Here is a 72,089-nt window from a genome sequence, read left to right on the forward strand (position 1 = left end):
AACTCCATAAAAAATTGGCAAAATATTTGATAGACACTTCACAAAAATGATACATGATGTCAAATAAGCACGTGAAAATATGCTGGCACCATTAATCATCAGGAAAATTCAAATTAAAAAGACAATTTTATGCCACTGCACACCTTTTGGAATGGCTAAATTTTTTTAATGACAAGGATGTAGAGCAACTAGAACTCTCATACATTACCGGAGCAAATGCAAAATGGTAACAGCATCTTGGGAAACAGTGGGCTTTCTTATGAAGTTAAGTGTACCCTTATAGTAATTATGACCCAGCAATTCTATCCCTGGGTGTTTATCCAGGAGAAATTAAAACTTATGCTTACACAAGCACATGTATGCAAATATTTTTGTAGCTTTATTCATAAGTGGAAAAAAAACATAAATAGAATAAATGTCCATCAACTGGTGAATGGATAAACAAACTGTGAGGAACCCTCACAATGGAATACTGTTCCTCAATAAAATGAACATACCTGATAACTGCATGAACCTCAAAAGCACTGTGCTAATTTATATGATGTTCTAGAAAATGTAAAACTAAAGGGACAGAAAACAGTTTAGCAGTTACCATCTTTCTTCTCTATACGTACGTATCTGCTACTATCTGTTTCCTGTCTCCTGAGCCAGGCAAAGGACTGGGAGAAGATGCTCAGTACACAGCAATACAAAGAAACATTTAGGGATTATGGAAATTGTATCTGTCCCAATTTTGGTGCTGGTTTCATGAATGCTTATATTTGCCCGTCAAAATTCAGAGATTTGGGCGGACAACAGTGGCTCAGTGGCAGAATTCTTGCCTGCCATGCAGGAGACCTGGATACAATTCCAGAACCTGCCCATGCAAAAAAAAAAAAAAAAAAAAAATTAGAGATCTATATTCCTAAAAAGTGAATTTTGATGCATGTAAATGTACTTCAACAACATACCTGTGTATTACTCAGTGTTTTCTAGAGAAATGGGATCAACAGGAATTATCTGTAAATATGAGATTTATAAAAGTGTCTAAGCAACTGTGGGGATGCAAGAATCCAAAATCCATAGGGCAGGCCACAAGGCTAGCACCTCTGACGAAGTTCCTCAATGAACTTTACAGAAAGGCTGGCTGAAGAAAGAAGTGAAAATTCTCTTTCCTCCCTTAAAAGTATCTAGCTGATTGGATTCTCTTGTTGTGGGAGACACATCCTTAATTGATCATAGATGTAATCAGTTACAGACGCAATCAACTGACTGATGATCTAATAAACCAGTCTTCTGGTTTATCAGTGAGCCATGAAATATCCTTGAAGTTTCGACTAGGCCAGTGCTTACCTGACCAGACAACTGGGTACCATCAAATGGCCAAGATGACACCTGAACCTAAACCATCATGACCTGATTTTGAAAACATTCAGCAGGCTTAAAACAGGCCATTCTCTTTCCCTTGAGTCTTGTTTCTTCTCTATGGCAGTGAAAATTGTTCTTCCCTATCTGCCTGGAAATTGAGGAGAAATTGCTCCTCAATTTCTCTCACTCCCAACATGCCGTCAGCTTGGACACCCAGGGTGGTAAATTATGTCCCCCACAAAGACATGCTCAGGTCCTAACCCCTGGCCCTGTGGATATGAACTCATCTGTAAATGGGATCTTCGAAGATCTTATTTAAGTGAGGCCAAATTGAGACAAGGTGGGCCTTAACCCTGTATGACTGAAATCCTTATAAGGAGAGGATATCTATAGAGAAACACAGATGACCGAGCAGAGGGGATAGAACCTTCAAGAGAAGATAGAAAAAGACAGACGACTATGTGATGGAGGCAGAAATTGATTGCCATCAAGCCACCACCAAACACTACAGACTTGATTATAACAAATTTCTCAGAAACATGTCTTCTTCTCCATTTCTACTGTCACTACTTTGTTTGTTCAACATTTATAACCCAAGTCCTCCCTTGGCCTCATGACTGGTTTTCATACCTGGAGCCCCATTCTGTTTCATTCAGTCCTCTCTATGCTTCAGTCTGAATGCTCTTAATAAGACACAGTCCTCGTCAGGGATATCCTGTGTTCAAAATCTTTCAAAGGTTTCCTGTAGGATAAAGTCTGAGTTCCTTAACACTAAGGAGAAGCCTTATCCAGTATATCCTTTTCCTCTCTGCACATATTTTTCATGTCCCAACCATACCATGACTCATGCTCCAGTTCCTAAATGAGCCACATTGGTCTTTTTCTCCTCTGAATCTTTGCACATTCCACTCTGTTGCCTGAAACACCTTTTAAAAATCTTGATTCTGGTCAAAACCTACGTATCCTTCAAGACTCTCCTGACATGTCATTTACTCACTTACTTCTCTCCCACTGCCCATCAGGAGGTGTTAGACATTTACAGACCTGTGCTCTCACTGCAACACTCATGCCTCCTGCAGCACTCATGCCTCCTCATACTGCACGTGTGCAGGGTCGAGCCAGCCCAATAAAGTACGTGCTCCTTAAATGAAGTGACTATGTATTACATGCCTTTGAATCCTCAGCATAAAGGCATTTGGTAAATATCTGTCAGATGATTGAGCAAATGAACATATAAATACATTATATACGCAGCATCAGAAAAAAAAATTGCCTGAGTCTTTTTTACCTTCCTGACCTATATCTCTTGATACTTTGGCTCTGGGTAGAAAGCTTTCTAAGAAAAGATGAACTGTCAGTTATATGTATCAGCAAGGGTACAACATTGTCAATGAAATCCCTGGGGTTATAAAAGAGTAAATGGACCAAAGCAGGAATAATATAGAAAGTAGATCAGTTGTGGGAAAAATCCAAGAAGGATTAGTAAGGGTATGGACAGATGAGTAAAAACATGGATAAAAAATAAACAAATAAAAGGGGGAACAAAGGTTAAGATAAATTGAGTAGACTGAAATATTAGTGGTCAATGAGAGGGAGAGCTAAGGGGAATGGTATGTATGCGTTTTTTCCTTTTTTCTTTTTTATTTCTTTTGCTGGAGTGATATAAATGTTCACAAAAATGATCATGGTGGTGAATATACAACCATGTGATGATATTGTGAGCCACTGATTGTATACCATGTATAGAATGTTTGTGTGTCAAAAATGTTTGTATGTTTGTTTATTAACTTTTTACAATAACAATATTTGAAAAAAAGAGAGAGAGAGAGAAGGACTAATATGGTCACTGTCCTATTGAGTATTACAGTACTCAATAAAGGTTTTAGTTGGATCTCAGTATTATTCACAGACAATTCCTAAGTGAGACCAAATGAGTTTCTGAACTTGCTGTGGGTGGAACTGGTGGATGCCATGTAGAGAGATTCTGATGGCATCTTTAATCATGCCGACCTGATCAGCACAGTGAGTTGCTTTTTTGGCCTGAGGGTGGGAAATGACTTTTTGGTTTATGCTTATTTGGCTATGTACTAAAAAGAGAGCAGAGATGAAGAGAACTGCGGTGTGGCATACCAGTGGACCCTCTGCTCAGCTGGCAGCACTGGTTTCCCCCTGCTGGAGAAAGGAGTTAGGGGCAGATATTGAATGAAGCATAGTCAATGAAGCGGTGGCGTTTTTGTGCCCAAGGGTAGCAGCCACCACAGGGAAGGGAAAGGCAGTAACCCCGCCACCCCAATTCCATTAGCGACCATAGGGTTCAGGCAGAAACAATATGCACAAAAACACAATTTAATTAAAAGTGAAATAAATGTTCCACATTCACAGGCTGTTTTGCCGGGGAGGGGGGAACTAATTGGGAAATGTTGATGTACAATAGAGTGATCATGTCACCCTTTATTCCTCTTTTATCATCTTTGCCTCTTATCTCTAGATTTGGGGAGAGTATCTTCTCTATTTTTTGTGTTGCGATTTCTAATTCATTTTCAGTCAATCCACTCCCACTGTTTATTCACTGGAAATGAATTAGAAATTACAAAAACTATAGATTATTTCTCTTCAGCCCAATCATTGTTTGAAACAAATTGTAGTGCTGAGCAGCTTGCAGAGTTTTAATCAAATTACATTTTGTCAAGTTAGATTCAGTGAAGTTGCATTGCATAAATTGTTTGGGGACAATTGATTAATGACGAATCACTGAAAGCCCCGAGGGTGGCCCCTGGAGAGGCACTGCTGTGCCCAGCAGATGTTTAAACCAGGCAGCAGCAGCACCACAAGAGGCTCTGGCAGCAGAAACCGAGATGGAAGGCACTTACAGGGAGCAAATCCTAGCTGAGAAATAAGAGTAGGCTTGCTCCTTTCTACTTGCAGAAACCCTACAGGGCAAGACCAAAAATGTCTGGGGGAGCCTTCAGTGAGGAAAGTAATATTTTTATTTTCTTTCTGTCTTATATTAATGGAAGGTATCTTCTGGTTAGTAGCCTGGGCAAAATAGGCTGCAACATCTGCAGAGCCCCGTGCAAAATGCAAATGCAGGACCTGTTCGAAAAGCAAGAAAAAATCTAAAGGTACTAAAATATAAAGCTATTTCTTTTCTCCAGCAGAATCTCAATTTGTCATGGTGGTTTTTCATTTATTATTTAATGTCACTTTATTTAAAGAAAATTTTAAATTATGAACATGAATTTTACTGTTCGTTTATATATTGTGCAATGTCAGTTTTAATGTAAATTTGAGAGCTTCTAATTCCTATATGGTATCACTAAAATTGCACAATTTTGTATTTCATGGAATATACATGTGTATGTATTTTGTTCTTACCAGAGCAAGGGAAAACTTGCACAAAATTAACTCAACTGTTTTGATTTAACTTCTTGATACACATGCTTTCTTACAAGACTCTCTAGCTTCAACTTATTGATGAATAAGAGAGGGGTGAGAAGATTTCAGGTTTTCCCTTTCCTTCTATGTTACCATTTTCAGTGTAAGTGGCTGGCCAATACTGGGAAGTAATACATGTAACAAAGATGTGTTAGGGTCAATAAGATGTTAGTGTTTGCTGTTCTGTGGAAGAAGTCGTTGCCCAAAGAGAAAGCACGGCATCTTGGAGTGGTCAGAGCTTCCACTTACCAACCCTACTCGTGAAGATAGACAAAAGATCTCAAGAGCAGATTCCAGAGTCAAAAAAAAAGCCCAAATCAGGAACAAACCAATGTCCATCAATAGAAGGATAAACAAATTATGGTGTATTTATAGAGTGGAACATTAAATTCATCAATGAAAGGAACAAACTATTGATATGTGTATGAGCATGAATGAATCTCAGAAACAATGTTGAGCAAATGAAGCTGAATGCAAAAGAGTAGATAACATATGAAGGTCAAGAAGAGGTAAAGCTAATCTATGATGATAGATATCAGAATACCAGCTGTCTTTAGAAGGATGAAGGAATGACTGGAAAATGGCATGAGGGAAACTTCTGGGACTCTGGAAATGTTCTATGTCTTGATTGGGTTGTGGGCTACATGGGTACATCTTTTGTCAAAATGTATCAAACTGTACATTTAAGATTTCTGAATTTTACTCTGTAATAAATATTATCCACGCATAAAGTAAGCTGCTTTGTATTTCTCTTCTTCGTCCCCCAAAAATTGGATTGTTCTTATACCTCTTCTCTTCTAGGCAAATTTTAAAAACAATTTGTCAAATGCCACAAGGATTATGTTGGAATTGGGACTGGAAAAGCATCCAATTTATGCATTTCTTTGGGGAGAAATGACCTCCTTACATTGTTATCCCAATTATTATATTTCTTGCTATTAAAGTTTCCCTTATGTTAATTTCATTAAAGTTATCTCTATAGAAAACGTTCATGTTCTTGTTAGGTATATTTCTAGTTTTTTTACAGATTGGCTTGTTTTAGTGTGTAAATTGATCATACCATTAGATTTTCTTATTGATTATTATCATATGAAATTAATGATTTTTTAAAAATCTAGCCATCTTATTAAATGTTAGTGTTAGTTTTATAATTTTTCAGTTGATTCTCTGGATTTTCTGCAATGATGATTTTCTTTCTAATATTATATATTACTAGCTATTATTTCTTTATATTTTACCTTATTGACCTGGCTAGAATGACTACAATACTAAATAGTACAAAATTAAATAATTATAAAGGATCTTTGTCTTATTTATGAGGATTCTTTTATTATTTCATTGTTATGGGAAGATACTTGCTTTGAATGTCTATATATATCAGGATCAAGAAATTTCTTTCTACTTCTGGGAAGACTGGTATTTTTGTTTGCTTTTTGGTTTATTAAAATGGGTGGGGATGCAAGGGGACTTCAGTGATAGAATTCTCTTCTGTCTGCAGGAGATCTGGGTTTGATTCCTGGCCCATGCACTTCTCAAAAAAATAAATAAATAAATTCAACAAGTGATGCTGCAAATGGGATACGCACATGGAAAAAAGAATGAAATGTGATCCCCGCCATGCAGCATATAAAAAAGAATGGGTGATACATATTTTATCTAATTGTTTTGGTAACTATCAGTACACTCGTATTTTTTTCTTCCTTAAAATTTTAGCGTAGTCATCCGTATTAATAAATGTCATTGAAATATTTTTGAAATACTAAACTAATCCTACTTGTTGATAATTTATTGGTCTTTTAACATGTGGATGGATTCCATTTCTTAATATTTTATTTAGGAATTTTCCATTGATTTTTATAGTATAGATTGCTGTTTGATTTCCAGTTTTTCTCTCAATCTGGCTTTCAGATGAGGGCTATGTATGCTCCAATTGACTTTGGGAAGCTGCCAATTTGTCTCTATTTCTGAAAGAGTTGAAATATTGGAAGAAGGGTTGGCACAACTTGTCTGTAAAATCATCTGAGCATTGCACTTTTGTCAGAGGTAACCAACCATTTAATTTCTTTGTATGATCATTAACCTACTTGGGGTTTTTTTGACCCTTCTTAATCCATATATTCCCAGAAAATCTTTCATTTCATCTGGATATTCAAATACATTGGAATAGAGTTGTGAGAAAATGATTGTCTTTTTCTCATTCATACTGTTATTAGCATTTCATTTTTGGTTCTTCAGTAAGTTTTACCAAAGATCAGTCTGATTTATTTTGACTTTTCAAAGAACAACATTTTTAGTTTTTCTTACCAACAAATATGTGTATTTTTTTTCCCATTTCATATAACTTGGTTTTTACCCTTATTGCATTTTATTTTCCCTTCTACTTTCTTTCTTTTTCTTTTTTCTTCTTCTTTTTATAAGCAATTTTATTGAAATATATTTACATAGCATACAAACCCATCCAAAGTGTACATCAGTGTTTCACAGTACCATCATGTGGTTGTGCATTCGTCACATTATATGAAACTTACTGGCACAGTGGTGCCAGCTGCCCATGCTCCAACCTGGGGATCCGCACCAGAGCCAAAGTACTAAGGACAAAGGGTTGGCACTGGGCTCCTGCTACAAACAGGGGAAGGGATCACTGTTGGTCACTGAGGGATCTACTGGAGGTCATGAAAAGGCAGTGCAGAGCACAGGACAGGTGGTGGTGTCAGAGTACTGGCACCGAATGAGGCGGAGCACACTACAGCTTGGAGAGGCACCACAGGTCTCCATAAAGCTGGGTCCTGAGGCTCTGAAGCACCCATCCTGCCAAGTGAGAGACTCTCCGCCTGGTGCCTCTACTGCCCCTTATATTTCTACAAGTACCTGTATAGGTACTAGGTGACCTGGATGGTTTCCAAGCATAGCAAGTCTCAGGACAAAAAACTGAAGGACAACAAGGATCTAGCAATCGCATGGACCATTGGCCTAATTTCTTGAGAATGAAATGTACCTCCTGTTGCCTCTAGAAACGAATGTCTGGAGATCTACTCACCACAGTTGCTGCTGCCTCTGAGATGTATGAACCTAAGCATCTGAAGTCTTTGGCATTGGGTGGTTGTCCTAAACTTAGTTCTGGATATTTTATAAGTGGGGGAACAGACAAGGATGCTTATTGTTGATGGAGATTATTAGAAGCAGTAGCTATGAAGTGGAGGGGTGGAATGGGGACCATACAGAAGCTGTAACTACCAGTTCTTTTTCTCATTCCTGTTCTTTTCACTGTTAGATCCATAGGCTAAACCTCCTTTCCCATCTGAGGAGATGATGGACTCAGGGAAAAATGCAATAACTTTTTCCCTCAAATTTTAAAGTTACTTTCCTCCACGATGGCTCCTAAAAATCCACTCACATTTCAGCCTTAGCACAATAGAGGTGGAAGCAGAAATGATGAGATTGTGGCAGTGATTGAGCCAAACTATTAGGGGACAGGAGAAAGCACCAGTAATGTAAGCCTAAGTAATGCCATGCCAGGCTTTTCCTGCAGTGTTCAAAATTACCAATATTTGCATTTCTTGTATCTATAAAGTATTTTAAAGCTTGGATTTATTTCAGAACAGGAAGGAGGCATTTGTAAAAGGGAAAATGTAAGCATAACCAGAAATGAGTTGGAAAAAAAATGTAAAGAAATTAATCACCAATCAGAGGTACAAATTTCCTCATTTTTTTCCCCCAACTTGTGTTTAATTGTTTGGGTTTTATTTGCTGGAGAACAGGAATAGTTCTATTGCAAATGGAGTTATTTTCCATATTTTTCTCATTTGATATGATCTTGGGAAAAAGCATAGATATCCCTTAAGAGAGACAAACAATTCACGTCATGAAAATGGGCTGCATAAAACTGTAATAAATACATATTCAAGGGCATAAATATGTAGTAACACATTGCAGCTAAAAATCAAATATGTGGTAGGATTTCCCCTAGGGATGAAACAGGCTGCATCAAAAGCAATTTACCCTTTCCCTAAAGGCCCCAAATGTCCCACATTCTCAATTCACACATCTTGCCTTCTGGATCACTTTTGACATTAAGAATTGGCAATATTTCCGTATGTTCTTGTTTTCAAATCAGGGTGTCACTTCTAGGCAGGTGGGGTACAAATTCGTATCTCTTAGAGTAACAGCTATTGCCTCGCTTTCTCTAAATGCCCAAGACAGTAATTTACATCTTTCTTCTCAGGATGTACAGATAGATTTTCATCTCCCACTCCAAATGAAGTTTTATCTTTCTGTCCACAGTGACAATTGGAGGAAAGCTTTGCTTTTCATGTTTTCAACCATAAATCTTGTTGATACCTTTTAAACTGATAAAACAAGGCAACTCTTTTGCCATAATTCTGTGTTATAAGCTCCACAACCTTTCAGTCAGACTCCAACTTCTAAACAATTAAAGTTGGGCCCAAGTTGAGGTCCGGGTGAAGCAGGTGAGGCAAGCAGGCAAGATCCAGAAATTTATACCAATAAGGCAGGACAGTCTGGTCCTCAGCCCAGAGGATCTTGGCCAGGGCTAACAGCTTCAGTTGTACCTGCATTCTCTCTTCTGCTACTCCACCTTCCCCCCTGCATCCCAGGCTTCCTATACTCCAGCTAAGTGAGATGGTTACATGATTGGCTTTCCAATCCAACAGTACATCCAAGTAAATGCCTGGTTCAAAAGCTCCACCAGCTTTGCTTGGTCATAGAACTGCTCTGAAGATGGCACGAAATACTTATGTAAGGCCCATAGAACAGTAGCTGGCACATAGTAAGTGCCATATAGGTATAGGCTGCTGTCATTGTCATCATCACTGCCATTGGTATTGGCACGATTATTATCCCAAAACTCTCCTGGGTTACTGTAGCATATAAAACTCACATTGAACATAAATGGACTTATGGAAAAAGAGCTGACCATGGGAATGCTGCCACTGCCACTGTTTGAGACTCTACGTGTACACCTACAGGGACTGAGTATGAGCAAACATATCAACATATATGAAGAAAGGGATTATGATGAAGAAGAATTCCCAGGAGAAGCGATGCCAGCTCATAGGACAGAGATTTCCTCAAGTGCCAGGCACTAACAAAACCACACAAACCAGGACAAAAAAAAATTTTCACAGTCTTTGCCAGTTGACTCTGCTTTGGCTGGTGTTTCCCTCCAGAGCTTAGCCCTCCCGTCAAGATCCACCTAAGGGGAAACTGAAGTACAGAACCCTCCATCTTTTCTGAGCTGGAATCTTGTCCTGGGCTTGGGCTCACTCACGGCCTTAGGAAGTCTCCTGTTGACAGGAATTCCAATGTCCCCTCTACTCCCTGTGAGATAGACTTTCATCCCCTCCAGGGTTTAAAGCTGATAATCTTTGCCCCAAGCCAGTTTGACTTAATTGTTTTCTACACTGTTTCAGTGGTGTGCAAGCTGCTCCTACCTCTAGGGCAATTTCTAAGAGGGTAAACCAGACATGAGTGTCCTGTCACTGACATGAAATCACCCCAGCATGCACACAGGGCCAGAGACCCACAATGAGAGTGCAAGCTGGCACTACACAACACTGGGGAGCTATGAGGAAGAGACCAGCAAAGGCACTGCGAGCTGGGGATATCCTTTTTAAAGCTGCGTTTTCTTGACTTGGCACTTACCCAGTTACTGCAAGCCTTTAACAGTCTGGAGCTGTGAGGGAGATTGTTCTTCCAGCTTTTGCTAGTTGTTCAAAGATCCTGGGCAGGAACAGCATCTTGGATCATCTTATGCTGCCATCTTGGTCCGACCGAAAGTTATTAAGTTAATATCGACTAACAACTTTGTTGAAAGTTTCAACTGGTTCTGGCTTCTTCAGCAAGTGGCCTGTGCTATCACACAGGGCCCTGTGTTCAGAAGTGTTTGATACTTAGTTGAATGCTCTGCTGTTCCCATTTTGAATTTAAACAAGGGGTCTTGTGAATTATGCAGCCATTCCTGGTCTCAAAGTAACATGAAATATAACCTGCTAACAAGAACTTTCTCCCCAATACCTCTCCTTTTCCTGTGTTCCCTGGATCAATAAATGGCACCTTTTACCTGGCTACCCATGCCAGAAACCTGGGAATTTTAGTTCCCAAGCAAATCTAGGCATCATCTACTACTTTCCCACCTTTTTGCTACCATCTCAATCAAATAGCCAGCTTCTCTTCTCTAGACTACTGCAATAGCTCCGTAGCTCATCTTTCCACCTCTACTTTGCTCTAATTCTCTCACACACATTCTCTAGCCTGAAGGTGCAGTGAACACTGTCTTCCAGAACTAAGGAGCTTCCAATATAGAAAGAATGTAGAAGACTAACTCTAAACTCAGAAAGAGTGAAATACATGCTAGAAATATGATCAAAGAACATGCTGTCAGACCAAAAAGGAACACATCTCTAACTGAGACTGGTGAGATCGAAGGGTTGAGTAAGGGGGAATTTAATTTTAACATTAGGAGGTTGTGATATATTAGTTTAACAAGATGTTTTAAATATTTGATTTAGGCACTTTTTCTCCTCAAGAGAAAAACCTATGTCTAATCCAGATTTCCTACAGGTGATGAATTTTGCAGAACTGATACCAATTGCTTAATGTGTCTCCCTGCCTCCAATCTATTCCCCCTATAATTCATTCTCACATCATTGCAGAATTTTTTTTCCCAAAAGATAAATTATGCTGCTCTCCTGCTTAAATAGTTCCCAGTGAGTACATAACGATGCCCACCCTCTTTAAAGTAGTGTGTTAAGACTCTTCACCAGCTGATTCCAGCCCTCCTTTCTAGACACATTGCCTACTCTTCTCCCCTGCCTCCCTGCCTCTCCTAATCAACCACCGTAAACAACTAAAGAAGACTTTGTCCATTTTCCTTGGCCCATTCTCCCGGGCTGTTTTCCGGATGGGAGTGCCCTCTATGCCACCGTGCATCTAAAAAGATAGCACCACTATCTTTTAAATTCTTACTTTCATTCCATGTCTTCTCTGGGCCTTTCTCTTAGCCACATCCTACCCCTTCAACCCCCTGCCCAAGTAAATACATTGCTCCACCTATTTTGTTCTATAACATTGTATACATACTTCTTTTGTAGTATTTAAAGTATGCTGCATGTCATCGATTTTAAGATGCATCCCTTTTCTGATATTTTAACATCTCTGAGCTCAAGATGTGTCTTTTATAGGGAAAAAGGGTCATTATTTGACATAATTTCTTTCTTTCTGTCACAAAATAATGGTGCATTTTATAATTGGTGGGATCTTGGATCAGATGAAATATAGCAATCCTTTATTATGAGTCTGCTTCTCCTTTTAGACTGAGTGCCTTATGTACTGCACTACTCTGTTCATACGGTGCATAAAATATACGTACTTCATAAATTAAAAAGTGTCTGACTGAGAGGGTGGTACGTGCACTAAAGCACAGAAGATAGAAGAAATATTAAAAGACAAAGACAATATAATTTGACTTGTGAGTTCTGAACAAGGTCTGTGGGTTTTACCAATGTAAATTTCCTAGTTTTGATATTATACAAAAATTATGTAAGATGCTACCATTGGGGGAAATTGGGTTAAGAGTACACAGGACCTCTCTGTACTATTTTTTGCAACTTCATGGACTCCAAGAGATGTTCTAAATATTTATTTTAAAATACAAAGCTAAATTAAAGAAACTATATACCTATGTATGTGTATATGTATAATATATATAATCTAAATCCTTTTATTTGCAATAAATCTACAGAAATCCATTTTAAAAGACAAGATAGTTGGTTTTGACAGTATTGTATTGCAGATTGACATCAAAGTGGCAATCAAGTGTTCAATAACTAATTACTATTACAGTTTTACTTGTTATAGACTTGCTCTGACTCTTTCAAAATTATCTTGCTCATGTTACTGGTAGATTAAGTTAACAGAGTTCAAACTGTGCGTTCAAAGCCTCTCAGTATTGCTGAATAATCCCTGTACCTGAATCATGTGACTTTTCTATGCCTCTCAAAAATAAAGTGTTATGGTCACATTAACCCAAAAACATAGCTGTCATCTCAGTAATCAAGATGCACAGTCTGTGTAATATTAAAACCCCAAACCATATTTCATGTTAAAGCATCACCCACAGATTGGGCCAGCTGCTGCCAGTGATTCCCTTTCTATTCATGAAGCTTCTCTTTTCATTCCTTGGCCTCCTTTCTCCTAGATGCCTCTGGATATTCCAGGTTGGTGCAGGAATCAGGGCAAGTAATAGGTAGGAACAAATTTTTTAGTGGACTGGTGGCTGGTAAATGAAAGATGGATTACCAGGGCTTGGAGAGTTTGTGAAACCAACATTGTTTGGACTTCACAAATGGTCAAAGCTGAATCTCTTCCTCCATAAGCAACTTTGTGTGTTTCTTCAGATATTTCCCAGGTATGGGGGCTCCCAGAAGCTATATCGACACAAGCAATGTCTTCTGCTAAATGCTAATGTAAATAGCCTTCAGTACAGTCCAATTTCTCTCTCTGCTGCATCAGGCTGATACCACAGCCTGTCACCTTTGAGCCTTCAGCAGGGTCAACACCAGCCCTAAACATCTGGGGATCAATATCAGTCTCCTCAAATGACCTTCTCAAAGCCCTGCCCCCACAACTCCAGTGGTTTAGGAAAAGAAGTTCTCCATTGCCTCATATTGAAGAACAGGAAAATGATACCCCACTCCAACATTTTCCCAGATGGTAGCTTTTCTAATTTCCATCTTCAACACTTATATTTTCAAGGTGGCTCATGGGATGAGGCTTACAAAACTGGTGCTTTGCCAGCTGCTTTGCAAATTCTGTACTGTCCCACCTTATTGCTGGAGCTTCTGTCATCTGTGGTATTAGGACTTTGGTCAAACTGAAAACAGAAACATTTCTGTGTTTATAGCCAACTCCTCAGTTTATTCCATGAAGAAAAAAAAGAACGCATGAAACATTGAAGATCAAGAAGTTCCTTTTCTACTAGCGATGTATCCTTCAGAGAAATGATCTTAAATAATCAGGAACTTAAAGACCAACATCTTTGAGTTGGTTTCCAAATCAGGATATTTAGTAGTTTAGGATACTTAATCATTTTAATATTTATTCAAGGATATCAATATTTCTGTCAAACGGAACATGGGATGATAAGAAACTGGAATTGCAAATTAAATAAAATTGCAACAAATAGTATTGACAAATGTGCACGTAATGCAAGTTATTTCTATACATTAGAAGGCATCTACTCTAAGCACTGTCATTAAGAGACTATATCCTCAACAATGGTATTTCATCAATATTTTTAATTTTGAGATTTAAAACCCGAAACATATTTTAAAAACACACAAAATGGAGTCTATATAAATGTGTCTGACATCTAATTCTCCAAAGTAAACATACGTGTATACGGCAGCAGGGATTTTCTGTGTGTGTGTGTGTGTTTTGTGGGTATATATATATATATATATCAACAACTCACACACACCTTATTCCTAATGTATGTTAAATCTTTCAGATACCTTTCTGAAGTGGCTTTGTGTAATTTTTATGATCCTGCTTAATAAAGCATTTAAAAACAAAACAACTAATCTGAATAAAATATCCACACTTTTAAAGTCTAAGTCAAAGGCTACACACATGGAAGGTTGAAAAATAACCAGCTTTTAAAGTCTTTCCTTTCAACAATACAACTGCACTTTCAAATGTGCTCTGTTGTTTTCTTTTAATTCACTAAAATTAATCTTATAGATGTAGATGCCAGATTTGCATTAATTAAAACTCTACTGTAGAAGCCAGGCTTAATTGCAATCAAATTTGCTTAATTATGCATGGCGAGAGATTCCCAAACGAGAAAGGTTTTAGTAAGGATTTTGGTTTTTTGCATTGACAAAATAAATTGAAATTGTCATTTTTTTGTGTTTTATGTAACACTTGTAAATAATTTGTGGAGCACCTTAAGTCTTCTATGTAAAGCAATGTTATTGCTTAAGTAATTATAACAATCTACATTTTTCATTGTTAATTGTGGGTGTCAGACTCATTAATTTTAATTTACAGACTGTAATGAAATTAAGAAAATTTTGTGCTGATCTGCTAAAACTTGTCTTACAGGAAGTTGTTTAATACAACTAAAGTTTGAAAAAAGTCAAGGCTCATTTTTGTAATTTGTATTTTAACCAATACAATCATTATACAACAGTTTTTTTTCAGTACAATTTGGCTTCGGTACAAAAATGGGTAAACTTTATGAACAATTCAAGTTTTTAAAAATTAGTTGATGTTTCAGGTACATAGTTAATTAAAATTAAATTTAGAATTACACTTTCTGGTTAAAGAAAATCTGTAAGCATATACTACATAACTATATGTAGAAATATAGTTACAATTCTATAACATCTTTTTCTTAGGGGTTATGTTGTTGGGGAAAAAGGATAAAAAAAAATCCTTTTTTTTAATTCAAAAAGACCGATAAAAGCAAAATGCAATTTAGTCATTCTTAGATCAATGAATTATCAGTGCATTATTTAATTTATTTTTTGATATGGATCATGCATAATTGTTTCATCTTGAATATCTGTCATATAGCCATAGTTTTAAAAACTTCCTCTATAAATTTACTTGATTTTTCAAATGTGAATTTAAAACAAAGCAATACATGTGGATATTAGTAGAGCATACATCTTAAATAAAGATAGTAAAGACGAGGAACAATGCTAAACCTTTTCGATTTTCATGTTAAGATATGGCATTTTGCTCTTGAAGCCTGTTTAAACTTTGAGTGGTATAACTGTTAATATAAAAATATAATGGAAACAAAATATATCTTTTATGCTTATTTAGCAGCAAGTCAACTCTCTGGGATTATAGTTAAAAAGCCTTCACCTTGATTATTATTCATCCAATTAAAAATTCCAGAACAATTACTATAATTCTGCTTAAAATCAAGCATGAAAGTTTGGTAGTCAAACACACTTATGATTGTTGAATATCTCAAGAAGAAAATGACAAAGAGAAGATTATTCTATAATTAAGGCTAACCTTTAATTATAGGTCCTTTTAAATCAAGTTATTCTGAACAGGTAAGATAAATCATCAAAAAGCCTCAGCAGTGCATCTCTGCATGCGATACTCTAACGCAAGTTATGGGTGGTAGGTCAAAATCCTTCCCCTTTGTTAACTCCACAGGAAACACAATAGAAATCAGGAATGTCTAGACAAGATGCCAAATACACAAATAATCCAAGTACCTAACGCATTTTCCCATAACTCATAAACAATTAGAAAAAAACAATGTGAAGGAAAAAAAAGGCAATGTGACTCCGTGCTTTAAAAATTGATATTGAAAATTCGCAACACTTTTTTTCACCAAGACCTCCCTTTAAGGGCTCCTCTTGTATTTTGTTTGCCCTTGTATAATGTTTATTTTCTACTTCTTCACAAGAAAAGTTGATCACTGTCTTGATTTCTTCATTCTTAATCCTAATCAATTTTCACCAGTCTCTGGGGACCAAGAGATAATACTGTCCCAAACAAAATGTTTTATGATTTTCTGTACCTGTTTTAAGGTTCCTAGGAAGGAATTTCTTTATTAGAATGTATTTGTATTACACTGTGAATAACTAAGATTCTAATATTCTATCATTTTTAAAACCTGGGCACAGTTGTACACAAATTCACTAACTGAATTTATTTTCCCATGTTCCTTATTTTCTACAATAATTCGCTTTCTTAAGTATGCCTTTTTCTCCATTCATGCTTAAATCTTCATTTTTAGTTTGCTGTCTCTTTAAGAAGTCATTTTTTTGTCCCCTTATCTCCCTTCTCACTCTCTGTTCCTAATTCCTAAGCACTTTTTCCAGCATGTTTTCACCCCTTACGGTCATCCTTTGTTACCCATATCCTCTATTCCATTTTCTGTCCCCGTTTTACCCTGCCCTCTCTGCCCCTGGTTTCACCCAGAGATGCTATTATGGTGATTGATTTACACAGTGCAGAACATTCCATAGGTATCATATTGCTATGCAACATACACATCCCATACAACAATAAATCTAAAAATAACTAGCGAAAGGAGACGTTTAAGTTGAGAGTTAAAAGGGCTAACAGGGTCAACTGGTACAGTCATTGTGTGGATGGTGGTTTCACTACCTTGGAGACAAATGGGCAAAAGCCAATGGAGCTGGGCACTCATGATGAAATCAGTAATAAATCAGACACAGAGGATAAGCATGAATCAAATTACTATACTCAAATGAGAACTAGGCACAGAATTGAAAGGAAAATATGTCATTTCCTTTCCTTTCCCACCATCCCGCTTTCATCCATCTTTTATCTCTCTTACTTTAATGCCTGTCTTTCTCATTCTCACCTCTATTGCTAAGTTGCCTTTATTCTATTATTTTCTGAAGAAGCAAGAATCTTACCCAAATTCTGAAGTGCTTATGCTTCTTATTAAATGTAATTTGATGTAATAAGAACAGGTCTTAGCCCACCAAAGAGTCAAGTTTGTGATGATAAATAACGTCTGTACACCTTGAGAAATGAAAGCCTGTTCATAGTTCAGAATTGAAGACAAGATCAAGAGGGCACTGTAAGACAGCCTGGAAGCATTTCCCTTTAGAGACAGCTAAACCAAAGGGCAGATTTAACTCACTTGAAACTCTGGAGGGTGGTAGAGACAGGAGAAAGACTCAACAAACATTGAATCCAAGAAAAAATAAAATGAAGTAGGAGTGCAGTGCAGCCCTGCCAATCTGGACCTCTCCTCTATGCTCATCCCCATGCAATTTAAGAGAAATCCAGCAGTAGTGCTATAGCCAGGCACCTCTTGCCATGGTTACTGATCACAGAGGCACACACAACAACAATTTAGAGCCCCATGCACATTTAGGCATGGGGACTTAAGTTCTTGTAGTCCCAAGGCCAGGGTCTAGAGGTTGGCATATGCGTATACAAAGTTGTCCCCAGGAAATCAAAACAGCCCATAGTGGCACTACAGGTAAGCAGTGCACACTCTCAGCCCAGACCCTAATTGCTTCTGCAGCTAAACAAAAAAATTGGATGTTTTTAAACACGGACCGTATTTGGCTTCATGGGTTGAAATGCCATAATGTAAAAGTTACTGGAGACAGAAAAAAAAAAACACAGTAAGGAGAAGCTGAACTGCTGTAAGGCAGGGTGGACCCAGAATTGAAAGCTGGAGTGAAAAGGTGTCCCACAGTGCAGGAGAGGAATTGAGCAAATCATAGCTCTGAGGAAGAAAATTTGTATAAAAACAAAGAAAACAACCAAGGACTCCTGGAGGAGGATCAGAGGAAAGGAAATCTCTCCTGGAAGGGAAATGGTTGCACGTGATAGGGTCATCTTAACAGTTTACTGCATAAAGCCAGGGCAAGAGACAAGTGCAGAAAGACCCGAGAAAATCTGAACTGTTAAGCACAGGCCATTCTAAAGGTTCAGTAAAAACTGGATCTAGCATTGAAGAGCTTCAACACACAGCCAATCTATACAAAAACCGTAAGCAAAAGGGAGAAAATGATTTCCAGAGTTAATACATCAAAACAGTCAAATGCACAATCACCAACAAAAGACACCAGCCATACAAAGAAGCAGGAAACAATGCCTGAGTGAAGGGAAAAAAATTAAAACTTCTGGGGAAACACAGAAAGTAGAGCAACTTAATCAAAGACATTCAGCCAAATCTCTCAAATCAATTCAAGAAGCCAAAGAGAAATAAGTTAAATTTGGATATGGAATTAGGAGGATGTAAGAAAAACAATGGGTGAATAAGAAGGAAGAATTAGAAAGGTTAAAAAGGAAGATAAGGAGATTAAACATATACTAGAGGTATTCAACAGCAAATCTGAACAGGAGAAGAAACAATCAGTGAACTAGAAGACAGGACAACTGAAACCATACAGCTGGACGAAACATAAAAGAAGGAAATAAAAATGAGCAAACCCTAAGGGACTTGTGGGGCAACATGAGGCATATCCACATACGCATTATGGGAGCCCAGAAGGAGAGAAGAGAAAAAGGGGGGGAAGAAAGAATATTTAAGGAAATAATGGGTGAAAACTTCCCCAATCTTATGAAAGACATAAATATACATGTCCAAGAATCCCAACACCACCAGACAGAATAAACCTAATAGGCACACTCCAGGACACATAATAATCAAAAGATAGAGAAAGGATTTTGCACACAGCAAGAAAAAAATGATTCATCATATTCAAGGGCATCTTAATAAGAATATGGGCCTATTTCTCATCAGAAACTAAGGAGCAAGAAGAGAGTTATATGGTATATTTAAGGCACTAAAAGAGAAAAACTGCCAGCCCCAAACTCTTTATCTGGCAAAACTGTCCTTTAAAACTAAGGGAGAGTTTAAGACATTCACTGATAAACAAAAATGTGAGAATTCATCACCAAGAAACTTGCCCTATAAGAAATGCTAACAAGAGTTCTTCAAGTGGGAAGGGAAGGACTGAAGACGGTAACTTGGAGCAGCATGAAGAAGTAAAGATCTTCAGTAAAAATAATTACTTTTATGCAAAACCCAACTGATTTAGAAATAATTATATTTCCACATTATGGATATGCAAAATATAAAGAAGTAACATGTGACAAAAAAACATAAAGAGAAGAAATGGAGGTGTGTAGATGCAGAGATTGTGCATGCTATTGAAATTATATTGGTGTCATTTTGAATCAGTATGTTACAGGCTTAAATGTATAATACAAATCCTACAGGAACAACAAAGAAAATATTTAAGCTATATACAGAAACAAATGACAAAAGGATCCATCAGTTAAAGCACAAAAGATCAACTATACATAAAATAAGGCTACAACAAAGGAAAAAAGGGACAAAAAAAAGACATGACCCATGAAAAGATACAAAGGACAAAATGGCTGAACTGAGTACTGACTTCTTAATAATTACACTGAATGTTAGTGAATCAAATGCTTCAATCAAAAGACACAGATTGGCAGAATGGATAAAATTACAATCCAAGTATATGTTGTCTACAAGAGGCTCACCTTAGACCCAAAGACACCAAAAGGTTTCAAGTGAAAGGATGAAAAAATATATATACCCCATGCAAATAGTGACCAAAAGAGAGTCGGGGGTCTCTTTTTTTACAAAATAGACTTTAAGTAAAAAACAGTTAGAAAACACAAAGAAGGACACTATATATTAACAAAAGAGTCAATCCATCAAGAAGAAATAACAATCATAAACATTGATACACCAAAATACATGAGACAAACATTGACAAAACTAAAGGAAGAAGAAATAGACACCTCTACAATAATAATTGAAAACTTGAATATACCACTTCCATCAATAGCTAGAAAATCAATAAAGAAACAGAGAACTTGAAGACTACTATAAACAAGACCTAACAGGCATGTAGAGAACACAGCAACCAAAAACTGCAGAATATACATTCTTCTCAAGTGCACATAGATCATTTGCTAAGATAGATCACATGCTAGGTCATAAGAAGAAAAGACCCAATAAATTCTAAGGTATTGAAATTATATAAAGCATCTTTTCTGATCACAATGCAATAAATCTAGAAATCAATAACAGAGAGAGAACTGCAAAATCCACAAATATTCAGAAGATACACAGCACATTCAATTGACAAATGAGTCAAAAAAAATACAAGAGAAATAAGGAAATTTCTTTATGTAAATGAAAATAAAAACACAACATATCAACTCTTATGGGACTCAGTGAACATAGTATCCAGAGGGAAATGTGTAGCTCTAAATGCTTACATTAGAAAAAAAAGAAAGACCTCAAACCACAGACCTAACCTCACACCTCCCTAGAAAAAGAAGAGCAAACTGAACCTAAAGTAAGGAGAAGAAAAGAAATAACAAAGATTAGAGGAGAGATAAATGAAATAGAGAATAAAAACAATAAAGAAAATTAACAAATTTGATTATTTGAAAAGCAACAAAACTGACAAAACTTTAACTAAACTGACAAAGAAAAAATAAAGACACAAAAAACTAAAATCAGGAATAAAGTGGGGGACATTTAATACTGAACCCAAAGAAATTAAAAGGATTATAAGAGCCTACTATGAACAATTGTATACCGACAAATTAGATAACCTAGATGATGTGAACAAATTCTTAGAAACACAAAACAATTTACACCAACCCTAGAAGAAATAGAAGATTTCAACAGACCAATAGCAAATAAAGAAATTGAATCAATTATCAAAAAATTCCCCAGAAAGAAGAGCATAAGGACTAGATGACTTCACTGGCAAATTCTACTAAATATTCCAAGAAGAATTAACACCAATACTGCTCAAACTCTTCCAAAAAATTTGAAGAAGAGGGAACATTTCCTGATGCTTCTATGGGGCCAAGTATCATCCTAATCTGAAAGCCAAATAAAGATATCACAAGAAAAGAAAATTAATGACCAATATCCCCCATGAATGTAGATGCCAAGAATCCTCAACAAAATTCTAACAAAAGAGCCCAACACATCAAAAGAACTTACACCAAGCACATCAAAAGAATTTACACCATCACCAAGAAGGATTTATTCCAGACATGCAAGATGGTTCAACACAAGAAAAACCAATTAATGTTCTACATCACATCACTAGAACTAAAGAAAAACATTTTGTATCATTTCAATTGACACATAAAAGGCATCTGACAAAATTCAGCACTCCTTCCTAATAAAAAAAAACTCAGGAATCTAAGAATAGAAGGAAACAACCTTTACATGACAAAGGGCATATATGGAAAACCAACAGCTATTATCATACTCAATGGAGAAGCATTGAAAGCTTTCCTCCTAAGATCAGGAAAAAGACAAGGATGCCATCTGTCACAACTGTTATTCAACATTGTGCTGGAAATTGTAGCCAGAGCAATTAGGCAAGAGAAAGGAATAAAAGTCATCTAAATAGGAAAGGAAGAATAAAAACTCTTCCTATTTGCAGATGACATGAGTGTACACATAGAGAATCCTAAAAAACAAACAAACAAAAAACACATGCACAATGAAGCTGTTAATAAACAAATCAGCAAAGTGGCAGGGTACAAGACAAATACTCAAAAATCAGCGGTGCTTATATGCAGTAGTGATGAACAATCTGAAGAGGAAATCAAGAAAAAATTCCATTTATAATAGCAACTAAAATAGTCAAATGTCTAGAAATAAATTTATCCTAGGATGTAAAACTTATACACAAAAACTACAAAATATTCTTAAAAGAAATTAAAGAATACCAAAATAAATGGTAGGATATTCTACCTTCATGGAGTAGAAAACTACACATTGGTAAGATATGAATTCTACTAAAGCAATATACAGATTCAATGCAATTCCAATCAAAATCTCAACAAATTTCTTTGCAGAAATGGAAAAGCCAATCATCAAATTCATATGAGTCAGTGGTCCCGAATAATGAAAATCATCTTGAAAAAGAACAAGTGGACTTACACTTCATTTTAGAGCTTATTACAAAGCTACAGTGATCAAAAAAGCATGGTATTGGCACAAGGTCAGACATATAGACCAATGAAATCAAATTGAAAGTTCTGAAATAAACTCTCACAAACTTTTGGCCAATTTATCTTTGACAAAGGTGTCAAGTCCACTCAATAGGGAAAGAAGAGTCTCTTCAAAAATGGTGCTGGGAGACCTAGATAGCCATATGCAAAAAAAAGGAAGGTGGACCCCTACCTCATACCATGTACAAAAATCAACTCAAAATGGATCAAAGACCTAAACATAAGACCTAAACTATAAAACTCCTAGAAAGATCTTCAGAATCTTGTATTAAACTCCTAGAAAGATCTTCAAAATCTTGTATTAAGCAGTGGTTTCTTAGACTTTTCACCAAAGACACGGTCAAAAAAAGAAAAAATAGATAAAGGGACCTAATCAAAATTAAAAGTTTTTTTACTTTAAAGAACTTTATCAAGAAAGTAAAAATACAACATAAGGAGAAAATATTTGGAAACCATATATCTGATTAGGTTTTAGTATCGAGAATGCATTAAGGACTTCTACAACTCAACATCAAAAAGACAAACAACCCAATTAAAAAAAAACAGGCAAAAAGCTTGAATAGACATTTCTCCAAAGACGATATACAAATGGATAAAAAGCACATGAAAAAATGTTCAACATCATAAGCCATTAGAGAAATACAAATTAAAAACACAATGAGATGTCATCTGACACCCACTAGAATGGTACTGTTGAAAAAAAAAAAAAACACAATAAAATAGGTGTTTGAGAGAATGTGGAGAAATGAAGACACTCACATATTCTGGTGGAAATGTAAAATGGTGCAGCCACTGTGGAAAACAGGTAATTCCTCAGAAAGTTAAGTATGGAATTACCATATGACCTAGCAATCCCACTTCTCTGTACGTACACAAAAGAATTGAAAGCAGGGACTCAAATAGATATTTGCATACCACTACTCTCAGTGGGAGTATTCACAATTTCCAAAAGGTGGGAAACAACCCAAGTGTCCATCAACTGATGAATGGATAAACAAGAGGTGGTATATCCAGACAGTGGGATATTATTCAACATAAAAAGGAATGAACTTTTGATGAATGCTGTATGGATGGACCTTGAAGACATGATGTTGACCGAAATAAGCCAGACATGAAAGGCTAACTACTGTATGATCTCACTTAAATGAAATAAGAAGGATATGCAAATTCATATAGTCAGAAACTAGAATACAGGTTACCAGGGGCTGGGTTGTGGAGAGGAGTGGGATGTTTATGTTTAATTAGTACAGAGTCACTGTTTGGAGCAATAGAATAGTTTTGGTAATGGATGATAATGATGATGGAGGCACAACTTTTTGAATATAAGTAACACTACTAATTTGTATATTTTAAAAATGATAAAAAGAGAAATTTTAGGTTATATGTAAATTATCACACACACACAGAAACCAACATAGACCCGTACAACACAGAGTGAGCTCTAATGTCAATGGTGGGCTAAAGTTAACTAAGGTTAATAGCATAATTATAAAAATATTGCTTCATCAATTATAACAAAAATACAACACTAATGCAAAGTGTTAATAATAGGAGAAACTATCTGAGAGATGGGGTGGTGCAGTATATGGGAACTTTGTACATCCTGCATAATTTTTCTGGAAATCTACAACTGTTCTAATAAAAAAAAAAGAATCACACGCAAAAAATGAAAAGATAAATCATCCCAAACAAAATTTTAGTCTTCATATAGACTCTAATAAAGAACACTGTCACTTGCAACCGGATGTCACCTTTTTTGTTCTCTTCTGTTTTTAGACACATTATTTCAATTGTTCTTTCAGTCCTTCAGAACCACTGTCCACTCTACAGTAGCCACAAGTTCCTATGTGTTAAGACACTTGTGAGACATATTAAGCACACGGTCTCAAACAATGCATTAGAAATATTGATTCATGGGATAGTCAGAATGAACCACCTATTTGCAATGAAAAGATGAGTCACTTACTTAAGGCCAAAACCCAGCTAAGTTCTGGAGGAAGAGAGTCAAAGCTATAAACAGACTTTGTCAACTTCTGAGCTTTTCCTAAGTACTTAAACATTTTTTTTTATTATGGAAAAATAAAAACATATGTGAAAATAACAGAATAGTCAAATTAATTTCTTCTCTCTATCATCCAGCCTTGCCAATTGTTTCCTCTCTCTCCCACTCTGCCCGCCATTATACCTTGGGCATTACATAATTTAATCCGTAATTCCCAAAGCATCTTTAATCAAATGTCATCTTCTCTTTGGTTTCAAAAAGAACCCATTATCTTTCCCATGTCAATGAAATTTTACAACACTGTTGTGTCACTTCAATTAATAAAAAATATTTTTCTACTGTCTACTGGGTAAAAAAAAAAAGTAAGTTGGCCACCGTATTTTCGATTTGAAAGTATCAGAAATTGTATCAGCCCTAAAGGTGTTATAGAGTTAACAAGAGACTTCCCAGTGATAGACTTGTTAAAAGGTAAAAGTGCTAAGGCTTTGCATAGATGAATGCAAACAAAATACAGGGAAGGAAGAGATAAACTGGTTGAAAAAGTCAGAGAAGGCTTGAAATGGGATTTAAACTGCACATAGAAGATTGTGTGGTAACATTGTTGAAAATCTACCAAAGCCGATCTTCTCTTCTTCCTTGCTAACAAAATCCCATCACCCAGAGGGCCAGCTCCTCCACACCACCACGGACTGGGGGAAGACTGGCCCCACCTCCAGCCCTAAGGGATGGCTCGCCATTAATCTGAGCATTATGGTAATTCCATTCTTTTATACTCTGATTTGCCTGGTTACAGTTTTCAGTTCTGGCCAATAAGGCCCAAGGGAATATCTTCCTTTCTGGGAGAAGTTTCTCAGTTCTTTAAAATATACATGAAAAGGCCCAGCAACAGCCACCTGCCCCTGTGCCCTTCCCCATCCCCACCCCTTTCCCTGCTGGGTCCCCCTTCCTGTCCCCTGGGTCCTTAGGGGAGGGAGGCTGCCTTCCCAGACCCCATCCTACCCCTACCCCGACCCATCCCCAAGTGTAACAGAGAATTTAGGATTTAAAGGATTATTTTGTTACGGAATCATTATTTACACATTCCTTTTTGCTTTCTGGTATTTTGGAGCAGACTGAAGGAAATTCCTGAAATCTCCAAATTGTAATCCAGCTGCCTTGATCTCTGATAATGACTGCATAGCCTTTATCTTCTGCCCCTGTGATTGTAATCGTCACATGTACCCATTTATCCAGTTTTTCAACTTGGTAGAGTCTTGTGATCACTAAAGACAGCCCCTAATGTTTATCAATGAAGGATTTGGGGTCAGCAGAGGGCTAACCCACTCGAAGTCCAACCTTACCTTGATAACGGAGACTGGACCTAACAAAAACGGGCCTGCCTGACCTGTACAGCAGTTTAGACTTTAATGTCCAAGTCACCTATACCTCATTTTAATGCTAAAAGTCATACCCATCAGCACATTTAGGCCACCATTTCTTACATACTTCTGTGACTAAGCGTGCAATAAATCTGCGCATGTGCAATAAATATATCACTTCTAATGACATCATCAGGGGCCACTGCGCTGAGTATCCTAAACCCTGCCCATCTTTCCAGTCTATAAAACTATCAGAATTACTCCAGTTCCTGGGAAACAGATTTTGGGCTTATAGGCCATTTGATCTCCTGCTTCACACCTAGTAATAAACGTCTCTCTTTGAAACCTTAGCACCTCAGGAATTGGTCAACTGAGCTCACGGGGCAAAATAATTCACTGCCTTTGCCTTGTTAACACAAGGACACTGGGCACCCCAGCTGCAAGGGTTGCACCTCTGGGGCACAGGCTGTGTCTCCGCTCAGGACTGTGGGTGCCCCGCCCTCACTGCCCTCTGCCTCCTCGCACAGACCCACGCCTCCTTCATGAAGCTGGACGGGGGCCCCCGAGGATGAGCTGCCCGACTGGGCTGTGGCCAGAGAGTTTTACCAGAAGTACGGTCCTAAGGACGTCCTTGGTAAAGGCGTGAGCTCCGTGAGGGGCCACTGCATTCATCGAGCTACCGGCAAGGAGTGTGTGATGAAGATCAGGAAGGTGGGGGCTGAGCCGCTGAGCCTGCAGCAGCTGGAGGAGGTGCGCGCAGCCCCGCAGTGACAGGCTCAGATCCTGCACTGGGTCACCGGCCACCCCCACGTCATCACTCTCATCGATTCCTACGAGTCTCCTAGTTTCACATTCCTGGTGTTTGGCCTGATGTGGAACGGAGAGCTCTTTGACTATCACACAGAGAAAGCGGTCCTCTCAGAAGAGAAAACCAGGTCCATCCTGAGGTCTCTGCTGGAAGCAGTGAGCTTTCTCCAGGCCAACAACATCCTGCACCAAGCGAGGCCTGAAGCCCGTGACTATTCTTCTAGACCACCATGTGCAGGTCCAACTTGCAGATTTTGGGTTCTCCTGCCACTTGGAACCTGGAAAGAGGTTATGAGAGTTGCATGGGACCCCAGGGTATCTAGCACTAGAGATCCTTAGATGCTCCACGGGTGAAACCCACCCAGGCTAAGCAAAGAGGTCAAACTCTGCAGGGGAATCTTGTTCACACTGTGGCTGGTGCACCTCCTTTCTGGCACCGGCACCAGCTCTGATGCATGGAGGGTGGGTTCCAGTTCACTTCACCCGAGTGGGATGAGCATTCAAATACTGTCACAGACCTGATCACAAGGCTGCTGCAGGTGGATCCTGAACAGAGCCTGATGACTGAGAAGGCCCTACTGCACCTCTTATTTGAGTGTTGTCGAGACAGCAAACCCTAGAGCCTCACCCCCCGCCAGCCTCACAGTGGAGGGCAGTGTGGACAGTGCTGGCTGCTGGACGAATGACCTTAAAGTGTCCACCATGTTGGGCCCCTGACCGAGTGCCCTGTCAAAGGACCAGCGGCCAGCTTGGCACCTTGTCCACAGCCTTCGGGCTGTACAGGTACTGGGTGAGGAACGGCCAGCAGCAGAACTGGCTGGCCCTCTTCCAGCACTGGCCCCTGGGCATTTTCCCATCACAGGCCCAGAAGAGGAGGGAGACTCTGCTGCTGTCACTGAGGACGAGGTCATCCTGGTTCTGGACTAGGTCTCCACCCCTGGGGAACCCCAGAAAGCAGGACTCTCCAGGAAGTGGACTTTTCATCAGTCTAGCTCCTCTGGGCTCTAGCCTGAGGCCCTCTGCCTGGGCAGACCCACCACTGTTGATACTGCTATCACAAAGACCAGCCCTGAACACACACTCTGCCCCCTGGCTGGGGCTTTGAGAGCAGAGCTGAGGTGGAAGGGAGCCACTTGAATGTCATGCCTGGCTTAGTTGGTGCTGCCTGCATTGTGTAGGAAATAAAATGTGCTCCATGCTAGCAGGAAAAAACAAAACAACACACACACATACACACAAAGAAAATATAGTTGATTTCTGCTTTTGGATATTGGTATATGTTCTAGTTTAGTAGCTGCAGAAATAACAATATACCAGAAACAGAATGGCTTTTAAAAAAAGGGGAATTTAATAAGTTCCAAGTTCACAGTTCTAAAGCTGTGAGAATGTCCAAATAAAGCCAGGCTATAAAAATATCCAATCTTAAGGTATCCAGGGAAAGATACCTTGGAAAGAAGGCTGATGAAGTTCAGGGTTTCTCTCAACTGGAAAGGCACATGGCAATGTCTGCTGGCTTTCTCTCCAGGCTTCTGCTTTCATGAAGTTCCCCTGAGGGCATTTTCCTTCTTGATCTCCAAAGGTCTCTGGCTGTGTGGGCTGTCATGGTTCTCCTGGCTCTCTTACTCTCTCCAAAATGTTTCCTCTTTTAAAGGATTCCAGTAAACTAATCAAAGCCCACATGGAATAGGTGGAGTCACATCTCCCTCTAGTTAAAGGTTAATACCCACAATTGGATGCATCAATCTCTGTGAAGATAATCTAATCAAGTTTCCAACCTACAGTGCTGAATAAGGATGAAAAGAAATGGCTGCCTCCACAAGATGGGTCAGGATTAAAACATGGCTTTTCTAGGGTACATAATTCTTTCAGACAAGCACAGTGAATGCATATGTGATGTCTGGGGCTGGTGCAGACATCTCACAAACATGAGGGCAGTTTTCACTGGCAGTTATTCTGATAATGGCAGAACAGAAAGAAAAAACCCATATCCTTGATAAGGCCATTGGGTCACCAAATTAACCCTCTTGCAACTACAATATTTCTTGATATGTGGAATAATAAATTCCTTTATTGATTTTTTTACTTTGATTTCAATTTTATATGCCTATACATTAAGAAGGCAGATATTCTGAAAACTTACAATGAACAACCTCTCTACATCGCTAATTCCTATTTTCCAACAGCAACCACATTCAACTCTATAGAGTTTTTAAAAGTAGTCTTTACATCCATATTTCCAAAGACATATCAGTGCTTCTATTTCTTGATTTTTTTACTACAGTTTTTTAATTAATTTAAAAAAATTAACAACAAACAAAACATTAAGATATCATTCCATTCTACATATACAATCAGTAATTCTTAATATCATCACATAGTTGCATATTCATCATTTCTTAGAAAAAGAAATAAAAAGACAACAGAAAAAGAAATGAAACGATAACAGAGAAAAAAAGATTATACATACCATACCCCTTACCCCTCACTTTCATTTACCACTAGCATTTCAAACTAAATTTATTTTAACATTTGTTCCCCCTATTATTTATTTTTATTCCATATATTCTACTCTTCTGTTGATATGATAGATAAAAGGAGCATCAGACACAAGGTTTTCACATTCACAGAGTCTCATTGTGAAAGCTATATCATTGTTCAATCATCATCAAGAAACATGGCTACTGGAACACAGCTCTACATTTTCAGGCAGTTCCCTCCAGCCTCTCCACTACATCTTGAACAACAAGGTGATATCTACTTAATGCGTATCCTGCTACAGTTTTTATCTATTGACTTCCTATTATGGAAGATGACTATTCACTCCTTCATTTACTTCTTCTTTCCCCATTCCTCCAATAGTTATACTATCTTTTAGATTGAATTTATAGTCCCTATTTTCATTATAATTATGTCTATTATAATACTTATAAATATTATTTTTGATGAGCTCTTCATATTTAGGATTACATTTTCATTGTTCAATAACTTTGTTTCCCTGGAGTAATAATTGCCTCATTTTTCTCAATTTGCTTAGTTTTGCCTCTGTCCTTTGTAAATCATCTCCAGACTCTTCAATGGAACTATAAAATCTCCCATCACATACGCTAGACTGTCTACATGTTTCATTTTTTTGATCCTTTGAAGATTCATGGTCCAGAGCCTTCTTTCCTTCTGTTCCCGGTTGGATGAGTCATTCTCTGAGCCTATGGCACCGTTTCTAGCCTAGAAAATGTCCTCACAGCATTCCAGAAACTTTTATCATCTCATTTCTGCTGAATCCTGTCTCCTGGCTCTAGTGTCTTTGCTTTTCCTAGACTACGTTCTTGTTTTAAAGGAAACAAGGCACATCTCCAGTAGCTCTCTGAAAAGGGGTGTAGAGGAAGTAAATATTTTAAGCTTTTGGCCATCTGAAAATATGTTTATTATTTATTTAATGACACCTTATTGATTGTTTGAATAGAAATAAATGTCAACAGGGTAAATCATTTTTGTCCTAAGAATTTTGGAAGCCTTTAATGCACTACGTCTTGTTAACAGGGTTTTTTGTTTGCTTTGTTGTTTCCATCCCTATTCAACCCCGCCCCACCCATCCCTGGAAGCTTGCATGAGCCTCCATTTATCCCTGGTGTTGTAGCTTGTTCATTGTTCTGGAAAACCCAGGGGTCCTCTCCATCTTAAAACACATATCCTTCAGTTAAGGGAAATTGACTTGTATTATTTATTTGAGAATTTACTCCCCTTTTTCTGTTTTAGAACCTTCCTACTTCTTAAAAAATTTCCCTCCTATTTTCAATATTTTTAGCATTTCATTTACTTGGTAAGAGCATCCCTAAATTTTATCTTTTATCTCTTCTATTGAATTTTTGTGAACTGTATTTTTAATTTCTAGGGGCTTTATCTTCGCATGTTCTTTTTAAATGTGATGCTCTCATTTGCATGATTTAATATCTTCTATAATCTCTCTGAGCATATTAGTTATTGGGTTTTTTTAAAGAACTATTCTGTTTTATCGAGGGGTGCAAGGGTAGTTCAGTGGGAGTATTCTCGTCTGCCATGCAGGAGATCGAGGATTCGATTCCCAGTCCATGCACTTATCCACCCCTACCTCACCCCCCAAAAAAATAATTCAACAAATGATGCTGCAATAACAGGAGACTCACATGGAAAAAAGAATGAAATGTGACCCCCACCACACAGCATACAAAAAAAACCACCTTTCTGCTTTATCTGAAATCTTCCTTATCAAATAGGCTTTGATTGTTGTCTTTGTCATTAAACCTCTCTTCCAGGTGTCTGGCCACACTCAGCTGCTGCTTCACTTTGAATAATAAGTTCTGTGTGGTGGGAGTACCCCTGTGGGATACCCAGGAGAGGATCCAGATATTTCTATAGATGACTCCCCCAGTACTCATATATAGGTCTTTTCTGTAGAATAGGATAATTTCCCCAGACAGGGCTTTTCCATTATCCGTACATGGCAGCTTTAGCCAGAGTTCTAAGATCTGGGTAAGAAAGGGAGCTGAGAGTCTCAAGACTCAGTTAAATTTCATTAATCTCCTGTTTTCAGTAAGGTACCTCATCTTCATCCTTAGGGTATCTGGAGTTCCTGAATCTGAAGCCTCTCTGTTTCATCCTCTCTAGATGTAAACCAATGTTCTTCCTGGGTGGTAGAGAGGTGGCTATTTCATTGCCCAAGATGAAGGAAAGGACCTGGAGAATTTAACTGTTCCTTAAAGACTTTCCACCAATCCTGCTTTTACAGCTCTATCTATATCCCCTACTTTCAGTAGAATCTGTTACCTCTCGTTTTTATTTTATTCAAAGTTCTTCAGTGGAAATTAATTTGCTTTTCTTTGTTTTCTCAGATTTAATGACACAGTTATTGCTTATTGGTGTACTTTTCAACTCTCAAAATTTAATTGGTATCTCTTCTACTGTCATATCTTTTACCTTTACTTTGTTCTTATGGGATTAAATCTCCTTAATTCCAATTTAGTGAGAATTTCAGGAATAAATTGATATGTTCATAAGTTGATCTTTCACATCCACACTTGGGATGATTTGAAGCTGTTATGTACCCCAGAAAAGATCATGTTCTTATTAATCCATTCCTTTGAGTGTGTACCTATTGTAGGTGGGACCTTTTAATTAGGTCATTTCATTCAGGGTGGGTCTTAATCCTCTTACTGGAGTCCTTTATAAGAGGATAAGAGACAGAAAAGTTTATGGAAAAAGTCCCAGAGAAGCTAAGAAACAAGGACACACCCACAGAAGCTGAGAGAGGAAGTCACTGAAACCAGAAGTGGAAGCAATGAAACCTGAGAGAGAAGAACCAGCAGATGTTGCTTTCGGACAGAGAGGCCCAAACTCACCAGTAACCAGTCTTCTGAAGAACTATCATCCTGTTGATGCCTTAATTTGGCTATTTTCACAGCCTTAGAATTATAAATGTGTAAGCTAATAAATCCCCATTGTCAAAAGCCAGTCCATTTCTAGTATACTGCATTTCATCAGCTTTAGCAAACCAAAACAAAACTTTAATATCTAACACATTTTTCTTTGATAGTCAAACACACTGACTATATGATAATAATAAGAGTGTGATTGGTAAAGAGGAAAAGACAAAAATTATAAAAGAGCAGACAAAAGCAAAGTACTGCTTATAACGATATTATTTTCCTATTCTGTGTCTGATTTTTTTTCCCTTAACATTAACAAAGCCATACTCCCAGTATCTTATCTCTATTTGGCTAATACTGTATTTGCAATTTGTGGAGAGATTGGGCAGAGAGGTGTTATAACTATCAAACATCCTCTATATAGGCTCTCCCTTCCCTGGGAAAATGTCAATCTCCTAAACTACTGCTCTTTTATACTACTCATCGTGAACATTTTCTTTTACAGTACCGTCTCAGGGAGATGAAAAGTAGAAGTCACCTGTGGATAGTGAGAAGCCATCAGCTGAATCGTGTTAGAGGAGAATAATAGCATGACAGAGCAAGCTGAGGGTATGCTGCGACTATATTCAAAGCAGTGGTCTACAGGGTGTCTTTCCTCATATTCAGATCTATCTGTATTCTAATTGATTGTTTACAAACCATAGAAACCAGTAAGAAGTAATTTAAGATTTTAAAAAGGGGGAGCTTTTTTGAAGAATATTGAGCAGCTCATGAGACGAAGGTGAGGCTGGAGAAGCAGGCTGGGAAGCTGGGCAGAAGACGTACGTTCTCGTATATTAAAATATTCTCTCAGGAGAGAGAGTGAGTAGCAATATTGGAAGTAGAACAGGATAAACAAGTAGAGGGGATGACAATCCCCAAGAGAACGGACAGTTCCTCCACAGTGATAGCAAAATAGAAAGAGCAAATGGGCACAGATAGGGAAGTTCTATTTGGACTGATTCTATTAACTCCATGGAAGAAGAAGCAATGTCATAAGTGAAAATGCAGGAGGGTTTTTCAGAGTTTGATATTTTTTAACTTGCAAGCCAAAACAATACTTTAATGTTTAAGCCATTTTTATTTGAATACAGGGATGTTGAGATTTTTGGTAGTAACAGAGTCTAAGACATATGGGACATAGCTGGGAAGGGTAGAGACGAAGAAAAATAGGAGAGGTCAAAGAAGTTTGTCTCTTTCCACTGTCACTGTCAACCTTCCCTGGATGGTTTGTCCCCAACCCAACACATACCCACACCTACACCTCCAGAAGGACCACACATCATCAGAGCACCATTTCAATTTGAGAGGATCTTGGAGATGAACTAATTCAGTCATCCAACAAATCCTACTCTTACCTTTTAGTGTCAGCTTGGTCCCTTCCCATGGCATTTAGACTTATTTCTCCTGCCTACAACACTACTCTTCTAGATCTTTGCATGGATTTTTAATCATTCAGATCACAATTTAAGTATCCATTTCTCACGGACACTTCTCCAGACCACCCTAGTTAAGATTGCTCATGCTCCTTATTCCTTTCATGCCCTCTAATATTGTCATCTTTGTTTCATAGACCTTATCACTGTCAGAAATTATGGGTATTTATTTGTTCTTGGGCCTTGTCTGTCTCCTTCTCATACAATATAAGCGCCATATGGGAAAGGATGAGTCTTTCTTGTTTACTGCTGTATCTCCAACATCTAAATCATTTCCTGGCCAATAGTATGTGCTCAATATATGCTTGTTGAACGAGCAAATACAGTCTTTCCTGCAATAAGTTTGACAAATGATAATGTCTAATGGTGGACGTTCTTCAGGTGGTCACAACTTTATCCACTATCTGTTTCCATTTTTTAAAAGATATCATGGTAAGAAATTCTTGATTACATTAAACCTAGATGTTCTTCCCAGTGACATGTCCTCATTGGTCTGCCCTTGGAAAGAATGAAGAGTACATTTAATTCCTTACCTACTACTTCATATCTATGATAGGGCAGGTTGTCTGTGAAGCAGACCCTGAGGTAGATATTAGGGTGTTGGAAGTTTGTTAGGCAGTGCTCTTGGAGGTGTGAAGAAAGCAGGGGAGGGGGCAAGAGGAGAAACTGGGTTGAGAAGCAGTCACAACAAAAAACCCAGGTGATCTCATGGGAGCTCTGAATCAGGGTTGGTCCTTCAGAATTATTCCACCTTGAGGCAAGGAGAGCAGGTTTTCGTATCTCTACAGAAATTAGTCATTAGATTCAGGAAGGGCACATGACCTGGGGGGAGGAAACTAGAGCTTCAAATAAGGTTGCTGTGAGCTGTCACTTATCAATATTTGGTAGCTGGGAAGTAAATGCCTCAGTCCAGAAGAAGGGAAAGTGGGCAACTCATCACAGTAGCTACTACAATGTATTTGAAGAGACGCTTCACATCTTTCACACAAGCACACCTAACATTTGCAGTTTTAGTGTTCTTGAAGCCTGAAAGTTGAGGAAATTATGTCCTAGCTCTGACTCTGAAACTCAGCTGTTTAATTGGGAATAAGTCTCATAATACCTCTAGGTGTCAGGTTTTTTTTTTTTTTTTATCATGAAAATTAGGAGACTGGAGATTTGGGATGAGGTAATTACTAATCTTTATTCCTACTCTAAAACTTTAGGTTGGATTACAATTACATTAATTCAGCTTATAAATGATATGATTCATGAGCCATTGAACTTTTATACACAATATCTTCCTAGATTTTCTCCTCCATGGGAGAGAATGCCCTTTTGGAGACTGACCATTGGCATTTGTTTCCTTGTCACTTAATACTGGTGTTCATACAGTTTCCTCGGGATGCTGTAACAAATTAGTACAAATTTGGTGTCTTAAAACAACAGCAAGCAATTCCCACCCAGTTCTAGAGGTCTGAAGACCAAAATCAGTATACTGGGTAGAAATCAAAGTGTCAGCAGAACTACCCACTCTCTGGAGGCTCTAGGGAAGAATCTGTTCCTTGCCTCTTCCAGCTTCTGGTGGTTACCTTCATTCCTCAGCCTCTGGCCACATCACTCCTACCGCTGTCTCTATCTTCATGTTGCCTTCTCCTCTTCTGTTTGTGTCCCTCTGCCTCTCTCATAAGGACACATGCCATTGAATTTAGGGCTCACCATGATAACCAAGGATCATCTCCTCATCTCAAGATCCTTAATTTAGTCACATCTGCAAAGAACCTGTTTCCATAGGAAGTAACATTCACAGCTTCCAGGGGTCAAGACCTGAGATCTTTTGGGAGGTCATTTTATTCAGTCTACCACAGTGCTCAAGAAATACTTCCTAGAAACTGACATCATATTCGTTGATTTATCATTTCTGGAGTAACCTGTATTCGTCGAAATAAATTAGGTTATGTTGTGGTAAAAATAACAAAGTAACCTGAAATCCCAGCAGCTTTACATAATGAGAGTTTATCTCTCACTCATGGCACTGTCCAGGGTGGGTGGTGGCAGACCCTGTTCCATCCCATCCTTCAGGGGTGGGCACCTTCCATCTTGAGGGCCCAGCTTCCTCTTGACCTTGGTGTCCTTTCCAGTCAGTTGACAGATGAGGGGGAAGAGAGAAGGACCTCACACGTGGTTATAGTATAGACACTAGCAGTCCTTACCACAGCATCCTTTGGCACCTTTTCCATCCTTTATGTGGTGGATGTATTATAGTTGAGAATATTCACTGTTGCACCCTGGGATGCCCCACTCTTTGGCATCCCTCCTTGGAAGATTTTCATATATCTTCACCCTGTCAAAGCATGACCATGTAACATGATTTGGACAACAAAATATGAGCAGAAGTAACAATTCTGGCCTTGGCCATAACTTTGTCATATGTTCACGACTACTTTCAAGGGAAACTGATCAATGTCTAGCTGTATGTTTAGGAAGATGAGGAGAACACAAATGTTGATGAGCCGCAGCATTCTCTACAATAAAAATTACCCATCTTTTTTATACCTCCCCTTTTCCCATGTGGAAATGACATTATGTTTAAATTATTTACCACCCCTCCCTGGGATATACCTCTCTGTGGTACCTCTCCTTGAAGGAAGATTATACATCCTTACTGTGTTGAACTCAGGCAAGGCTGCATAGATTGTTTTAGCCAGTGAAGTATGAACAGGTGTTATAAGTATCATTTTGGGAGCCAGGACACAGTTCAACCATCTCTCTTTTCCCTGTCATGAGACAGGCAATGTCCCAAATAAAGGCTCCACCTGCCTACATCCAGAAATGCAGAGAGCACAGAGCAGAACTAAAGCAAACTACCACAGGTATATTGTGCTGGTTAGAAATGAATCTTTGGTGCTGTAAGTTACTAAAATTTGGGAGGGTGGATTGTTAACAGAGCATAAACTGAGCAATATGATCCATAATTTCTCCGAGTTTATCAATGATAAATCCATCAACCATTGACAAACTAATCTCAAAGGAAATAGCTAGGTATTCTCTTATGATTTTCTTATCATGCTCACCCATCTTAAGGTCCTAAGCATGTCTTAACTTTTGCAGATAGTGTGTAAGTTTGGAAGCTGCCAGAATGTGATATACTGAACTGGAATGGAATTTAAAAAGGATAATTTAATAAGTTATAAATTTGCAGTTCTAAGGAAGTGAAAGTGTCCAAATTAAGGCACCAACAAAATGTTGCCTTCACTCAAGAAAGGCTGACACTGTCCAGAATAGCTTTATCAGCTGGGAAGTCATGTGATTGGCATCTGCTGGTCCCTTGCTCCTGGGCTCCATTCTTTCAGTTGCTGTTATTATGGGGGGCTCCTCACTTTGCTTCTCTGGTGCTGGCTTTCATCTCTTGGCTTCCCTTGGCTCTCTCCTATTTCTAGCTTGCTTAATATCTCATGGGAAGGCATATGGCAACATCTGCTGTGGTCCAAGCATCTCCATATATTTGTGTCTCTGCTCTCTCTGTCAGCCTTGAAGTTTCTATTGGTGCTCTCCCTGCAGCTCTGTCATTTCTGTTGTTTCTGACTCTCTCCAAAATATTTCCTCTTTTAAAGGATTCCAGTATTCTATCAATACCCACCTGGAATGGGTGGAGTCACATCACCATATAATCAAATGTCAATACCTACAATTGGGTGTGTCACGTCTCCGTGGAGATCATCTAATCAAAGATTCCAACCTACGGTATTGAATTAGGATTAAAAGAAATGGCTGCCTCTACAAAATGGAATCGGGATTAAAACATGGCTTTTCTGGGATACATAGTACTTTCAAACCAGCACAGACAGCATCCATTTTTCTTTCTTTAAAATGTTTCTCTCCCTGTTTCCTTTATCCATTTATTTTCTTCCTTTATCCAAATCACCAAGATTGGTCTCTGAACATTTAGGAGAATTAAAGCCCAAATGAATATATTTATCATTGCTATGTCTGAAACCATTTAAATATTTTAACACTCTGATCCAGTGGTGTGCTGGAACTGTCTCACACAGGCTCACAAGTGGTGACTGTTTTTGTTTTTTTTTTCAGGAATCCTTTCAGGAAACACAACCATTATTAAAAATTAAATTATATACATCTTCAATTAAATAGATTATATTTAATATTAAAATAATATTAAAAACTCATTATTTTCTAATTGTTTCACAAAATTTTATTATTATTTATTCTCTTGAAATTATTTATGTCTAGTTATATGTATGGTGCAAAGAGTAAACAATGGTGTGTTACTATGCACCTCTTCCAAACTCTGTGTTTAATGATTTCATGTCAGTGGCTTAATATTGACCATACTGGCAGAATTACCCCATAGAAAAAAGACTATAAATCAGGGCCTTTTTCTTTTTTTCATTTAGAAGTAGAGAGCTTGCTTTTCAACATTTACCAGCTACCCACTGTATATTCTTCTGAAATCACCGTAAGAAAAACTATATGAAATTTACATCTACAACTGTGTAAAGCTTGAGGAGCTGTCCTTAGATATATACAACTGAAAATAATTTCCATATTCCCAGTAAAGACATTTTCTCTTTAAAACATGCCTGACTTTATGAGAACACTCTGATATAAGAACCAAATAGCATAAATTGTATGTTAGTCTTTTAGAACAAATTCGCTGATCAAGAAAAGAGATCAGCAAAAATTAACAGAGATAAAATTTAGTAGGCTAATAAGATGATTGAAATTTTTGACAGGGTTAATTCACTTGTAATAATGAAAAAGATCTGGGCTACTGGAGGGGAAACAAGCTTTTACTGTATAGGAAAGTGTTTACATTACATTTATCTATTGCTGCAATTCCAATCTTTGTTTAACAAAAACTAAAGCTTTCATAAGCTAATCATCTTCCTTATCTTCATATTCTGGCTAATTAGTAATTATAAATTGCCTATTTAAAAACAGGATCTAGGACACAATGAGAATTTTTTAAAAGTTAAATGAAGCTGGGCTGAATGCCCAGAAAATTTAAAAATTTAGTTTAACACTCCCAGGATTTATATGTGTATACCTACGTGTCTATGATTGGGTTAGTTAGACATAACTAATTGAAAAGAAAAGATAAAATATCTGGAAATTAAACTTCAAATAATGTTAATCATAGATAAGGAGGCATTTAAAAAAAAATCCAGGTTCATTGGACAGAAGAAAAATCTATCAAGCAACTGGATTCAACTTGCTGTTATTTAGGAAAAGTAATGTGTGTTCAATTTGCCTGCATTTAAAATTAATACCAGAGACAGGAAACTACCCCCTAAAACCTATAATACTGTGCCAGCTTGAAAGGATTATGTGCCCTAGAAAAGCCATATTTTAACCCTGATCCAGTTTGCAGAGGCAGCTGTACCTTTTAATCCCTATTCAGCACTATAGGGTGAAAGATTGATTAGATTATCTTCACGGAGATGTGACCCACCCGATTGTAGGTATTAACCTTTGATTAGAGGGAGATGTGACTCCCATTTCAGGTGAGTCTTGATTAGTTTACTGGAATCCCTTAAAAGAGGAAACATTATGGAGCGAGTCCCAAGGGCCAGGAGAACCATGAGAGCCCACGCAGCCAGGGACCTTTGGAGATGAAGATGGAAAACACCCCTGGGAGAGCTTCATGAGCCAAGAAGTCTGGAGAGAGACTGTAGACGTTGCCATGTTTGCCATGTCCCTTTCAGTTGAGAGAGAAACCCGGAATGTCGTTGGCCTTCTTGAACCAAGGTATCTTTCCTTGATGCCTTAGATTGGACATTTTTATAGACTTGTTTTAATTTCAACATTCTCATGCCTTAGAACTGTACATTTGCAACTTAATAAATTCCTCATTTAAAAGCCATTCTGTTTCTGGTATATCACATTCCAGCAGGTAACAAACTAAAACAAATACTAAGACATACATTTGTTAATGTGTCCAGGGATGGACGTTGTAAGGAACGGGAGATAAAGAGTCAGGCAAAGGGCCTAGAAGATGGAGACAAATACACATATTATCTGAAAGTAGGGAAGATACATCCCAAGTATTCTTATGCAATGGGCCAGCACAGTTAGTGGTCTCCCTGACTTCTGAATAATTTGTTATTCCCAACTGTTTGAGAGTATAAGTTTCTTAAAAATCATCTTGGTTTCTCCCACCATATAGTTTAGCATGGTGCCTTTCGTATCAGTGACACCCCATCATATTTCACTTAATTAGTTAATATTTGTCCTGAAACTTTCAGAGGTTCTGTTTTGAATGGAGAAAACTAGAAGAGCTACACCAAAAAGAATACACCCCTGAACTGATTATCTATGACCACAGAGTGTATCATATTGGACACTTGCCCAAAGAAATTCAATCCATGAGAGAATCAGACAGAAAGCAGGAGAGTCACCTTGGTCCAGGATAAGCAAACTTATAGATGAATATGAAAAATCAGCTGTTTGGTTTGGTAGTCACATTTGCATAGAAAAAAATTAAGATGAAGGTAGTATCTAATCAATGCCAATGATTACATAAGATATATAATTTTATATTGTCATCAATACAAAATAACTGAAGCTTTGACAAAGTAATTAAGCAAAGTTTCAGCAAGCCCAAAGACATCCCCTCCTATCTCTTCTCCATGTTGTCCTCTCCTCCCAGCCACTAGACAGGACAGAGGGCCTCAAAAATGAAGAACTAATAAGTTGTAAGAGGAAACAAGCCATGAAATTGTGCCAGTACTCTCAATTGCTGTGAGAGAACAACAACTGAGTGTTCTCAATTGTTGCTGTAACCTCTGTGTCTTATTTTCAGTCTCCCCAAATCCATCTTGATGTTCTAAGACTTTATGGCAAAAGAAATAAATGTAATTGTTTGCTTATTGATTATAGATAAATTACAACTTCTGCCATCACAGAATTCTGTACAGTACACATGAGCCAGTAGAAAATATCCATTAGCAATGGTGAAGCGTCTCCACCATTATCTAAAAGTGCCTTGGTCCCCGAGCTTTGGTTTCCTCATCTATAAAACCTGAATAATGGTCCCTAGGTCATTAGACCAATTGAGATGACAAATATACAGCAGTTAGTTTAGTTATTGGTACAATAACCCTTAATTTATTGTAACTATTCTGTCAAAATAAAAGTTCTGCCATTGAGTGTTGCTTAATCTCACAATTGTCTTTCAGGTCTACTTCTTCCATTTTAGACTCAGGGCATTTATCCTACCAAATCCTTTTTCACTCATCAAGCAGCATATCATACACTCCAATGTCTCTTCTCTTCGAATTATTCTATATACCACTTCCTGGTACCCTGTTAAAGGAAAAACTGATGCCTGTTATCTTATGTTCAAACTCTTCTTCCTCACTTTCAAGGATTCACGTTCCTAACTTCTTCCACTATCAATTTTCTTAGGTACACATCCAGTCAATTTTTCCCAGTCACTCAAACACAAGGCTCCTTGCTCCCTGCAACCCGCATTCTTCTTCTAACCGCCAGGCTTCTCCCAAGGCTGCAACTTCCTCCTGGAACTTCCTCCCCTGAAAGAAAAATCTTTACCCTTCAAGGCCAGTTCAAGGGCATGTCTTCTATAAGACTTTCCTTTATTGCCTTACTTTTTGCTGCCTAGTCTGTACGCATATATCTTGTTGGTGCTATACAGTCTGGAAACTTATTTATATTCCAAAGAAAATTGTGCACATTACCAAGGAAAGTGAAATCATTTATTTTGGTACTTAGCACTCCTCATGCTGCTAGGTATGGTCTTAGTTTTGCCAACTCATTAACACAATGAACTGGCTTAAACAATGGTAATTTATTGGCTCATGGTTTCAGAGGCTAGAAAGCTTGCTTCTTCTCAGGGTCGGTAGTGCTCTGGGCTGGCTGTGGCCATCCTTGGGATCCACTGGCTTGAATCCGTGACTTGAGTCACACTGCTCTGTGGTAGTTAGATTCACTTGTCAACTTGTCCAGGTGAAGGCACCTAGTTTTGTTGCTGTGGACATGAGCCAATGGTATGTGAACCTCATCTGTTGCTGATTACATCTGCAGTCGGCTAGGAGGCGTGCCTGCTGCAATGAATGATGTTTGATTTAATTGGCTGGTGCTTAAATGGGACAACTCAGTGTAGCACAGCCTAAGCAGCTCAGCATACCTCATCTCAGCACGCACAGCTCAGCCCAGGCCTTTGAAGATGCAGAAAGAAATCACACCAGGAAAGTTGTTGGAACCCAGAGGCCTGGAGAGAAGGCCAGCAGAGACCATCCTCTGCCTTCCTACATAAGAAAGAACCTCAGTTGAAAGTTAGCTGCCTTTCGTCTGAAGAACTAACAAAATAAATCCCCTTTTATTGAAAGCCAATCCATCTCTGGTGTGTTGCATTCTGGCAGCTAGCAAACTAGAACACTGCTCTGTCCTCTCCTTTCTCTTCCAGGTTCCCTCTGACTTCTTGCTTCCAGCTCCTCCCAAGGTGTTCTCTCACATCTGGCTTCCTGTTTCTTTCTCTATAAAACCTCCAGTAATGCAGACCCAACCTCATTCAGTTGGTCCACACCTTAATTTAAAATAACAACTGCAAGAGATCCTATTTACAGTGGGTTCACGCCCACAGGAATGCAGATTAAGGATGTGACTAAATCGGAGTACATAACCCCATCTACCACAGGTGTTCATTAAGCATTTGATTGTCTGAAAATTACATACCTAAAACGAAAGCTGGCATTTATTGAGGATTTACTTTGTGTGAGGAATATGCCCTTTACACTTAATTGTTTTTCAACAGAGCAATTGTGGTGCTTATGAGTTATTACCGACTACAGATGAGAAATCTGCCACTTAGCGATATTAATTCACATGCTCAGGGCTACAGCATCCGTCAGCCAGTCAATAACGATTCACCAAGAGTCTGCCTCTTGGGTTCCAAGTACACACTAGTGTGCTCGACACATCAGTCTTCCCTCCTTTGAACAGTTCGACTTCATCCTCGTCTCAGAGTCCTTGTACACTCAGTTCTTCTCCATTAAAGGATTCTCCCTCCAGAGCGTCACGTGACTGCTTTATTCTCATGACCGAGTCTCAGGACAAGTATTACTTCCTCAGGGAAATCTTTCCAGACCCCCTGAGCTGCCGCGGTCCCAGCCACTCCATACCATAGTGTCCTATTCAATAGTCTTCAAAACACTTCCGGAGGGCCAGAGATACCTTAGTTGTTGCTTATTAATTATAGACAAATTTACAACCTCTGCCATCACAGAATTCTAGACAGCACACGTAGACCAAGCTAAGGCAAAGGTCTATGTTTCTTGTCTTAACGGTGTGCTTCTTAAGATTATGAACCTGGGTCACAGTAGTGGTGAATAACATCTGTTTTTTCAATGATTATTATTTTTTTATTTTTTAATTAATAGATCTGCCATTAACTCTTTTTTTTGTTGTTATTCACCTTGTACTAATATATGTCCTGTGTGCATACAGTCAAAATAACCAAAGCCTTTAAAATTAAATATAAAAAAAGTAGATACCATATGGAATTGCTGACTTGGTAGGTAAAAAAAATGGTGAAATATTGGTAATTTCATATGGTTCAACCTAATAGATTAACTTCAGAGACTGACAAAGATTTTACCAGCTGCAGTTTTCTAGAATCTGGATTTCTGTTCTCTTGAGTTATCAGACTTAAGAAAATTAATTCCCCTCTTATAATAGTTTTCTTTTCTGAACAGAGAGAAGGTGCTTTATATACCACTCATAATGAAAGTTATATGCTTGAGTATCCTGGTACCTTTGCTACATTTTTATGGAAATGTGTGTTGTGAAATAATTAAACATCAGCTTGATTCTGTACATAATAAAAGGGGGGAAACACTTTGAAATAGACAGAATTAATGACTCATTTTCGAAAGTAAAATCTAACTATAGGCACATATATACTGAGATACCATGCATCCATCAACCTTAGAAAAAGGTTTCTGGTCAGAATACTGGCATGGAGAACAGTGACAGGGCTTGGGATAATGGGGCAGCTTTATTCTAAGAGTGATGCTTTTACTGGGACTTCATCGATGTGTGCAAGTTTCCTGAGATAAAATAATGGATCAAAAATGGCTGGGTTTCTGGGCTTCCCAAGGAGATTGTTTTCTTAGACAAAATATGTGGAATTTTTCTATAGGGTACTACCTTTCATCAATTCTAACTGAAGACAACTCAAAATTATTCATGTAGTTTATATACTTTATGGGTTAGTCGTAACATTTTAAATTCCGTCTGTTTTCTACCTAATGACTGGTATACTCTTGAACCAACCACGCTTCCTGGTTATCCATCAACATGAACTCAGGGAATAGGAGCTTAAGTAAATATTAATTAAAAAGGTAAATCTTCTCAATTTAAAAGTTGTACCACACATTCTAAAATATTTTGAAACTTTGCATTATATTAGATCATTCATAACTCAAGATACCTTCACCAGTGTGTTATTTACCATCTTTATATTGAATGTTAGGATTCAACATTATAAATGTCATATACTCCTTCAAAGGATTCTATGCGTACTTGAGATACATTTAAAAGGGGGGTCAAAGAGTAAGTTTAAACTTGCCAGATTTGAGCTGTAGTGAGAATTTGCTGAAATAGAATAGTAAATTTCTTCTCTCATCAGCTTTATAAAAAGCAGAGTTAAATCCTTAATAAAAACAGCTGAATGTAAATAATATTGCCAGTAACTACATTTAAGAAGTAAAACACAATCTAAAGAAATTTTTTTAAAAAATTTATGCTGATGAAACCAGTGTTCATGGAATGCTGAGCTTGTCCTCATAATAAGTAAGAATGATCTTTTCCAACTCACAGAATGCTTTTAGATTTAGGTATTTCTTGAACTTGTCCTCAGTCTAGGTTTTCATGTATTTGAATTTAAGAGCACTTGCATTGGGATGATTTTTCTTGGTCAGAGGAAACTAATACGGCAATCTTCTAAGGAGGATTCTTTGTAGATTGAAAGCCCTTTCTGCGGGCCACGGTGGCTCAGCAGGCAGGAATGCTTGCCTGCGATGCCAGAGGACCCAGGGTTGCTTCCCGGTGCCTGCCCATGCTTAAAAAAAAAAAAAAAAAAGCCCTTTCTTGGGTGGGATTTTTGTTGGTACTTGAGACAGAAAGAAATATGTGGAGCTGCTTGCAAGAAACAAAAGGAGAAATGCATTGGCAGCAGAGCCTGGTCTTTTATGGAGATGGGTGCGGCAAGGGTTGAAACACTTGGAGGAGGACACACAAGTTCTGTGAAGTCATGTGCTGTATTATCTGCAGGGATGTTAAACCGCTTCCATATTCATAGCAAGTTCATCAGTAAAATTTCATTACGCAATAATTCTCTTAGTTCAAGGGAATTATTTCTGAAGAATGCAAAGAACTGCTGAATTCTAACTGGTAAAAAAAAAGTTAAAAAAAAGAAAGAAAAGAACAACTGACAGGTAATGCCTGTGTTATTCTTTCTCCTTACCTTACGTTGTACCATGAAGAAATTTCCAAAGAAAAATATGCAAGCTAATCCAGTCACTCTCTTCTTTCTGTCCTCAACCTCCTTCTTAAGTCTCTCCACTTGTTAAACACGTATAGCAGAAAGAATTTGGGCTTTAAAATTAGGCAGACAAGTATTTTAATTCCAGCTCTGTGATGGTTAGGTTCTGGTGTCAACTTGGCCAAGTAATGGTGCCCAGTTGTCTGATCAGACAAGCACTGACCTAACCGAAACTCCAAGGGTACTTCATGGCTGGTTGATAAACCAGAAGTCTGGTTTATTAAATCATCAAGCATTGATTGCATCTATAGCTGGCTACATCCATGATCAACTCAGGATGCATCTTCTACAAATGAGATAATCCAGTCTGTGGTAGTTAGATTCAGTTGTCAACTTAGCCAGGTGAAGGCACCTAGTTCTGTTGCTGTGGACGTGAGCCAATGGTACATGAACTTCATCTGTTGCTGATTACATCTGCAGTGGGCTAGGAGGCGTGCCTGCTGCAATGAATGACATTTGGCTTAATTGGCTGGTGCTTAAATGAGAGAGCAGAACGTAGGACAGCCTAACCAGCTTGGCATTCCTCATCTCAGCACTGGCAGTTCAGCCCAGGCCTTTGGAGATGCAGAAAGAAGTCATCCTGGGGAAAGTTGTTGGAACCCAGGGGCCTGGAGAGAAGACCAGCAGAGACCATCCTGAGCCTTCCCACGTAAGAAAGAACCTCAGTGGAAAGTTAGCTGCCTTTCCTCTGAAGAACTAACAAAGTAAATCCCCTTTTATTAAAAGCCAATCCGTCTCTGGTGTGTTGCATTCCGGCAGCTAGCAAACTAGAACACAGTCCATTGGATTTGGCCCCATCTGTTGAAGACTTTGAAAGAAGAAGAGATATTCTTTCACTGCTTCTTCAGCAAGCATGCCTCTCCTATGGAGTTGGTACAGAACCTTCATCAGAGCTGTCAGCTTCACAGCCTGCCCTATGGATTTTGGACTCTTCTGTTCTCATGGTTGCATGAGTTACCTTTTTAAATCTCATATTTGCAGATCTCTCCTGTTGGTTCTGTTTCTTTATAGAACCCTTACTAGTAAACCCAACATTACTTTTTCAATGGAATATTACATGGCCATTAAAAATTAGTTGCAAACTCAATATATCCATGTTCTCAGTAATATAATCTGAATTTTATGAAAAAATTGTACCTAGTTTTAGATCTATATATGTAAACAACCTGAAAGGATTGTCCATAAAATATTACTTGTAGTTATTTGTAGCTTTTTATCTTCTTTTTATAACCATATACCTTTCCAAATATTATATATTGAGGATGTGTTACTTTTTAATTATAAAATACATTGTTCACTCTGAATGTCATGTATTCCATGCACCAGTCACAGGGATTTTTTACCCTTTTCCTAACATAGTCTATTCTTTGCTAGGTCATAGATCAGAAATCTGAGTTATCTTTATTGCTGCTTCTGCTTGGCCTCTGAGTGGAAGGAAACTCATAAAGCACATTTATTTCCTGCACACATTTCTCTTTCATTAGAGAGAAAGTTAGGAGCTTTCCATGTTTGTATTCCCTAGACTTTCCCATTTATATTATCCACAGCAAAAAACTTTTGGGCTCTCTAAAATGTGGATGAAAATCTTTCTCATTTTCAAGCTGTACATTTCCATGTAACTTTCTTTGGGAAATGCTTTTGTTAGAGTGGTTGGAAATTGTTGATGAGTAGCCATAGTGATTATTCAGTGGTGCATAGTGTGGCATGTTTAGGAAAGCTTACATTACCAGGAAAGATTTTTCTCTTTCATTTAATAGAAAATGAAAAGCTACCTCCTGATCCAAAAACAAATTTATCAAATGGAAGGAAAACTTGGATTAACAAATTTCTATTATATGGTATATCTTTAAAATAATTAAGACTTTTTATTATGGAAAATATTAAATATACACCAAGATAGAGAGAATCATATAATGATCCCCTATATACTCAAGATCTAATTACAATAATTGTCAAAACTCTGATGATTCAGTGACATCTATATTCTCACTTTTTTCTGGATTATATTAAAGCAAATCAGAAACATTTCACATAAATTCTTTAGTGTGTCTCTAGCAGACAAGGACATAAGGGAAAATAGCCACAAGCCTTTATTATACTTAAAAACTCTAATATATAGTTTTTAATGTTATCTAATACCCATTTGTATAGAATTTCCCCAGTTGTCTAAAAAAAAAAGTTTTTTACAGTTGGTTTGTTTAAAACAGGATACAAACATGATTCACAGACTAATCCTGCATCTCGTTAGTGACTTTTTATATTTTTTTTTAATTAAGAGTCCCTCGAACCTTCTTCATGCCCACTTATTTGTTAAGAAAACTTGGTCACTTACTGTGCTAGTTTAAAAGGATGTATGCCTCCTAGAAAAGCCATGTTTTAATCAAAATCCCATTTCATAAAGGTAGAATAATTCCTTTTCAATACTGTATGGTTGAAACTGTAATCAGATCATCTCCCTGGATGACGTGGTTTAGTCAAGAGTGGTTGTTAAACTGGATTAGGTGATGACATGTCTCCACCCATTTGGGTGGGTCTTGATTGGTTTATTGGAGTCCTCTCCTATAAAAGAGGAGAATGAGATTCAGAGAGCAGAGAAGAATGGCATAGTCACAAGAAGCAGAGTCCACAAGCCAGTGACCTTTGGAGATGAAGAAGGAAAATGCCTCCCGGGGAGCTTCATGAAACAGGAAGCCAGGAGAAGAAGCTAGCAGATGATGCTGTGTTCGCCATATGCCCTTCCAGCTGAGAGCGAAACTGTGACTGTGTTGGCCATGTGCCTTTCCAGATGAGAGAGAAACCCTGAATATCATCAGCCTTCTTGAACCAAGGTATCTTTCCCTGGATGCCTTTGATTAGACATTTCTATAGACTTGTTGTAATTGGACATTTTCTCAGCCTTAGAACTATAAACTAGCAACTTATTAAATTCCCTTTCTTAAAAGCTATTCTGTTTCTGGTATATTGTATTCTAGCAACTAGCAAACTAGAACACTTACCCTGTAGAGCATTCCATGTTTTCAATTTGGTTGGATGTTTCCATATAGTATTATTAAGCTTGTTTTTCTGTCTCTCTTATTTACTGGCCTGACAGAGATACTAGAACTAGAGAACATTCTTGAGCTTAGAGAAGCAGGGCTAGGCTCTGAGCAAGACAAGAAAATTTCCAGAAGAAAATCCTATGTATAGGAAAACTCTGGGCAAATTCCAAGGCAGTGGTTATTGTGGAATAAAGAACACAAAAAATCATGCGGCAGTTGTAGATGGCCACACATTTCCCAGTGTGACCATTTGTGCTTGATTAGTGAATACCTAGCCTTTTCCTCCTACTCCTGTAAAGCAACTGATCATGCATTAGCCTGAAGAACTCATACTTGAGATTTCAGACAGAGCCTCATCTGTGTCCACACAGTAAGTGAGGCCAGCTAACAACTTTCCCACTGTTTCTACAGAGAAAACCCCATGCTCAGTCACTACTCTCACCATTTGAGATGTGAAAAATAGATAACTAGAATGAGGTCTCTGAAATTCATGATGGAATTTTTGAATGAGTAAGATCAGCGGAAGAAAGTGTTTTAAAAATATTTAGCAAAGGATAATATTTGAATAATAATATTCAAAAAACCTTTGCTTCTCTGAAAATTGAGATGAAAAGTAAAAAAATGAAGATAAAAGGGAACTGGTTAAGGGATGAGTAGAAATCCAAAGAAATGCATGTGAGATCAAGAATGATTTTAAATGAAATAGGTAATAATGGAATGTCAATACCTAATCCATAAAATCTGTAATGTTTAATAAGTTATAAAGAATAACATTAGCTGTGCTGAAGTCAAATGTGAAGTGTAGCCTTAAAAATCTCTCCCAGAACACAGAGGAAAATCCAATGGCAATGATTAAAGGGATGGCTGAGAACGGACCAGGAAGATCCCTTAAGCAGGTAATTTCTGTGTGTGAAGGGGAGATCAGTACAAATGGAAAAGAAGCCATGTTCAGAAACAGAATAGACAAAACACATTGAAATTGATGAAGATTCTAAATCAAGAATGGAAAGAACTTGACAAGAAAAAATTATCATGAAAAAGCAACCAATACTTATAAATGTAGTAATAGATGGCAACTAAATTTTGAGAAATTGTGAGCCAAGACACCAGACATTTGTCCAAGTTCATTCATAAGCAAAACAAAAGAAAGAGAGTTTGAGTAAGTGTCCCACCTAAGTTCTCTCTCTGGAAAAAAAAAATCTGAAGCATTACTCCAGCCAACTGAAAAATAATGACACTATGAATGAAAAGTCATTGTTCTAGTTTGCTAGCTGCTGGGATACAATATACCAGAAATGGAATGGCTTTTAAAAGGGGGAATTTAATGAGTTGCTAGTTTACAGTTCTAAGGCCGAGAAAATGTCCCAATTAAAACAAGTCTATGGAAATGTCCAATCAAAGGCATCCAGGGAAAGATACCTTGGTTCAAGAAGGCTGATGAAGTTCAGGGTCTCTCTCTCAAGTGAGAAGGCACATGGCAAACACAGCATCATCTGCTAGATTCTTCTCCTGACTTCCTGTTTCATGAAGCTCCCCGGGAGGTATTTTCCTTCTTCATTTCCGAAGGTCGCTGGCTGGTGGTCTCTGCTTCATAGCTATGTCATTCTGCTCTGCTCTCTCTGAATCTCTTTCATTCTCCAAAATGTTTTCTCTTTTATAGGCCCTCAGAAACTTATCAACACCCACCCAAATGGGTGGAGGCATGTCATCACCTAATCCAGTTTAACAACCACTCTTGATTAAATCACATCTCCAGGGTGATGATCTGATTACAGTTTCAAACATACAGCATTGAATAGGGATTATTCTGCCTTTATGAAATGGGATTTAGATTAAAACATGGTTTTTCTAGGGGACATACGTCCTTTCAAACCAGCACAGTCATTTATGGAAGGACCAGTGCTGAGCAAAGAAGTATGAGAAATGCTCCTGGAAATGCCCTCCTTGCACAGCCTTACAATATCACCATCTCCTGGTTTTCCTCATACTCTCTCCTGCAGGCTGTACAGGACAGCCTCTTGACTTTTCAATTTTGAAGATCCTTGGGATTTAGTTCTCGGCTGTCTTCTCTACCATCCGCACTCTCACCCCATATTACTACACCATTGACATAGCTTTAAATGCCATGTGTATGTATGTATGACTGCCAGTGTATATTTCCAGTGAAGTCTAGACTCATGTATCCAGCTGCTGTTCAACATCTCAGCTCAGATATCTCCTATACATCTCAAACATAACATGGTCCCAAAGAAATTTCCCCTCGATGCTGCTACACTCCAACTCAATGAAAAGCACCACTCAGGTACTAAAGCAGAAATCTGGAGACATTCTTTATTCCTCCCTCTATTTCCTTCAAACCTCCCCCATCATATTCTATGTTCAGTCTGTCAGCCAATCTTTTCCTTTTTTTATCAAAAATATATCTTGAAACTGCCCACCCCTTTCCATCTTCAGGGCCACTACTCTCATCCAGGCTACCATTACCTGTCACCTTGACTATGCAGTAGCCTCCCAGCTGGTCTTCCGACTTCCACTCTGAAATTCTCATAATATGTTCTGTAGTCAGCTGCCAAAATAATCTATTAAAACTCAAACTGGATCATTTCATTTACCTGCCTAAAATTCTTCAATGACTTTCATTGCATTATGTGTAACATTCAAACCTCTAAGCAAGGCCTAAGAGCCTTATAGGATGTGATATCATCTCCCTTCACCTCAGCTAATTCCCAACTAGTCCAATGCTGACTGGGCTCTAGCCTCAGTGTCACTGACCATGCCTAGAGCATGCCAACTTCTGCTATTTGGGATGCATGGATTGAACAAATGGTTTCCTGTGCCCAGTATGGTCTGCTGCTAAGGTACTGCCTGACTGCTTCCTCATGTAACACAGCCTCCTACCCCACCACCATCTTCTATCTCCATACCCTGCTCTTTCCTTCAGTGGTCCTTCCACCAACTCAAATGATTTTGAGCATTCACGTTTATTTGTGCTCAGCCTGTCTTTTTCATCACTTCATCCTGGGATTTGAGCACACTGGAGTGTTCAATGTGCATTTGTTAACATAATAGATCAGACGAATGAACAAATGTTGAAAATGAAAGAAATTGAAAATGTAGAATGTGTGGATTTATAGTAAAACAATTTGAGTCTTAATCCTGCCTTCACCACTTACTAGTCAGTGCCCTCTGGAAAGCTAATTTAACTTGCTGTACCTTAGTTTTCTCATCTGTAAAATGGAGAAAATGACAGCATCTACCTTCTTTAAGGTTGTGAAGACTAAATGAAAGAATGAAGCAATGGGTTTAGCTTATTTCCTAGCATACATAACAATGCTCAATAAATTTCAGCTGTTGTCATTATCATTAGGACATTAAGTTAACAATAGTTATCACTGGAAAATAGAAACTTCACCTAACATCTAAGACCAAAATTGATAAGAGAGAGTAAACAGGATGACAGGAAAATGATGTACTTATAAATTTAAGATCTCAAGAGAATTTACTTTTATCTTGAAGGAAAATTTGAAAAACTATTTTTGAATATATGTTTTAACTTAAAGTAATAGACGTCATAATTATAAACAGGAGTATACTTTCTTTTTTTTTTGGCATGGGCGGGCACCAAGAATCGAACCCGTGTCTCCAGCATGGCAAGCAAGAACTCTGCCTGCTGAGCCACCATGGCCTGCCCAAGAACATACATTTTTAACTTAGAGTTCATTAAACGTATATTTTTAAAATTTTGTAAATGTTTTTATGTGCATTTTACTGAGAATAAAAGCTGCTTCATCTATTAAAAAAAAAAAAAGATTTATGACCCAAGAGATTAATGACCTTGGTACTAGGAAGAAAATATAATCATCCAGATAGCAAAAGATAAAATAAATGCTAGAGACAGGAAGTGTTTTTTTTGAAAAGCATTAAAAATGACAGAATTCAAACAAATCAATTGATTGTCAAGATAAAAGCTAGTGTACCAACTTCTTTTATTAAGAAGTAAAAATCTGCAACTTGGTCAGTGTGGTGGTGTGAAGCTGTCTATACCCCAGAAAGGCATGCTCTTAAATTTAATCCATTCCTGTGGGGGGACCCATTCTAACTAGGACCTATTGATGAGTCTACTTCAGATATGCACCACCTTATTCAGGATGGGTTATATTCCTCTTCTTGGAGTCCTTTATAAACAGGATGAATGCAGAAAGAGTGAGAGAGAGAAAGCCATGGGAGCAAGAAGCAGAAGTCAATAAAATACGTGTGCACTAGACCATGTGTCTGGCAATGCAGCAGAGGAGTCAAGGATCACCAGTAGTCGGTCTTCAAGAAGAAAGCATTATCTTGATGATACCTTGATTGGACATTTTCATGGCCACAAAACTGTAAGCTAAGAAATTCCCATAGTTAAAAGCCAACCTATTTCATAGCATATGCTTTAAGCAGGCAGAAAACATAATCCAACTGTATACCACCTATGAGATAACCATGTTAAAAAAATAAAAGTGACTACAATGGCTAAATCAAAAAACTTGCAAAGGTCAGTTAGGCCAATAAAATAAGAAAGTGTTGGGATATATTTTAATGTGAAAGCAACTGTAAGTCAAAAACTTTAAACGAAACAGAGGACATAATATAAGTAAATGAAGGATATCAATACAATGAAGCTTTATCAGTTTTGATTGCACAGAAATATACTATATCAAGGAAAAGCCAAAAAAATTCAAGTAAAAATTAGAAGAAATCTTACAGTAGTAAGAAACTTTAACATGTTTCTTTCAATTTTGACTGTTTAAGCAGGCAAAACTTGGAAATATAAATGATGTATATGATTGAATTCATATGGATAGCAAATTTCATATTTTACCAATATAGAACATACCCTTCTTTCCAGCTCCCTTATGAGATTCTTAATATTTTCAATTGATTAAAAAATAAGAAAAAGAAGCCCCAGTAGACTTTACAAAAAAAATAATAATCAAGGCTACTTTCTCTGACCACAATGCAGTACAACAGGAATGTTAAAATCAATAGTAACCAAAAATAATGCAACTGTGTGGGAATTAAGAAACAGTGTTTTAAAATTTGGGGAGGAGATTTAAACAATTAGAAATTACCAATAGATCCATTACAATCATAATGCTATTTATAAAAACTTATGAGTTGTGGCTAAAGAAGTAGTCATCAGAGAAAAAAATCATAATTTCAGGTGCTTTTTAATCAAATAATAAAGAATGAAAATAAATGAACAAAGCAATAAAACCATAAAACTAAAAAATAAAAGTAAAAGTAAAGAGAGAAAGACAAGTGACACCATAAAAATAGTAGAGAGTAACTAATTTGGACATAGAAAAGCAATAGATTTATATATAAAGCCAAAATGTGTTTGTTTGCAAACGTAAATTAGTTTATAAATCTCTGGGAACAGCTATGGAAAAATGACATTTGTGAAACATTAAGCATGACACTGGAGATACAATCACTGATAATAATATTTCAAAGATGATAAAAACTTTAGACATTTCTATGTCAAGATATGAAAATTTTATTGAAAATGAATTCCCAAAAGTAACTGAAAATGTTATCTGAACTAATAAGCATGGAATGTAGAAAATAAGAATAGCTATCAAGAACTATCCCTCAGGGTGGGCCATGGTGGCTCAGCAAGTAAGAATGCTTGCCTGCCATGCCCGAGGACCTGGGTTTGATTCCCGGTGCCTTGCCCATGTTAAAAAAAAAAAAAAAAAGAACTACCCCTCAAAATGCCATTGGAACCACACATTTTTAACAGACAAATTAAATTGATTATCCACTCATGGAACAAATCATTCCTTTATGTGTTTTTTAAAAGATATCTTAAAAAGTATAGAAAATATCACAGTTCACTTTGCAGTGTTAGTATTACCTTACAAAAAACATCTCAGGGAAAAAAACCATAGAACAAACTCATTGAAGAATACAACTGCTAAATATCCTTTAAAATTTTAACAATGAAATTCAGCAGTATATGGAAAAGTTAGCATATTATGACCAAGTAAATTGTATTTTCTTTACAAAATACAACATTAAATTTTGTATTTCAGGAATACAAAAACGATCTGACGTTAAAAAATCTAGCAATAGAATTCGGAAAACAAGTCTCAGTAAAATAAGAGTGCAAGGACATTTCTTTACTAACATTATAAAAATCTATCAAGAACCAACATCCAGGATGCTGCTGAATGATACATAGTAAAACCATCTTCATTAGAATTAGAAAAATACAAGGATATCTGCTAAGATTGTTTTGAAAGGACCAGCAGTGAAATCCAAAAACAGGAATAAAATTATGAATATTAGAGGCAAATGACATGGTTATCTCACATGGATGATCCAAGAGAAAAGAGATGAAATTTCACTAGAATTACTAAGACTAGTAACCGAATTAATGTACAAAAACTCAATTCCTTTCTTAGGTAATAGTAATAATTAATGAGAATCCGGAAAAAGAAAATGATTGCATTCACAGTACAACTAAAGTATAAAATGCCTAAGGGAAAGCAATTCAAGATGCTTGTGAAGAAAACTATAAGACTTTAGTGAGAAACATAAAAAAAAAGATGTGAATAAATTGAGAGATATTATAAATCTGGATATGCAGTTCCAATATTATAGAGATTCCAGTTCTCACAAAATAAATGCATACATGTAACAAAACCAAGTGCAATTTACCGTAACAGTTAGATGCACAGGCCTTAGAGAAAACTGAGTAGGAATCCAGTTCCACCTCTTACTGGGAGATATAGGACAGGTTATTTAAACACTGTGAGCATTATTCATCAGTAGAATGGTCTAAAAGGAATATCTATCATGTAGGATTGCTGTGAAGATTAAATAAAATGTGTAAAGCCATTAGTACTATGTCTGCACTCTAGTTAGAGGTTAGCAGTGTTGCTGTTTTAATTATTAAGTCACACTAAGCCAGGGATCTTAAATATTTTCTGTGAAAGCCTAAATCTTAAATGTTTTAGTCTTACTGTGCCATAGAGTCTCTGTCACGTATTTTTCTTAGTTGTTTGTTTCTTTACAACCCTTTAAAAACATAAAAAATTATCTTTAGCCTGGATCTGTATGAACCAGACCATGAGCCATGAGCTGTCATTAGCTGACCCTTGCTCTAAATAAGTAAAACATATTTAATCTCACTAATGATCAGAGAAACTCAAGTTATATGCACATTGTGAGGTTGATAAAGCTTTTTTTAAATTCCCAGTATTCATGAAGATATGAGAAAATAGGCACTCGCATAAAATCCTGATGAAATTATGACTGATGACCAATTTGATGCGTCAAAAGCCGTAAAGTACACATTTCAGTTTACCCAGCAATTTTGTTTCCAGAAATACTTACTAAAAAAAATACTTTAAGACATTCATGTACGTTTGAATATGGATATTTATCATAGGGATATTCATAATTTTGAAATAGCAATAATACTTAAATGTCCAACTGTAGGGGATTGGTTAGATATATTACAGTGCCTGTATAGAAAGGAATAATTTGCAAGTATTAAAAATAATGATGGATCATATGCCACCTTTTTTCAATTGAAAAGCAACTGACTAAAACAATGCCATCAATAACCCATGCAAGGAAGCAGGTGGAAAAGCCAGGCAACTAAATTCAGAAAGCATTCCTCTAGGATAATTATACGTCTCTCAGTAAGAGACTAGACACTGCCTTCTGTAGATATTACAGAAGAAAATCACACGTGGCAAACCAGCAAATAAACAAAAGTGACAGTCTACTGGGAAAAAAATTCTTTCATTTTTAGGGATGTACTTTAAAAAAATACATTTTAAATATTGAGATCCAATGTAGTTTCCTTTTTCAGATTTCTTTGTTATCTTTAAAGACTAATTAGTCCATTTAAGACTAGTGAAAATGCATGGAATTCATGGGATCGCATAGCCTTTTCTGGGAAGGACCTTTAGTTTTCTAACTTTGTACACAGAGTATGCTCAGGACTCGGAGTTTGGCTGCAATTTCTTCAAGGCCAGAAAAACTGTGAAGTAAGTAAAGTTTATTGTTACCTACTTTAGTAACCTCATTCACTTTTTGGCACTATATCCGCAGACTACATCCATTCTCTATCCTCAAAATGCCTTGAAATCTTCAGGCTGCATGGTTTACCCAGCTGCTCAGAGGCCCTTACTTTAGAACCTAATCCATATATTTAACTAACTAATGAACTCATACCATGGCAGAGGAACGGTTACTTCTTCGATGTACCAGGTAAGATTATTAATTGTCCTCCTACAGGGACGATGATTTACCCCAAGCCATGACTTCATTCTGGTTGGATCTGAGGCATCTTTGGCAGGCTAAGCTGAGTAGGAAAACTAGAAATCTTTTAATGTAGATTTCTATATGGAAGACTACATACCAGAGAAACCCATATTCAGGTGTTATGAGTGAAGGTAATAGCATTAAAAGTTCTTATAAAATTTACATCTTAACAGGCCCCTCTGTACTGATACCTTGCCCTGAATAACTGAATATGAAATTGGGGCTGAAATTTCCCATCTGAAGTGCCAGTGAAAAGTTGTAGCTTCAACATTTCCTTCTTCAAGGTACCAGCAGTTTCTGCTTTGCATTTAGTTTTCTTTTCAGTGATCTCCCAACACCCTCTCCTCCCAGTGTAGTCAACAAATAGAGACACCTAAGCACTCAACATTTTTTTTTATCCATCTATCTAAAATAGTGACTGCACCAGAGATGAACTATACGAGCACATCTTATGATTAAAAAGATGAAGAATTCCAAGTTACCACAGGAGAAAATCAGAAAGGACGATGGGGAGGGCGGGTGGGGAGGTTACCAAAAGGAAAGGAAAAAAAGTATGTGCAATGAGCAAACATAAGTGGTAAAACTATAAGACCTTTAATATAATTTCCAATGAGCAATTGTATGCATGACCTTCAGCGGAAACTTACCTATTTCACGATTTGTTGACAGGCTGGTGTGTGACATTTTGACAAAAGGACCTAGTTACATTGCTAAAAGAGAAAGGTACCCTTTAGGTAAGGAGTATAAACAAATGTCTCCAACTTAGACATTTTTGAAGAGCTCAAGAGACTCTTTCAAAAGTGCATAAGGATGACATCCTGTAGTAGTTTTCAAGATGGAAGTTATTTTAGAACCTATTAGCTTGTTACCAGATTATTTTGAGAGTTAAATAGAAAAGCACAATAGGTAAAATCTGATCATTTAATAAAAGAATCAAAAAAACACAGCTACTCTAAAGGAAGAGAATTTGGTACCTAAAAAGGTACAAAGAGTATGAATGGAATTTTAAAGTTTCGATCTTTTTTTCTCAAATATATAATAATATCTTTGACGTTTGTATTCAAGAATCAAGATAACAAAGAGGGAGATTGATGTTTCGCTCATCTTTACCATAAAGGACATTTAGAATGCTCCTGCTTCAAAGGTACTGTTTAAGAAAAATTAGAATATTTGACAGAGATTGAAATCTCTAAGGAAAAAGTTATGAAACATCTTGAGAAAATTCAGCTCACTAGAACAGCAGGAGTGGATGACATTTAGCAATTAACTCTGAGAAAATAAAGAAATGTGCAATAGCAAAAATGCTGATAGGTTTTGCATAAAACAGAGCAATCTATTTTGGCCTTGAACAGCTGTTAACAATTCCTTCAAAGTCACTAACCAGCTATCATCTGAAAATTCCTCTCTATCATCTATGTGTCTCTTGTGAAAGAAAAAAATATATATTATATATACATATATATATATATGAGTTTCACATTTGACACAGATTATTAGATTGGGAAAAAAGAGAATTTTTTGAGTGTCAAATTTTAATAAAGGATCCTAGAGAAGGCTTTTAGGGACAATTTTGAATCTTTCATCTCCAAAGGTAAATGCCTTTGCTGGATAATTCTTTCCAGCACATAAACCTTTCCTTGAAACATCAGGCCCTGCCAGATGAGCATCTTGGGCATTTATGAATAAGATACTCTAATGGGCATCTCAAATTCTCTTGCTAAATATTTTATCTTATATAGAAGGAAATTCATTAAAAGCATGTTAGGCATTCTTTTATTAGAATAATGTTGGGCAGATGATATCAAATAAGAGCTACACTTTAAATGATTTAAATTATTTTATTGCTCTTTACAAGCTAAACGTCATTATCAACTAACTGAGGGTTCCATTGAATCACAAGTAAGTATAGTACGGCAATTACAAACATCATAGGAAGGTCAAGTTTCAGACAGGAAAAAAATGAAACAAAAAGTTTATATTTGTGAAAAGTTCATATACTCCAAAGAAAGGATTTTCTTATTTTGGCAAAAACCACTCCATTGCTAAAGTTAAAATATATTTTTAACATGTGCCTTTGTAAATATTACAGACAGGAATAAATCTGGATTTTAATAAAGGTGTATTTGTTGCCTGCAAATATGAGTAAAAATATATATTCACATTCATAACCAATCTGAATTAACTAATATTTCTTTCTTTGGTTAGACTACTGATGATATGGAATTATAATTAGGTTGATCTAAGTAGAGTAAATCATGAGCTTTTGTAAGACGTCAATGAAACAGTTTTAAAGTTCTTAAGAGTGAAAGGTTCCATATAGATTTCCATGAAACCTGCAATAATGAAAGCTACCACCCTTGAAGATGTGTATATATTTTGCTGTGCAAATAGTACCTCACAAAAGCATAATGTTTCACATGGTCTTAACCATCTTAGTAGAGCTTCCAGATCAGATTATTCCATTCCATTCCATACTGATCCTACTATAGGTAGGACCAACTTTCTACTCTCAAAACCTACCCTTCAAAATGATGTCAAGTTCACCCATCAATCCACAATGATGTGTCTTACCTCTGAACCTGGGGCACTTAAAATTTATTGCACTTATTTGGCAATTAATCACGTATGGCTTGTAATATTTATTTACCTGGTATTATTTCATCTCTCTTTCTTTCTTCTCATCTTCTAAACTATGTTTTAAGCTTTATGGACCAAATATCATATACAGTACTCTGCATGACATTTATTATTTTATGGTACACAGCATTATGTCATGTATCCAGCAAGTGCTCAATAAGTTTGTTGATTTAAAATGTGAGTTAAAAACTTAACCTTATATGGCAGGCCACGGTGGTTCAGCAGGCAGAGTTCTCGCCTGCCATGCAGGAGACCCAGGTTCAATTCCCGGTGCCTGCCCAGGCAAAAAAAAAAAAAAAAGTAACCTTATACTGGAGACCTGGCAGGAATCTGCAAAGATTATGAGCTATTATTTGAAGGATGGGGGGTGGTAGGTAGCTAGATAGTAAGGATAACAGGGCTTGGCAACATTTCAGAGATGCTGTGCCAAATCTTCATCCATCTTCTATCTCCCAATATCAGATGCACAAAAGACTACTTTGGGAGAGGGAGACATGACAGAACTCAGAGAACACTCACCCACCTGCCCCAACAGAATGCACTGTGGTATGAAATAATTCCGATGAATATCTCAGTAGAGGAGTGCCAAGAACGTGAAGGAGAAAAGCTTCCCAGGCTTAGACTCTTAGAATGGCCAGGGGAGAAGAAGGAAAATGGGGAGGTTCTACCTGTCTCCTCCACCCCATCCGTGCTCTTTCTAACATTGAAGTGCACTCAAGCCAGCACTTAATTATCAGTTCAGAAAACACAGGGATTTGAGCTGACAGCCAAGTGAGAGAAATATAATGCACTTGGAGGAATGAAGAGAGTTTCTGAGAGAAAAATGGTAGACAGCAGACAACTTCTTTATTCAGATTTTACCTATGTTATCAAAACCATTTCAATAATATCTTTGGCATAGAAAACATAAGGCATACGTTAAAGTCTAGAGGGTGAGGAAGTTTTACACCTTGAATAGCTAATTGAATAAAAGGAAACAGAAACGGCAGTAAAAAAATAAAACTTTCCCAAGAAATCTTTATTCTCCTAGCTTCAGCCGTGGGATATATTTATGCACTGCAAGATGCACAAAGTTGTAGAAATGAAAACCTCACTGAAAGATGCACTGGTAATTTAGTCACCAATGGTGTTTGGTCACATTTAATAACAGTCACTATCAGAAACACCAAGTTAACTTTCAGAATGCTAAGTAGATTCTAATAGAACCATGTAAAGTGGGTAATTTAATAAACAATAATGCACCTATGTTAATTTCTTAGTTTTGTTCATTATCCCGTGATTATATAAGATAGTTAACATTAGGGAAAACCTAGGTGAGAGGTATAGGGAAATTCTTTCTACTGTCTTTACAACTTTTCTGTAAAGATAGAAGTACTTCCACATATAAAGACTTCTACAAATATGATCCACTTATAAAATAAAATTTACCTTATTGTGTGGAATTAGCTCTTGGATACTGTAAAAATTAATATTACTAGTGAAAATCCAAGTTTAATTTTTCAGTTTCAGAACTGTCAACCAATTCATTAATCTGCAAGGAGTTAACGGCAACATTTGAAATGCTGTACTCTATGCTAAGCTTTTTACATTGTGTCTTTGTATTCTGATAGCATGGAGTTGTTTTCTCTAATAAATACAAATGAGAAGTGGAATCTTTATGATGTATTTTCCAATTTAGAAAATTGTTAATATTAAAAATAATTTTAACAACAACAAATATAAAACCTTCAGGAACGACACTAGTTTTCTGAGGAGGGAAGAAAAGGACCAAAACTGTAATTGAGAATTGTGAATTTTGGAATAATGATAATTGGATGTAGGGATATATAAAAGTAAATATAATCATTATGCAAATTTTGTCCTGACTACTCTGAAAAGAAAAATGCATTTACCAAAATATTTAACACAGAATTTAAAAGTTTTCAAAGGTCCCATGTGTGAAACCCATAGAAGTCAATTAAAAATCCCTGTTGTGGATGAAAGAACAGCTGCAGGGAAGCTAGCAGGAAGGCCACTGAAGTTCTCCAGAATATATCTTTCCTGAGCCAGAGGCATGATTGTGATGATGCGGTTATTGAAATACTGTGGATGCAGTAAGTTTCAATTGCATGGATATTTGTATGGTAGGCATAATAATTGCCTTCAAAATATGTTCATGTCCTGATCCCTGGAACCTGTGAAGATGTTACCTTACAGAGGAAAAAGGGGAATTGAGGTTGCAAATAGACCTAAGGCTGCTAATCAGCTGATGGCATGGTAGATTATCCTGGATTATTTGAGTGGGCCCAATGAAATCACAAGGATCTTTATGTTTTAGTTTGCTAAAACTGATGAAATGCAATATACCAGAAATGGATTAGCTTTTAACAATGAAGATCTATTAGCTCACAGGTTTACCATTCTAAGGCTGTGAAAATTTCCTAATTAAGGCATCAACAGGATGATATCTTTTCCCCAAAGACTGGCCACCAGCAATCCTCAGCAACTCTGTCACAAGACCAGGCACATGGTAGCATCTCTTGGTCTCTCCTCTCTCTCCCTGGTTTTGTTGCTTCCAGCTTCTGGTTTCAGAGCTTCCTCTCTGTTTCCATGGCTTTCTTCCTGATTTTCTGTGTGTCCTCTCTCAGCTTCTCTGGGGCTTTCTTCTGTGAGCTTCTCTCTGTCTTTTATCCTCTTATAAAGGATTCCGGTAAGAGGATTAAAACCCACCCTGAATGAGTTGGGTCACGTCTCAACTCAAGTTAAGATCTTAATGAGCCATGGCTGGGCATCATTGGAGTGAGAAGGCCTTCTTCACCAGGTGAGGGGAGGAGAGAAATGAGACAAGGCAGAGTCTTGGTGGCTGAGAGATTTCAGACAGAGTCGGGAGGGTATCCTGAAGGTTGTTCTTGCACATCATATGGATATCCCTTTTTAGTTTATGGTGTATTAAAGGGCTGGAGGGAAGTACCTAGAACAGTTGAGCTGTGCTATGGTGGCCTTCATTCTTGAAGAGGATTGTATGGCTGTTTGGCTTTTGTAGTGTGACTGTGTGATTGTAGAACCTTGTGTCTGATGCCCCTTTTGTCCAAAGTATGGACAGATGAATAAAATAAATAAATAAAGATAAAAAATGATAGGGGGATCCTGGTCCATGTACCTCCCCCAAGAAATAAACAGACAGACAAATATTTAACAAATGGTGCTGCAATAATGGGGTACTCACATGGAAAAATAATGAGATGTGAACCTGCCATACAGTATACAAAAAAAAAAAAATGATGGGGGGGGATAAAGGGCAAAAATGGGGTAGATTGAAATACTGTGGGTGAATGGGAGGGGGCATAAAGGGTATAGGATGAATGATTTCTTTTTTTTTGTTTTTTTCTTTTTCTGGAGTGATGCAAGTATTCTGGAAGTGATCATGGTGAAGAGCATACTACTATGTGCTGAAAAAAAATAAAGATTCTACTTACAGAAGGATTCCGCTTACAATGGGTCCACACTCACAGGAATAGATTAGCTTTAAGAACATGCTATTGTGGTACACATAGCTTCAAACTACTATACCTTATAAATGGAAGGAGGAGACAAGAAAGTCAGTGTCAAGAGTGATGCAGCATGAGGCTCAACTGACCATTGTTGGCTTTGAAGATGGAAGGGGGCCACAAGCCAAGGAATGCAGGTGGGCTCTAGAAGCTGGAAAAGGCAAAGAAATAGATGCCTCCCTACCCCCACCCCAGAGCCTCCAGAAAGAATATAGTCCTGGCAAAATCTTATCTTAACCCATTGGAACCCAATTCAGACTTCTTCCTTCTGAAAAGTAAGATATTAAATCTATGCTCTTTTAAGCCACTAAATTTTTAGTAATTTGTCACAGCAACAATAGGAAACTAATATGATTGGCGAGGTGAAGATAAATAGAAAATTCTTCTTTTGCTGCTAACCAAAGAATCTGGGAATATTGGCATACGAGTTGGGTTTTTGTTTGTTTGTTTGTTTGTTTGTTTCCCTAGGCAGTGCTCTAAGCAAGCAGAGCAGATCAGCAATCCAGACCTCCAGGAGGATTTGATCTGAACCCTGTTCATTAGAAAGGAAAAGTAAAAATGAGTAAGTAAATAAATAAATAAGTAACCAGAAGAGAAATCGATGGCACACTTCAATAAGCATTTATTAACACCCGCAGCCTGTGATTCAAGGTAAAGTGCACAAGATCAATGTAGGTGGGGAAGTCCCTCCCTTAGTCAGGAGGCTTGGCCTGAAAGCCTCTTTTTGATGGAAAGAAAAAGCAAATATAGACATCAAGATGGAAAAGTGACTGGCTCCATTTCTAGTCACTGTCTTCCACAGGTCCCTACTTCAGCTGATTTTCTACCAAAGGTAAGTAATTCTGGTATAAGTACAGCTGTTGTTACAAGTAGAGTAGTTCCCCTTACAAAAGAATGTATCTCCCATAAACTGGGACAAGAATCCTAAACGTGCTTTCTATAATACACAGTTCATTTTCCTCATACACTAGTCTTCTTTGTGTCTCTCCTTCATCTTGCAAAACTCAACTTGACATCAGTATCTACATCAGTAGGTGCTAATAAGCTAGCAAAAACATGTTTCTTTCCCAAAAATCCATAGACGAACATAAGTGTCAAGGACAGATTTTCCCCCCTGTAAGTTTTGAGGACCACCTACAACAGGCATGACAGCTGTGCTAATCGAAAAAGCAAGCGAGGCCACAAAGAATGGTTCTTTGACCATGTAATCAATTTTCCACTCAATGCATTGTTCATTCTTGGAGACTTTAATGCCAGAATTGATTTTAACAGCCATTATAGAAATACTTAAGTCAAAGGGCCTGCAACCTTTTTTAGCATGACCAATGGAATTTTTAAAATAGATATGTGAATAAATCATTGAGTATGATTCATATGCTTTTTTAAAAAGGTTCTTTGAGTCACTGTCCAGACACATTCTTTATAAGTAGTCAAGTGGACAAAATAAAATCCTATACTGAGAAACAGTGCATTAGCTCAGTTTATGTTTATGAAATTATGTTTGAAACATTCATATACCATTTTCAGCAGCTCCCAGAAAAGCCAATAGGTAATCATTTAGCAAATAATGGGTGGTTATTCAACATGAAACCTGAGGAAGAAGTTGCATAGCAGTCTTGATGACAAAACATGACCTTCATTTCTGTGCAAAACAGATGTTTAAAGCCTCAAGAATGAGGAACAGTAGTAAGTGAATAAATAAATCAAATAAATAAATAAATAATGGCTCTTCAAACTTCCAAGTCAGGAGATGTTCCATATGAAATAAGAGTGTTGAAAGAATTTACAAAACGTCTTTCTGTATCTTTCAAACAAAGATCAAGATATGCAAACAAAAATCCTTTGTGTATTCTTATATCTTCTGCTATAGGGTTATACAGGACATTCCATGTCTGGAAACAGAAATGTGAATAAGATAAAATGCTAAGCCACAATTAACATAAAGAACAAGTAATCTTTGAGAAAGGAATGCCGATTTATAGACTTTTTACATGAGGCAGATTTTTATAGCTGGCCATAGAGCTTTGAATCTGTATTCCTACAATAGACAATTTCTGATAAATTAGGGTTTGTTTAAATTGTTATCACAAAAACAGGAGCCCCCAGTAGCAAATTTGATTGTCCTTTTCAGAATTTTACAATGAGGTTGAGTTCATATTTGAGTGAAATAGCGTAACATCTAAATCACATGATTGGAATATTGCAGCTAAAAGCCCATGATTAGGATCCCTCTATTGTACTGTCATACAGACATTCCCAACTTTCAAAAGACCTTTGATCCCCCACTCTGCAGGGGGTCAGGACCCAAACATTTTCATCATCGGGTATACACATGGCATTTGTTTGGCAGACAGCTATTTTTCATGGAGGGAACAGTGCAGTTATCATACAAGCAGGCATCCCATCAGAGTCCTCAGCACCACACCTGTTCATACAGGAGATGTCCTTAGGTTTGATAGGTTGCGCTAGTGACAAAGACAAAGCCACATTAGCAATCAACATTTATCTGGAGTTCTGCATGCATCATAAAGCAGAGCTTTAATTCCACTTTTGGTTTCAACTAGGAATAAAGAAGGTGGGCAAAGGATGATGTCTTTTCTCATCTTCCTTCAATGTCATTGTTGAGCACCATTCATTCATCTTTCAACTGAATGTTCCTTCTTGCCATCATTCCTATTCAATAAAAGCAAGACAGAAAAGACCTTCAGTAATAATTTGAGTTTATTTCTAAGGAAATTTAGAGCTAACCTAAAAATGTTAATTCTTAACATGTGCATAATCCCATAGTGTGAGTGTGCACGTGCGTGTGTGTGTGTGAGAGATAGTGTATTTATTGATTTAATACATAATAAAAACACAAATTGAATTTTCTATGAACTTTCACCAGATACTGTGAAAGTTACTGATAGTAAAAGTGCATTAAAAGTCATTTATAGAAGAGACTGAATGAAAAGTAGAGAAGGAAACAGTTTGAGTTTTCTTTTGACAATCAAGAGAAAAGTCAAATTGACTGATAATATTGTTGATTTAGAGTCATGGAAGGATAGAAAAGAGCATGCATTAAAAAGACCACCACATCCCTCTACTGACAGAAAGCACTCTCAAACTGAAAGTTTTCAGTATTTTTCAGGGAATTTATTTGGTGACTTGTAGTCTTATCCAAGACTCTGTAAATGGAAGACATCTAGAAGACTGCCTAATCTTCATTTGGGACAAGGATAGCCTTCAAATACCTAACACGCATTCGTCTCATACAATATTCTCTTTGTACTCCAATTATCATTTTTCCCCCTTAAGGGTAAAGTATATCTTTTTTTGCTTCATCTACAGAATACTAAAATATAAGTTAAATCATGTAAACAGCAGTTTTGAGACTATTTGGTAGGTCACCGAAGTGTCTAAATGGCAATGACACATTTCGGCATCAGGTGACCATATTTTGGATGGAATGAGTTTATGTGTTCCTCCTCTCATATCACCTGAAAAAATGATCTGTGTACACTGACTTATATTGGATGGGCTTCAATAAACACTAGAAATTTTAAAGTTACGGAAGTTATAAAATATTCAAGATAGCTATCAAAAAGATTCTCAAAAGTTTCATCAGCCAGATGGTTAGAAATTAAATGTTTATTTCCAAATGCATTTTAACGCTCTAGATTCAACAATTTTAAAAAAAATACAAACATCAACAATGTGAAAGTCAATTTCAAGTTTTCGTAGCCTTTTCTATAAGCAGGTAAATACCCAACTTGTCTCTTCTCTCACAAGGATTGCTTGTTTAGAGCGATGCATACATGGATAAGGAAAAGTAACAGTATGGTATTCTACTGCTAGGAGATGGAGCATAATTAAAGGCATAAATGCAATTAGGCTGACTCTTACTTTATACCTCAAGTTTATTCTCACCACTTTTTACCCTTAAATAAACAAATCTCTGCAGTTAGGATTACCCCCCTGACAAACCTAGCATCCTTTGGTTAATAAAATCTCATATTCGATAATTGCTGTATAGCACTACCTGTGTTTTAAGTACTTTCCATATGTAATGTTTTTAATCCTCACACCAACACTATGAGATATGTGCTATTATCATCATTGTCCCCATTGAGTAGATGAAACAACTGACTTGCCCACAGTCTCAGCTGGTAAATGACAAAACTACAAATCCCTGCCAATTGAGCTACTTAACCACAGTGCCTTGAAGCCTCTGAACAAAACAATAGCATGCTTTTTTCTACCGGCAATCTTTCTCCTGCTTCTTTACTCATGGTATAGGAAGCTGTTTAAATATTGGTTAATTTCCAAAGGAGACTGCATTAATTTATTAAGCTTCTAGTTCAAATTCTTTCCCCTTATCTCAAAGTGTTCTCTACCACCATGAAAAGGCCTACTTCACTCTCTCATTTTTTGGTCAATCAAGCATATCACTCACTTAAGTACATTTTATGTTTGCTTTGTAGAAACTTGAATTTTGAAAGAAATAGCATTTTACTGGTATATAATCAAAGAATATGAATAAAGACAGAGATTTGGTTTCCCACCCTTGTAATTTATGTTTTAGTTTGAGTCTACAAGAAATAAGACACATTTGATCTGCTCCCTTTGTTCCTTGGGAACTCTCACTTTGAAATGATCTCTTGTTCTGTTGTAAATCATTATCTGGCTCTCCCTACGGAGGGCAACTTCTTGCACTGGTCAGGATCCAGTCTTCATTTATTCAAACCAGCAAAATCTGAGCCCACATTGATATAAAAGGAATATTTTATATCTAAGAATTGATTATGGTTCATTATATTTTTCCAAGAAGTATATTTAAAAAGAATTCAAATTGATCCCACCTACAAAATAGAGGTTTTTAAAGGAAATATGTGAACCTGATGTATTTTAAAAGCACAGTTTCTCTTGAGATTCAGCTTTGCTGCCTTAGTCTTTCAATACAAAATATTTTCTCATTTGAAATCAATGTGTTTGGTAAACTAGAGGAATTTTTATTAATGTGCCACCAGTACAGAGAGCATATCAATAATACAACATTATAATCCTGAAGTAAAGACATGCTATAGAAGGAAGTAAAATATGTTTAATTGATCTACTGCTATCTTAAAAAAATGTGATTTTGTTCATGGAATATACAATGAAATGCCTATAAAATTTTGTGCTAGCATTACTTACTTTTTGCTTCAGAATATCCATTTCTTCATACAATCGATTATAAAATTACTGGGAAAAATTAATATGTGATTTTTGCAGTTTAATTCTTAACTATTCAGGGTGAAATTGTATAACATCTTTTCCAACTACTCTTTACAACAGGAAATTATATGAAAGGCATTGAATCAACAGAAAAGCATCATAACTTTAAATTATAATCATAATGTGCATTGTGATCAATTCCATTTGGGAATCTAATGTGATAGTTGTAAAAAGTATAAAGTATAAAATCTTTCTTCTGAAAACACTACTGAATTTAACAAATACTCAAGTTAAGAATTTATGTCATGTTTGGTGATATTTATTTTCTTCTCTATGCTTTTCTAAGTTGTTCAACTTTTTGTAAAGCTTTACTTCATTTTTAAAAAAATAGGCATTATAAAAAAAACCAGTAGAATAATTAGGTCCTGTGATAGTTAGATTCAGTTGTCAACTTGGCCAGGTGAGCATACCTAGTCTTGTTGCTGCGGACATAAGCCAATAGGTACGTGAACCTCATCTGTTGCTAATTACACCTGCAGTCGGCTAGGAGGCGTGTCTGCTGCAGTGAGTGACATTTGACTTAATTGGCTGGTGCTTAAATGAGAGAGTGCAGTGTTGCACAGCTAAGCAGCTCGGCATTCCTCATCTCAGCACTTGCAGCTTAGCCCAGGCGTTTGGAGATGCAGAAAGAAGTCACCCTGGGGAAAGTTGTTAGAACCCAGGGGCCTGGAGAGAAGACCAGCAGAGACCATCCTGTGCCTTCCACATAAGAAAGAACCTCAGTGGAAAGTGAGCTGCCTTTCCTCTGAAGAGCTAACAAAATAAATCCCTTTTATTAAAAGCCAATCTGTCTCTGTGTTGCATTCTGGCAGCTAGCAAACTAGAACAAGTCCTCTGCAAAATCTCTATCGCCTTTGAAACCCTCAGCCAAGAAAATCCAATTCACATTCAAAAATGCCACCGCACATTCATTTCTGATGCTCTGGTGGACTAGTCTATGTATGGGATATTTAGTAACAACTGAAAGATAGCTCCCACTTTCATCATCTTAACCTGATAGTAAAATTACAGTCCTGTTTCTAATTTTTTTCTTTTTGGCAGATATTTTATAATTTTATTTGAAATTAAGTTGTTGGTTTTCATCCACATTAACTGCCTATAGAATTTTGAAAGTGATGGCAGGCGTACAGATACCCAGTGTATGTTTTCTGGACAGTCGTACATGGCTATGGTGTGGAATATTGCTTGTTCCTTTGGCCTTGACAGCTTTGCTGAGGTTGACGCCAATGCACACATCTGCCATCCCATCTCCTTTATGGCAAATTTACAGAGCACTTTGAATGCCCAACAGGCTTCTTGACGCCACCCCATAGGTGAGCCTGTGAATGTTGACGGTGTACTCCTCAGTTACCACCTTCTTGATGGCAGAATGGCCCTTCTTCTCTCAACCCTTCTTTGCATGAACCATTTTGTTGGCACCAGGTTGGAAAGGAAGAGCACAAAGGATTTAGGGAGAAGCCCTATTTCTAATCTGTAATTTTGCAATCATTCCTTCCTTTGCTAAAGTCTTATTCTAAAGAACAGGCTCTCTTTAACTTCCACTGTAAGAGTTGGTGGCCTTGACCACTATTGCTGCCACATAACAGAACCCATGTGAAAACTGAATTCACAGGTGACTTACGTCAGGTCCATGTATCTTTATTCCTCCAAGCTGAGATCTTCGAAGAAAGTAAAATTAGACCTCACCCCACATTACTGAAAAATCTCCTGTTACTCAAATAACTTGAAAATATTTAGCAGAGAATTTTGTTTATAATAATGTGGTAGGAAACAAGCTTTTTAATTTTAACTTCTCCTCACCATTCCATTTCCAACTCCCGCTCTCCAAAGCGAACAGCAGAATGTAGAGATATTGATACCTGACAAAAGTGATGAGTTCTCTGCCCCATGTGCTCCAATGACCAATTCCTGAGAAACTGGGCTTTCAGAGAAAAAGAGTCTATTGCTAGGTGTGAAGCAGGAGATCAGATAGCCCATCAGTCTAAAATCTGTCTCCCCAAGCTGCAGTAATTCTAAAAGTATTATAGTATTAAAAGATGGACAGGTTTAGGATAATAAGCACAATGGCTCCAAATCATGTAATTTGAGGTGATTTAATTACTGAGCCTGAGCAGATGGATTACCACAGAACATATGTAAGAAAATGGTGGCCTTAATATGATGATGGGCATAATTGTAGTGTCATAATGAGGTATAGGTGACTTATATGTTAAAGTCTAAGCTACTGCTCATGTCAGGTGGGCCAGATCCAGTTTTGGTTATCAAGATAACTTTGGACTTGGCATGGGTTAGTGCTGAGCTGACCCAAGGCCCTTCATTAATAAACATTAGGGGCTAGTCTTTAGGGATCATAAGACTCTAAAGTTGAAAAACTGGGTCAAATGCGTACTTGTGAGGGTCAGTCATAAGGTTTTTACAATCACAAGGGCACAGGATAAAAGCTATATGATCAATATCAGAGATCAAGGCAGCTGGATTAAAGTTCAGAGATTTCAGGTATTTCTCTCTGTCTTCTCTAATATACCAGAAAGCAAAAAGGAATATCTATATAATGATTCAGCAAATCATAATAATCCCTTAAATCCTAACTTCTCGGTTGCAGTATCTCATCCCATTTGAAATGAGCAAATGGCATTGCTTCCTCTCTTATCCTCAACTGTTTCTTTAAGTTCATCAATGGATTCTGACTTTCCTACTTTGGGTACTATCAAAATGGCAACAGGGAGGGAATTGGAGTACGAAGCTCCAGGAAGCAATCCCTCCACCAGAACAACTATTAGACAGGAATGGTCTAAGTCAACTATTTCAAAACCCTATAGTCCAGTGGAGCACTGAATAGCATCCTGGAAAGAGCAGGAAGAAGAGGCTATAATTACAGTAAATACCAATAAACCAGGTGGGTAATGGTAGAGTTCTCGCCTGCCATGCCAGAGACCTGGGTTCAATTCCCAGTGCCTGCCCATGCAAAAAAAAAAAAAACCAATAAACTGCTCTTTCTGCATGGTAGTAACTGGTGTCCAGTCTCTACTTTTATGGCAGGCAACAGTGGGGCCCAGCGCTGGATAGCTTGCTGGCATCCACTTCCCCAAGATCGGGGCGGGGGGTGGAGGGCAGTGGGAGGCAATAGGGTAATGTAGGAGATTGATGATGATCATTGCTTTTAATTAGCTACTTCTGATCACTGGGAGCTTGGTTCTGAGGGTGCTCATTGTTAGTCTGACCCAGGCAAAGGCTCCCAGGGAGACTTAAACACAGTACACTTCTTTGGAGTTGCAGAGGACAGTTGAAAGGCCGTCTTTGCTAGACAGGTCAAGAAAGCACAGCTATGGGGAGAGGAGAAAGAAGCTCTTGGTACCCTTCCTAGGTCCTCCCTCATCTCCTTGCCAGAGCAGTTTGGGGCCAGCCAGAGTTCCCTTTGGGTGTCCATGCCTTGTGTCAGCTGGAAAAGACTGACTTTGAAAACTCCCAGCAGTGTGCACCTCCTCCCAGCTTGAGATAAAGAAAGCAGTATGAGAAACAATTGAGGCAGACAGACTGGAGCAATTCCTGACCTGCTTAAAGTCCTTCAGTAGCAGACACTGAAAAGAGAGAAGATCTGTTTCCTGGGAAGTAATGGGGGCATTTGAATTCCTGTGAATAGGAAAACTCCTAAGGCCACTGGCATGAAACAAGACACAGACTAAGAAAAGACAGGGAAAAACCTGCATTTTGTATTAGCCTTGGCCAAATACATTGTATATTCCTGATAAGTGGGCTAAACTCAGATGGAGAACACCAGCCAAAACAAAACCAATTCACAAAGATGATGAAAGGTGTTTTTTGCTGATTTGCTTGGATTTATTAGCTCCTAATGTTCAAGAAAATATCTGTTGCATCACCAGCTAGTTACAAACTCAAGAAACAAACATCGCAAGAATAAATACCAGAGTTATTGCTCTAATATATTAAAATGTACAATGCGCAACAAAGAATCATAAGACAAAGAAAGAAAGAGAAGATGACGGCCCATCCAGAGGAAGAGGATAAAAATAAAGAAAACATCAACAAAGAAGAGCAGATAAAATTTTTTTAAAAATGGTCTTCAATATGCTGGAAGAGATGATGAAAAATACAGAGAAAGCACTACCGAATATCAGGAAAAAATAAATGAACAATATGAGAATCTCAATAAAGAGAGACAAATGGGAACCAAACAGAAGTCCTGGAATTGAAGGCCAAAAAAACTGAAATAAAAAAATTCCCAGGAGGATTTCAACAGCAGATTAGAGATGACATTAAAAAAAAGAAGAAGAGAATAAGGAGCAGAAAGAAAAAAGAATTTTTAAGTGAAAATAATTTAGGAGACCCCTGTAAGGCTA

General features: G+C 37.4%; 1 pseudogene; it reads left to right on the forward strand.

Annotated features, from left to right (window-relative positions):
- Positions 1–7,333: 7,333 nt before the first annotated feature.
- Positions 7,334–27,444, forward strand: LOC143680508 (phosphorylase b kinase gamma catalytic chain, liver/testis isoform pseudogene; annotated as a pseudogene).
- Positions 27,445–72,089: the final 44,645 nt, after the last annotated feature.

The sequence above is a fragment of the Tamandua tetradactyla genome, chromosome 4 (assembly GCF_023851605.1).
Source record: "Tamandua tetradactyla isolate mTamTet1 chromosome 4, mTamTet1.pri, whole genome shotgun sequence".
NCBI classification, from domain to species: domain Eukaryota; kingdom Metazoa; phylum Chordata; class Mammalia; order Pilosa; family Myrmecophagidae; genus Tamandua; species Tamandua tetradactyla.